This window comes from Pomacea canaliculata, linkage group LG3 (genome assembly GCF_003073045.1).
Source record: "Pomacea canaliculata isolate SZHN2017 linkage group LG3, ASM307304v1, whole genome shotgun sequence".
In the NCBI taxonomy this organism is placed as follows: domain Eukaryota; kingdom Metazoa; phylum Mollusca; class Gastropoda; order Architaenioglossa; family Ampullariidae; genus Pomacea; species Pomacea canaliculata.
In genome coordinates, this window is record NC_037592.1 from 33604316 (window position 1) to 33674748 (window position 70433).

The window sequence follows — 70433 nt, forward strand, 5'->3', positions numbered from 1 at the left end:
GTACATCTGCAATCCCTTAGGGACCAAAGGTAAAAGCAAAACACACTGTAAGTTCAATTGCAACACTTTAGTTCCTTCGTTAGTGAGGTCAGTAATAAGGTCCAGTATACCTAATTAAATATATCACATTTTTCAATCACAGAACACATGTTCTGTAAGCTGTAGAACACATAACTGCATAACATTATATTTTAACTACAGAACACGTTTTGTCAACCACAGAACACTTGCTCTGTAAGCTGCAAGGCTGCTGGCGTTTAGAGGCTCACCGGCTCGGTGGTTCCCTTCCAGAAGAGAGCCAGCAAGAAGACGAAGCACCAGGGAGGGGCGGTGTAGGAGGAGATGGCCTGCAGGTAATTCCATAGCTGGCCGCTCTGAGACGCTTCCAGAATGGGCAGCCACACGATGCTCACCACTAGCAGAGCCACCACGCACAGCTGCACACAAGATACACAGCTGCACACAATGCAACACACACAGCTGCAGACAATGCAACACACACAGCTGCACGCAAGCCAAGACACACAGCTGGCCTCCAGGCAGTTCATCAGACAGAATAAAACTGTACATCACGCAACACAGCTGCACTCTAGGCATCACACAGCTGCACTCTAGGCATCACACAGCTGCACATGATGTTGAAGTGATGATGCAGCTGTGAGTTATTTATCCACCAGAGCTACCGCCATCATTACCCGCCCAACGATCATGAGCTCCTGTTGAGAAGCGCGTCTGCGGAAGCGGCGCCAGATGTCCATGGTGAACATGCTGCTGGCAGAGTTGAAGATGGACGTCAGAGACGACATCAGCGCCGCCAGTAGAGCCGCCAGCATGACACCGCGCAGACCTGACCAATCAGGAAACAGCTGTTTCAGGACGAGGTCACTGGAGCTCTCTCTCTCTCTCACACATGTACGCGCGAACATTAACATACACATGTACACAGTTTACCAACATAACCGTTCATTAACTTGATTTCTTCTGACCATGACCAAGAAGCTGACGGGTACATGATGCACGAGAACTCAATATCTGAGCGCCCTCTACCCTACCCCATCCCTTGGTCAGCACACAGTCTGTCTGTCTACCTGTAGGCATCCGTCTGAGGACGAGGAGGGGATACGCGATGTTGGTGCAGCCCAGCTCTGTTGCCGCACACCTCGTTGCACTTGTCGGGGTCAGCGCAGGCGATTTCGTCTGCAACATGGCGCAACCCTTGATTGCTCGTCATTCCATTCCCTCAAGTCTTCTCCTACACTTTCAGAAGCAGATTTTTACTTAAATCAATAAATGAATGAACGAATAATAAACGAATAATAATGAACGATGCCTTTCAGTCCTCATATAGTCATCTGGGTTATGAGTAGGACAATAAGGTGCATCATGATGAAGATGATGATGATGGATGACTGATGATTGATGGATGATTGATGATTGATGATTATTGATGATTTTTTTTTTTGGAAAGAAGCGTCTTACTAGGAAACAGGACACGACTTATCATTCCCGGAATAATCCACAGGAAGAAGGGGAGGATTTTGAGTCCCGCTGCGAGGACTGCTCCCCCCTTTGCGTGAGCGAGGTTCTTGGCTGACAGACACCGCTGCACCATGATCTGCCGACATCAACCGTTACCTTCCTTGAAGTCGTCTCATCAAAATTTAATCTGTAAATTCCTGGCAACCTAAGAAATCAACGCTGGCCACTATATCTCTACCTAAAGATGCTTAAAATAGCAATGGTACCACTTTGTTTGTTAGTAGCAAAGACCTGTTCCGGCAGCCGGCTGAGCGCAGGTTACCCTTTGTTTCGCACACAGATACTCAAGACAGGAACTCCAGTAAATGACTGAGATGGCCACAGGCCCCTGACCTGGTCAGTGCACCACACCCATATGCCCAGGGTGGTCAGTCCGAACACGGCACCTGTCCAAGGAATGTCCCCCGTCACTGGGTCCGCCACACGTGCATGAAGTCCTCCCTGGGCATACCACAGGAGTAGTTGACAGGGTCCGCCAGGGTGTAGTTGGCCGCCGCCGTCTTGAACTGCTCCATCAGAGAATTCCAACCACCCACCTCCCCAAAGCCTGCAAAAGAGTGTAACCCCAGATTACATTTAATTTACAATTAAACATAAATCAGAGGGCGAAGAGTCGACATCCAGATTTTAGCCGATTATTTTGCTTTAATTAATCTCCACCAAGCCACTTACTGATGAACATGAGGATGAATGCACCAATCAGCAGGATGACCGTCTGCAGTGTGTCGGTGTAAATAACAGCAACCAAGCGCCTGCAAGTGAACACAGCTTACAGTACAGCACTGTTACACATCACTCTTTAACACTTATTACAATGATATTTCTTCCTAACTCTTCCCCATCGTGTCAAGACGACAATAATGAATGTTAGAGGAAACTAAGAGCTATCATTATGTGAGTTTAAAATAATATCAGCAACTAGACATGAGTTATATCTGAACAAACCTGGAGTCGAGTGTTTGTAATATTTAAATGCAAAAATCACTTTGTTGCATCTCATTTCTCGTTTATTTTTCTTGTTCTTTTGACGAACTACGAGTGGTGACTAATAACAAATAATATCCAGTAGTATTTTGGGTTTCTTTGGTTATGGGGACACACTGAAAACAAAGCTGATCTACCTGTTACATTTCTTATATGTGGGTTTGTGTTTCAAAGCCAGATATAAAAGAGCACAAGTAACTTTCCAAGATGAAGAGAACATACGGGGTTTCCTGTGTGAGGAAGGAGAGATAGTTTAGCCTTATGTTGTATGTGAGCAGCGTGCAAAGCGCGTGCTTTCTTACCTACGACATGGTGTAGATGCCAGTGACTCCCAGAATGACAAAGACACACAGGTACAGGTTCCAGCCCAGGTAGCTGACGCATAAATATCGCACCCGAGTAGATCTCACCCTGGAAAAAAATCAAACATCTGTTTATGTGATCAGAAATTATGTGACTAATATCTAGTATATGCTCACTCCAGTTTGACCTATGACAGTGAGATAAAAAATAAGTTATTATGTCATAGAAACACAAAAAGAATGACTGTAGAAAAGTCAGGAAAGTTTAAAGGTTACACATCAGTCGACTCACGGAAATCTTGGTGAGGATGTAGAGGATGAGTGCAAGGACTGAGAGGTAGATCCTCAGGCGTCTGCCTCCGAACCGCTTCTTCAAGTACTCCGGCATGGTGAAGGCCTGGACATGGCGACAAGACCCGGATGAGTAGGCGAAGGCTGTTAAAACTCACAGCGGTGACATGCGGAGAGGTGCAAATGGCTAAACAATCTTACCCACCAAGTAACCGACCCAACTGACTGAGCTGGACATGATCTTCGATTTGTTTGTCTTCATTGGTGTCATTTTCTGGTCTCGATTGTCGAAAAGAATTTACTTCATGGATTATTTTTTCTCCAGAAGTAGTGATTGACCTGCACTCTTGCTATGTCATACATATATATAAATTTTTACACCTAGGTGTGATCGTGTCGCCATAATGGAGACTCAATCAAGGATAACTCTGTTCCATCTTTATTGAGACTTGTCTCCCTTGTGTGAATCACGCCACTCATTATCACAAAGTGTGGTCTTGTGATCAAACTTGTTGGCAATTTTTCAAAGTTTTCTGATTGCAGGGTTGTTTCCTGCCAGCGACATAAGAGATCGAGAGATACAGGGCTTTGCAGACCAGTTAAACCATCGGACCACCCGCACTTGCAGCTTAAAGGGCAAAGCGAGCACCCAGCGAAAATCACTGGAAATACAACATAAAGTATCACAAAAATATTCCAGTGGTATTCTATGACGAAGAGAAATGAGAAATGAAATATTATATCAATGTCTGTCTTTATCACACCTGGATTTTTTCGAAAAAAAAACAGGAAGCGACGAAAGGAACACGTGAGAGTAAATAAATGCAGCTAAACGAAGACACAATAAGTTTTGTAACCAATAAATATGTTTTATTTTTTTTTAAATTTTATGTTATATTGTAATGGTAAAAAGTCATTATCATCAGTCAAGCTATCAAATAAAAATGCCATGCTGGAAATTAACCATTAAATACAAAATACAGGAGTTTTGTCTTACTTACCCACTTGAGACGTAGACCGGCACAAACACCCATCCCAGAGCAATGCACAGATACACAGCCTGAAAAGAATGTTTAATCCCTCAATCACACAATCATCAAGAAATAAAGTTTTGTGATGTAAGCGATACATGGTGGCGTCGACTACCTGTAAACGACCTGTGGCGGCCCTATGCTCCTAACAGGGTGTAACAAGGAATAAACAACAAAACAACCTGTGACTTAGAGGAAAACAAAAACACTCACGTGCCATTCATATATTGCCACAGCAAAACCTGAGGCAGCGGCGGTCCCTGCGAGACCAATGAACATGGGGGCACCCACGTTGCTGGCAAAAATAGAGGCACCAACCTGAAATTTAAAAAAAATTCTAAAAATGCAAAATCATCTGAGTGTAATTTATAGGTTGCTTTCAACAGGAGATGTTATAATAACAATTGTCTGAACATTTAAACCAAGCATCATGTACTTCCCCGACAAACATTGTCCCTTCGTGACTGGAGAGGGCAGAGTTTATGGTATTTTTGTCTTCTCTAAAGTCTTCATTGTGTTGGACTTGTGGTTGTGTGTATGTGATTTATATAAACAACGTAAAATACACAAAAGACATGACACCAACATAACATACGTACACTAACCAAAACATATCTAGAACATATAGAGATACAAAAAGACATCAAGCTATTTAATTTGTGTTTTGTACTTCTATGTGAACTGTTCACACATATATTTATAAGAAACTACACATCTGTGTGGATTATGCCAATACAAGTACAAAGTCGTTTGCATCACCAACTTCTAGCCTCTCTCCGTGGACTCACGTGACCAGATGCAGCTGTTTTAACACCACGTGACTTTATATACTCACGGGGAACCAATGCATATCCTTCCCTGCTAAGAAATAGCCTGTGGCGCTGGCTCGGTTGGGCCTGAAAGTTGACTGAAAACAAAATGAACTTTTGTTACAGGTGTTAAAATGATGTCCGACACTATTGTGTCTACAGTTATACATGAATACAATGCGTGCACACAATGGATGGAATCTTTGTATTTTTGTACAAGGGTGTGTGAGTGTGATTAAATATGATAGACAGTGTACATTTCCATAGACATCATCACAGCACGATCACACACACACACACTTCATACTCTGCTTTCATAATGTGTGGGTAAATAACAGGAGGTAAGGAAACCAGTGTACCCAAAGCAAGATCCCCGACGGCTACCCCTGCAAACAAGGGTTACATACAGTGTCCCGAGACGAAACCTGAAGCCACAACCTTTTACAAACCAAACAAAGTTTGGCAAACTTTTTTTTTTTTTTTTTGGTAAACAGCTGTTTACTAAGCCCTCTTACCAACTGTCTCACAATCCAGTTTTGGGGACTGCTAGTTGGAAAACTCTGCTCGACAGAAGTTCATCGATGCTGATCTGCTTATGTTTATATATATGTGTGTGTGTGAAAGGAAAGCAAATTGGTGAAATAAACCAAATATCTGTGCATATTTGTTATTACGAACCTCCTAAGTGTCGGTTTTTGATTGATCTTCTGCTATAGTTATATTTGTAGACTAAGGAGCAATTAATTTATAGTGTAATGTAATTCTAGTACTCACCTCACCTTCTAGAAATAAAATTTTTCAAAGACATCATTTCAACAGTTGTACCTAATTAGACTGAATGAATTACTTTATTGCAAATTTACTGGCGAATCGTTGTGAAGAAAGTATTATGCACTGAGTTAACCTACAGCTGTTTGAAAAAAAAAAACACCCCAGTTTATTTATCTGTGATCGACATGTGAGCATTGTATTATCGACCCCCGGCATATTGCATGTTAACCTGGGTGGTCACAACTTCCCATTGTATCAGTTTCATCGGGGACAATGTCATGCGTTTGAACAGTAACAACAGTCAACAGATGGACCTGAGCCACGGGATGTCTTAATAAAAGGTTAGAAAAGCTGTTCCCAGTACAAACTATATTGATTCATACAGAGATGTAGCTTTGATCTTTTGAATTAGTTCCTGTATCAGTTAATTAAACATTTTTTTTTATCACAAAGGACATTAATGCCAGAAATAATAAAAAGGTAATATGAAAGCCGTCATTGACTCCAATTTTCAATAAAAAGTATACGATAAATACATAAAAAATTACACAATGTACTGTACTCAGCAGCTGTGCGACAACAGGACCTTTAAGTAAGCAATGGTGTCTGCAGAGAAGAGCGGTCAATGAGAGCACTGGAGCGTAACAAACCGACCAGACATTGACTTATTCAGAATGTTTCTTTTAGCGGAGAATATCCCTGGTCCTGTTTCTGAACTTATACATTTTTTTATCTTCTCTATAATTGCACCAAGGCCGGCTGGTCGCAAACACTCGGGTACAGGGTCCTGTCGGGTATTTTCAGCATGTAAACTCTTTGATCGCTGAAGTTGGTAGCATCATGATTTTTTTTCACCTGTCCGAAGCTACCGACCCGACAAGTCCATCAAAGCACTATTAGACTGTAAGGTGAGAAACTGGGATCACTTCAATGATGTTGATATCGGCATCTGCCTCAAGGTTTCAGCAGTTAATACGGTTTACCTGTTTCTCACGTGCTTGTCACCTCCCTACCTGTCCCCTCGGCCACAAGCGGTCAGTATGGGAAGTTGTGTACGTAGTCTTGTTACATCAAAGACGATGTTCCTATCAATAATTTCGCTTCTCGAAGGGGTTACTTTCTTCGACTGATTGCGACCCCCAAACCTATGTAACGAGTCCTCCTTGTCGCTCCACACATTTTCCATTTCTGTACACATGTTTGAATCCTCCTTTTCCAACTGGTATTATACGATAATAATTCATTATAATGTACCAAATAATTACCTTGGCTTTTTAAAATCCTAGGGACGTGCAGTAAGTGCTTTCCTCCGCTGTTGACAAATCTTTATTTATTTTAGTGACAGTATTATTTCTTTGTCATTCTTTATCAATGAATGAACGAGTGTTTTCGACACTTACCCACAGTCCAACGGCAAGAACAAGAGCAAAATAAACCCGATGGCCACGAAGTCCCAGGCTTCCAGCTGTTCTGTCATCTTGTGAGCGGCGGGTCACCAACTTTGTACAATTTTTATCACGGAGTATATTTTAGTTCGGTGTTTTTATACGAGTGAAGAGAAAGTTTGGTGTCGGGCAGACGGGACGACTGTCTCTCCCTGTCTCTCCCTGTCTCTCTCTCCCTCCAGCACTAGAGGCCGTCACATCAGGGGGAGGGCCTGGGAGGAGGAGGGAGAGGCGTGACGGGTAAAATAAACTGTTGCGCATGTCGCTTGTGACGTATGGTGTAACGGCATTGTTACCTGTGTGGGACACGCCACTACCCTACAGGCACCTACTAGTGAACCCTGACCTACCCACTGGGGCGAGTTAACAAACCGAGTCTGAGAGTTCAAGATAAGAAAAAATCTATTCTTGAGACAACAGGCAAAAAAAATCTTTCTCAATCACGCGACCGGCAAACCTTACCCACAAAAGCATTTTTTATCGCAATAATCACAAACAATAAAAAAGCGGGCCATCTAGAAAAACTACAAAAAGCGACTGAAACGTTGAGATAAGCAAGTTGGAGAGGGACAGCACTCACTCACAAAGCATATCGACGATCGAATTGAACTCTGAACTCCTCCCTGTTTCTTTTTGTGAAGTTTATTTTTGCTTAACACAACTTATGCTGTTTCAAATTATATAGACGCACAAGTAAACAATATTCGTTTTCATTTCAAACACAAACATTAATATACCTCGATCTATAAAATTAAGTCTTTGTTTGTTTTGTTTTTTTAAAAAGTGGCAAATGGGAGTGTCGTGATCTCCCTTTACTTATTCCCTTTCATTGATGTGAACACACTATTCACAACCCTATGTTAATATTCACATATAGTGAGTATATTGATTTATCTGTTCTTCTTGCTATGTTTATTTTATTTTTTATTATTATTTATTAAGTACTCTTAATTGAAAATATGAGTGCTGTGTATGTGTGGTTTGACTACCACCTTGCCGTGGTCAGAGGGTTCGTGTATCTCGATGACCCTTAGAACTATACCGACGGGAGCACTAGTTCATAGCAGGGTCACCCATGTCGGACAGATCAAGGGATAGAAATCAGACTAACAGTGAACCTCCAGGTTACAGGAGATTGGACAAGGGGCTAACAATTCATTCCAGTAAAAAATCAAATTATGGAAACTGAAATTAGAGACAGCCCATCAAACAGTGACAGTAGAGAGGCAGACCAGGTAACTTATGATGGATGGGGTCAAATCCCGCAATGTCGTTCCCAATCTGACAGCCAATCTGCTCTCACCCCCCCCCCCCAAAAAAAAAACAATGGTACCCAACTCATTACGATTTTTTTTTTTTCTGGAATGTGAGAACACTGAACCAAACAGGAAAGTTATCACAGACCCTCCAAGAAATCCATCTATACCGACTGATCTTCTTGGAATTACAGAGACACGACAAATTTCAAGTTCTAATGTTCATGTTTGCTGTGTAGGGACCCGACAAAAGTGTTTGCCTAGCATTATGTGCACTGAGTACGTGAGGTTAAATAATCGAGACACACACTATCCTTCACGAGATCACTGCACCTGTTAAACTCAGGCCAGGCTCTCCTATGGTAGAAAACAGGTGTGAAATGTAGATATATTATGAAGATAAGACATTATACACAACAACCGTATTCATAACCAGGAGCATTTCATACATTATAAGCAGACAGCATACCTTACCCCGCACGCACAGGTGTGTTAGCAGCATAATAAGTTTTTTTCAGGTTAATTAATTCTGATCCAAGGTATTCCTGAAAGATCAGTTTTCAGAGCTGAACAGCAGACCTCTCTCATTGGAATATTCACTCATTACAATGTATTCTAAATGGGGCAACAAAAGATAACGAACGTTCCTCAAAAGTACAGTGGAACCTCGGTTAACGAACTTAATCCGTTCTGGAAAGCTGTTCGTTATCCGAAACAATTTTTTCCATAAGAAATAAAGGAAATAGATTTAATTGGTTCCCAGCCCCCGTTGACTCGCTAATATTTGAAAGTTACAGGCTATATAGGTATTAGTTTAATGAGAACAGTTATAATGCAATATAAATGGAGTTAAATAAACATAAAAACATTAACGAAAGCATTTAAACATCAGAAAACTTGCCGTTTTGACGGCGTGGGTGGATGGAGGTGTGGGGAGGAAGGGGTGGAATTACTGATTGGATTCCCCCTCCATGAGCACACGTGACATTATAAAATCGGGGTGACTTTTCTGTAGCTTTGAGGTTAAAGGACAAAACTTGTCCAGTGTCTGTTACTTCTGCCTTTTTGTAAAACACTTCGGTAATACGACATCACAGATCCGACAGACGCATGCCACCTTCATACTTTGAAATCATTTCCTTTTTCAATTCATTTGTTGGCCGCTTCCTTGTCATTACCTCACTACTATTAATTGCTCTTAATCTTCTTTGGAGCCACGATTGAGGATTATCTTATTAAAATAAAGCACAAAAATCACTAAATAAGAAGGATGCGCATGGAAAAGGAACGACCGATCGTAACTGTGTCTCGAGCGCGAATGATGACATGCTGGTCGGTCACGTGTGGTTCACGTGGCTGTTCGTTATCCGAAATTTTGTTCGCTATCCGAGACAAACTTTTAACGAAATTTTTGTTCGTTATCCGAAAAATTCGCTATCCGAGGCGTTCGCTAACCGAGGTTCCACTGTATTAGTATTGATACTTGGAACAAGAGTGGAATTATCTGCAGTATGTGAGAGTATATTGATGAGACGAAATACATCGGATGGATATGAAGGACCAGTTCGGCAAACGGTACCATCCGACATACATGCAAGCTTGTACTTTATTTTGAATTCCGTGGAAGTCAGTGCAGAGCATAGATGTGATAGATAATGTACTCAGACTTGTGAAAGATCAAACGTGTAACATTAGTTTGCAATTTCTGAAGACAATACAACAATTCTGGGGACTGATGTAAAGCAAGGTATGACAATATACAAGCATGCACAAAAATGAACAAAAATAAAAATGCAGCCGTGGTATTTGTTGAAGCCATTCAAATAAAGGACAGTTCATTAGCTAGATCTTTGCTGCTGATGTACGGAGAAACTTTGCTTACTCGTGTTATTCCCCTCCCTCTGTTCACCACATGATTTCAATCAGCTCTCTGCTTTTGGCCTCTCCTGTTTAGTCATCTGGATCCTAGATTTCCCCGAACTGATTGGATATGTTTATTGCTGCCGAATACTGGCATAGAAGAACGTTTACCGACTTCAGTAAAATAATTTCATCCTGCCAGGATATGTTTAGATGAGGACAAAATGTCGGAAGCTTTCCTGTCAATTTGCTGACCGCAAAGATTGCTTGATATCAAGATTTTTAAAACAAATATGTACAATACTTCAGACTGTTCTCGTCGTGGACAGACAAACTACGGAATCACAAGAGAAAGGAAAAAGATAAAGGGCTTCCTGCGTGAACGACTGATAACAAAAGGCTCAGGGTTGTTCAACTGGGCTAAAAACTCGAAGATACGATTTTGTTGACGTTTCGCAAATTGTTAACTTTCCATTTTAAGTCGGTTAAAAAAAAAAAAAAAATTCTCGATACCCGAAAAAGTTAGAAGTCTCTATGCATACGAACTATATATTTAGAACCATATTTTTCCGAAAATCGAAATACACATCTCTGTTTTCTCGAAGTTTCATCACACCACTGGACAAATTTGACAGAGCATCGTTATGGTCGTGTTTATGCTCCTAAAATAAACTCAACAACAGGAAATCATTTTTAAGATTTACCGAGATAACTATTCTCATTGATGTGTCACAACTGTGTGTACGTGTCATAAAACAGGAGCAGCAGGCAACAGTCCTTCGGAGATCCAGTGTTTGTAATGACAAGATCATAACAGCGACCGTTTATAATAACTGTTCCCAGATAGCATTTAAATATTTTATAAACGTTTACAAAGGGTTCTCGACCATTTGCAAACGTTTACAAAAATTTTTAATGCTATCAGGGTTGTCTGTGAGTAAAATTTCAATATCCACAAAAACAGTCAAAAACCTCGTCAGAAAAATCATAATTATTTCTTAAAAGGCAAATAAATTTGTTTTCAAAAGTTCTTCTCATACGATGAAGTCGCAACATGACTTAACATGGGTGCTACCCACACATCGTTTTCCAAGACCCCAGTGATAGTGGAATACCCTTGTTAAGTCAAGTCGAGATCGAGTTTTAACATGAGTAAGCATGCCTACTAGAATTTCAGAGTGTGTGTACCCATCGTGACTGAACATCCCAGGCTTCTCATGACAGTGGAATACCCTCTTCAGGTGAAGCGTTTTAATATCGAGTAAGCATACTTACTAGAATTTGTAAGTGTGTGTACCCATCGTGACTGAGAGAAGCTTTCCCGTAATTACGAATACGGATGTTGGGATAACCTGTGAGCTCACCCCGGACTTTTCCCCGTGTGGGACGAGAACTCTAAAACGGTTTCTTCTTTTTTTTTGTTTGGAACAAGGGGAAAAAGCAAACAAACAAGAAAAAAAGTCTGGAACAAGAACCCAGCAACAGGATACGCCATCAACAACTGCTTAATACATTCCTTTACATAATTCCTGTCTGCTCGTCTTATTACTTCTGTGGATGACAACATAGCAAAGCGCAACCATGTCACGTGACTTGATGAACGTTAGCCTGGAAACTCCAATACTCGTTTAAAATTAAACATTCTCTTTTCACGTTCTCCTGCAGCTTCTTCTCGTAAAATTGTTGAAACATATTTTAAAATAAAATAAAGTAAAATATTTATAAATGTGTACAATAGCTGTGCAGAAAACAAAAATCGCCTAAACAGGAAAACTATTATGTAATTGTTCATTTCTTCTCTCAGTCGCCACTTGCCTGAAACCTGAGAAACATTTCGGAGAAAAAAATTCGCTATCCCATCTAAATTGGTTGTTTCTTCGTTTATTCAAAGAAAGTTATAAATGCACCACTGAACCCTGATCCAAGGTATGTCATAAGGTCTATATTCTATGCACAGCCGCCACAAGACAATAGAGTTCAGACTCACACCAGGCGAAGAACCCTGTGACAGCTCTCATTTCACTCAGTATGTTTAAGAAGGCATTTTTCTGAGCTAGTCTGGTTTAATCAATGTCAGGATAGTTCAAGAAATAGATACAGAACACTTAAGACATATACAAAATGCATACACGCCATAACCAAGCAAATATACTTTAAAACAAAATATGATTTTTGCAATTTTAACATCCGATTTTATTAGAACCACTGTCAGCTTTATTCACGCATACAATGCAACACAAATGTCTGTTAGTGTTTTACCCTGTGCCAGCAACAAAGGCCATATCACGACGAAAGAAGGTAATGTTACATAAGGTTAGGACAGTATAATACAAAAAACAAATCTCTAAGCCTCAGAATTAAAAGGAAAAAAAAGTGATGCCTCAAAGTGAGGATTGTTAGTGTCATGGCTACTTATGGACATAAACCCAGCTGTCACTTTTTCTTCCCTAAGATCTTTAAATTTGTTTTCAAGATGTTGAATGGATACAAGTTATAAGGAATGCATGATTGCTTCAGAAAGTTCTGTAACTATCCAGTAGTTTGACGATCATGTCTTCCTAATTCTTGGAGGCTGTGACACCGAAGCTGTTTGCAGTTTTTTTTTTTCTCCAGACAACTAGAAATTAGCCACAACCTAAAACTGCAATTTTCTTTCTCATTCAATCTACAATTCTTGCATGGAGAGATAGGACAAAACTTACTCCCTTACCCAAGGGAAAAAAATCACAGCAATCAACAGATTATAATGCTAAACCTCAAAACTGGAAGCAGGCATAAAATAGGTGCTGATCTTCCTTTTCCCTGCACAGCCTTGTACTTTATACTAAAAATGTGTATATTCACTGTTCGTACTCAAGTAGCTTTTGGTTTTGATGAGGTGTGTCCCATGCTTAATGTGGGAATAACTTCAGACCTTTTGCATACAAAACAGCACTTTTCATGTTTCAAGAGCAAAGAAATGTTTTCATGTAATTAAAAACAAACGAGGAACACGCATACCCAACCAGGCCGTTATGGGAAAATGGAAAGGTTAACCATGAAAATAGTTTAGTCCTTGTTACTCCTCGAGTAAAGGGCTGCAACCAAAAGCATGAAAATAATTAAGAAGAATTTCTCAAACACCCAGATCAATTGTCACAAAACATACTGTTTAAGGCTGGCAAGCTCCCTAAACTGCCAACGTTGAGATAAGCTTGATCAGGTGAGCATATTGATCTGCCAAAGAAATCAGGTGTATTTGCTCTGCCCATTTCATAATGCAAAATGAAAGTTATCAAACACAAAAAAGTGTGGATTTTCTTTGATAATTGCAGTCAATAACACAGATGTAAAAAAAAAAATACAAGTAGTCTCATAATGTTACTTGTCAAAGGAGCTTCAGTTTTGTTGTGATGCAAGGGGAAAATACTCTGCCTTTTAAAACAGCAAAATTCAGAGAATGAATGCGATCGGTGATCAATAAATACTGCATTATCTTGCATACAAAGCATACTGACCAGCAGATGTTAAAAACAAACACCTTACTTAAAACTTAAGTACTTCAGAATGTTGCAATATCACATTACTCTCCTCAGTATATAAATCAATATTTTTCCCTGAAGCAAGGTATATGTGCTGAAAAATACTAAAGATTCAAAAATAAAATGCATCACATAAATTAATGTTTATTGCACCTGTTAATCTGTATCACTAACCATTGACTGAACCAAGTGAATCTGCTTCTGCAGCTTTAGAGAGTGAGAGGGTACTGTGTTTACAAGTGTACATATGGATTTGAGAATGGCTAAGATTCCATGATCAAAGAAGACACTCTGGTTTGCCTTCAAGTTAGCAGGTCTACATAAGAGAAATCTGTCTGACTTTAAAATAACCAAAGCAGCAGCTACTGTTCCAGCATTTGCCAGTCGTCAACTGAAGACAAACTATGTCAAGGTAGCACATCTGTGTGTTCTGTTTTGTTCAAGAGAAGTTTCCAATAAAAATCAGCAGACCTTTCACAAATCCAGAAATCTTCGTGCCTCTTTAAAGCAAGATGTCCACTTGTCTGGTGGTTCAATCTTCCCTTTTATCCGTTCCAATGCACAAATTTTACTGTAGTCTTTATCTGGATATTTTATCTCATCAAACTTGCCATCATCATAAGGAAAATCGCTAATGCATTCAGTTTGTGTACCAGTGTTGCACTCTGTAGAAACAAGTCTAGCTAACTTACTACTGCTGACATTCCTATAAACTGGTATGTCATCAGTGTTGACTTTTAGGTTGTCTTGCTTGTCAACAATGTGATCATCACCCTTTGCATTGTCTACCAGCAGGCAAGGAAATGTGTAGCCATCAACCTCTTCACCTCGCAATGAACGCCTCACATTCTCATTAAATTCATCTTCTGACACTGAACTGTCCATGAGAGGTGAGAGGGGATCATCCATCTGGGGGTAATTTAACAGAAACAGTACAGCCATTATCACATGGTCCAAGGACATTGTTGATGTCCACTCATCCAGCAGTGACACACAAACATTGGAAACAATGTAACCATTATTCTCATCACCATCCATCACAGGATCAATGTTGGGATGATAGATGCGATTTAGACATACGACTTGTGGGACATCTTCAGGATAACCCTTCAGGAACAGCTGCAGCAAAAAGGAAATCATTATTGTTACTAATAGTTGGGATTATTAGTCTGTAATTATTTTAAGCATTTTATTCTGCACAAAATTGAAATAGATGCTAGTACTTCATTACTTTAAATTTATTACGCGACTGTTGCCATTGAACTCAAAAGACTGATTAACCTGAAAAGAATAATGTAATATTACAATGATTGTTAAACTTGTTAATCATACTTATACTCAATGCTAATCAAGCAAGAAATGCATGTAAATCCAATTATTTGATTTTAAAATATTGTGAATTGTTATCAGTCTATTATTTTTAAAAAGGACCACGATCGAGCCTGCGTTTGAGGCGGTGTACTGAAATGTGCCATGTGCATGTAAGCTTACTTATCACGAAATATATATATATACCATACTCACCCTAAAGTTCAGCCTGGCACCTTGGTATGGACCACTGTTAGGCTCCACGTCTAAACTGATGTAGTCCAAGTTGTCATCAACTTCAGTGATCCGAACTTGTCCATCAAATTCGGCGTGCACGTGCCTTTGCAAGGTTTGTACATCTCTCGCCAGGCGACGATTCGCCATCTTGCACCAACTTTTCTTCCCCTCTGCTTCTACACCAATTTTTGTTTATCTTGCGAATCTGGCAGTGCGTTTTAATACAGTAACACCGTGAAAAGACTATTTCTTGTCCAGTTCAAGACGAAGTTGTTTTCCCCCTACATAGCAGCTGCTGTGCTGACGTGGTCACCTCATCTCGTTGTAACACGCGGTTACCGACCCTCGTCACTCGGGCAGAAGCGCCTGGAAAAACACACAACACTAAGAAACCATAACCAGCTTCTCTGCTCTACCTGTACCGTCACATTTCTTGATATACTTCCATCATCTAGCTTTAAAAGTGCAGTCTGCGAGTGGTTAAGCTTGTTTATTTATGAAGCCACAATTGCCGACTGTCCCGCAGTGAGCTGTCGTGCACTGCCCGCGTCACATGGGAAACACCGTCAGCTCGACCAATCAAAACGGCTGCCTTGGGGAAAGTCCGTTGTTATTTTTAGTAACAGCGACCTGTAACGGTGGTGCAAGCCACACGCATGCAAACCATGTGCAATACCGTATGTAGTAATATGACGAAATGTCTAGTCTTACAAAATGATTATGATAATAAGAGGAGTTGTCTCACTTTTAATGCACTTATAATTCAAAATAATTTTAGCAATCTATTGTCGGGAGTGAGAGAATGTATAATTTACATCTTTGAGCGGTTATATTAATTATACAGTTGATTTGTATAGCGCTTTTTCCCACCGTTAAAGGCGGGATCAGAGAGCTTAGCTAAAGAGAAAAACATACAAAAATTATAATAACGGATGCTGGTCTCAAAAAAAGGAAAATGTACGGTCAAATATATTTGACATTATTTATAAAGCAGAAACAAATTCTAAAACATGGAACCATCTATAAATATGTATATATAAGTAAAAGGCTATGCACAGATGGAAGATGATGATTTAAGCACCGTTTAACTTAACTTTGAAAAGGGCTTGTTTTTTTTCTAAATAAGATACAGAATTGTAATTTAGCAGACATATAGACATCACTCAGGTTTCTTTGTCTATTATATATGAAAGAATTACTGTATTTTGATAATTTGTTTATCTCTTAAAATAAATGCTGCATTTGTAGAGATTAGTGGACTGGCTAAACTAAAGAAAAAGAAGTTTGACATAGGAAAAAAAGGTGTGTAAGTATCTGTCAAAGCCTTTGAACTGTGTACCAGTAAAATTTAAATCACAGATCACAAACACCATCATTAACAACACAACCCATCCCTCTTCAGTATTTACCAGATGGACAGATACATGAAACATAAGCAATAAATATGACTAATGATATAGAGTATATTAACTTACTAAAGTGAAACAAATATTTGTCTTCACATTCAAACAAAATTTCATACAAAATGTGCTGTGTGGACATTGCTTCTAATGCAATTTTAAAACATAGGAAAATTAGAGTATAGAACTACAATCTTACAGTATTTATTTGATACCCAAATACAACCTATGGCATTTCAATAAAGAGATCTTTGGATTTAGTGCTTCTAACAGCACAGTTGTTTGCAATGGAAACATTTATTAACCTGACAAGCAGAACACCTAATTTTTAGATGCTACCTAATGGACATAAAAGATACATTGCATACTGACTAAAACTATTGAATTTAGCAAATTAATGCTTAGAGGAGATTGCTTCTAAATTTGTATTATGAAATTTAACTTATGTCAGTAATCTGAAGTCTTAACAATTCTTAACACATTTTTGTTTAAGCATAAGGAGTGACTGGTCATTCTGTGCAGGACCTGTTGACTATCCCCCAAAACGGGCGTGAGTGTTGGGTCGTCAGATGTTGCTTCTATCCACGTGCTCCCCTCAACAACAGGTACCAGTCAAAAGACCAGACTGACTGATCCAGCATATGTGTTCGCAGACATTTGCAGCTTTCGCAGCAGTTGACCACAACTAACAAAACACACCCATTGAAATTCCCGGCATGTGTTTACTATCTCCCAAACAGAAGAGCAATCAAGTGTTGACCATCAGACGTTCATTGTTGTCAATATGCAAGATTCCTTATGAGGTCCTTGGCAAGATCTGTCCAGGCACTAAACACACAACACTTTGTTTTTAAGCTCACAAGAGCTAAAGCTTTCTTCTTAACAACCCCATCTTCTGTTTGTAGCAAATGTAAAAAATGCTGGAGTATTACAGCATACAGTGGGATGTCTGGCTTTTCCCTTGACCTGATGAGAAAAACATCAATGGTGATTAATGCATGACACATAGCAAGACTTAAAGCAATAAATTAGGCAGACTCTTGAACATGTTGAGTGGCCAGATACTGCTAAACAGCAGACATATGCTACTCAATCATGTATAAAGTACTACCTAAAGGTTTCAGCTTCAACTGAAAATTCCAAGAGTAAACCAAATATGGGTATGTGAAAGTGCCTGTGTGTACATGTATAATTTCATATTTGTGTGCTACGACATACAATCTCAACTACTTACACTACCTTCACCCAACACAAATTTTGGGCAAGAGGTTGGTGACATTAAGAGACCGTATGATCTGTTACTGGGTGAAGGGAGGTGTAGCTCTGGAGGAAATCTTATCTTTCACAGTGTGGTGAGCAGTGGAATTGATGAGATAACAAACACAAAATACCATGTAAAATTCCTAAAATATTCAAATATGTATAACTAATCTGGTCTAGGAACCCAACATGTCCTAGTTTTAAAAAAAATGTATTGAATGCATTATTGTTGAGATGACTCCTTAGTAAACATTCTCCATTGTAACAACAAAGATCAGAACATGCAATCCTGTAATTTTTGAAGAGCGAGCAAAACAATGTACACTTAAGAATTGTCTCAGCAGATGTGATTTACCTACCTCCAAAAATAGGAACATTCTTTTGGGTATTGTAAACATGTGCTTTGTGAGCTATAACTGACTTCCAGAAGTTCCATCTGCTGCTCCAAGGCTGACAAGTAAAACTCACAGAAACAAGTGCATCTTTGAGCCACACTCGCTAACAGTACTGGATCTGCTCTCCACAGAGGGCTACAATAGGGTAAAAAACAAACTGTCAGGAAAAGTCCTTTATGAGAATGTAATATTCTAAAATAGAGGTCACAAAAAGACAATACAAAAATGGTGATTTATCTAATTCTCCTATACGGTAAACGCACACTCAAATACTTTTTAAAACTGCCAAAAAAATCCCTTTAATACAGTAATCTTTATGTGGTTAAAAGAGTATTAGTTCTGCATAAGAAAAATAGAAAAAGTGGTAAGAACATTACATCAGTCAATTTTAAAGCAACTGATGGTAAAGGTAAAATGGTTTGAATCTAATATGCCATTTGCTTCACCCTGAAAACATGCACCTTGCTTTTTTTTTTTTTAAGTGGTATTTAAACATCTGAAGCAAAAAGAATCTAGTGCTGGAAAGCACTCATTAAGATTCTCTCGCTTACACAACTGCTCTTTCAGAAAGTTTTGAAATGCATTGTCATTCATGATTCATAAATGCTCCCACACAAAGCAATGTTTTCTGTCCATTAACATACCATGCAGGACCAAGGGCCCTGGTTTCCTCAGTGAACCAGCTGACAATTACATTGATCACATGACCTAGATGATTTTTTTTGGATTCCTCAATCTTGCTCATGTCGATTGCCATAAGCATCAGAAGGATGTTCTACAATAACACAAGCATAAACATCTAAACTTATTTAGATAATGTCTTTCACAATCAAGCATTTTAACATACAGATTGTATGTTTTTAATAAGTTCAGTTATTCTTCATGATCAAAATTTAATAAGACCAGAACTCTAAAGAATCAACTCATCACCTATCCTACTAAAAAAATAAATTAAAAATTTATGGTTAAAATTAGAAGCTGTTTTACCATTTTCAGAAATTGCAAAGTAACATTGCACATTTGATTTTTTTTAATTTACATGTCTGAGCACACATTCACCTTTATCTTTATGCTCTGCACTTTATTTGATAATGCACATCTACCAAGAAGCTAAGTAAGAAACTGTAAAAAGCTAATCCCAAAAAATTTATAAAGGTGAGACAACCCAACAAAACCTTTAATAAAGACACTTTTTTTTAAAATCTACTTTTGGAAGTCAAAGTGATGCTCACCCAACCAGTGGAACACCAGCTTAGTCTCTTAGCAATTTTGACAATCTGTATTTTACACCTGAAAGAGAACAAAGACAACGAAAAGTAAAATGAGTAGAACTTCTACCTCACAGAGGGAAGTAATTGTACATGCACATCAATGATGCGCCTAAGAAACAACTTCAAGTTTTCAAAACTGTCTCAAAAATAAGTAAGAATATCTGCAGCTGCTCATCAGTACTTGCTTTCAAATTCTTAAACATTCTTTCTATCTGCACTAACACACTTAATTTCATTTTACAGTACTAATGATTTTTGTTATTCTCCACAAGATGAGTATATGTACCGTTCGGAGCCATCAGCTTCCATCCACAAAGTGAGATTCTCCATGAGTAGCCGCCCATGTTCTTTAACCATAGGATCATCGTGTGATACTGTGCAGCTTTTCATTCTGTCCTTTAAGATATTCATGTGCACTGTCACAGCAGTGGAGAACTGAAGTTCACTCCTAGAAGCAGTTAAACACTGCTGCAAAAGAAAAGGGCCAAAAAAAGCTTCTTTTTGCTGTTTGACAAAGAAGTCTACATAAACAATAAAGTCCTTTTAAGAACAAAGAAACTGACATTTATTAACACAAAATCTAAACTACACAGGGTATTCTACCAGCATCCTAAATGGTACAGATTTTTTGTTGTAGTATCATTAGCTTGTCTTTGAAATCAGCAAATATGAGACTTAATACAGCTTACCTGCAAAACTGACACATAGGAACTGTACTGCTTCTCTAAGGTTTTCCTTAAAGTAAGAAGGAGATTTTCTGGTAAGTGGGGATTGTGAACTAGTGCCTGAAAAATAACACTTATTCTTAACTTTTCTTCCATCAAGAACTAAATTTATTTGGCTTTTATTCTCTTACTATAAGGTCATTTTTTAATTTAATAAGGTCATTTTTGAAATAAAAATAATAAAGCGAACACAATAAATATTAGAATGAAACTTTGTAAAATATGTTGCAAAGTTATTCTAAGACAAATTTAAAAAGAAACACATTTCTAAGAGATTTTTTAATGTGTTATATTTCCTTTGTTCATCTTTAATTTTGCAGCAGAGGGCAAAAATATCAATTATACATCCAAAAGATGCAAAATTAAACAATAGTGGGCATCTAAAATTCATAAAGTGAAAAAATGTTTTGAATATAAGATATGGCTAACAAAAAATACATCGTGTTTGCAGAATAAATATTTTCTTCTCAGGTATACTTTTACTATGTTTTAAAAAAGCAGTGATTTTACCTCAATAAGAATAGTAACTGATTGGGCAAGAAACTGCAGGTCCAGATTATACAGGAAATGATTGTCCATAAGATGAGACATTTCCTTAAGTCGTTCCTCAAGTGTAATTGCTAATTGTCGACCACACAATCGATCTGCAAGCTATAATAAGACCTCAACCAGTTACAACCTAATTTTAGGCAATGTAGCAGAAGAACTTTACTTTGGAAAGGCCCATTATGTATTGATATTGGTTGATACAGATGCCATAATGTACATCAGAACCTGAAGTCAAATTAAATTTTACAAAAAGATTAACATAACCCTACCCCAACCCCTGTTTCTAATCCTAAATTTAGCCCCTTTTTCTGGGATGTAAAATGCATCAGGACCTGCATTCCTAAAATTAAGCCATATTTAAAAAAGAAAGTGAAGGAATAAAGGTCTATTAAATTCAATGCAAAAAAAATAAGCTGTTGGCATCTTGTACATTTTTTATTTTGTATATGCTTTATTTACACCCGACAAACTGAGAAGCCAAGCAAAAATTTTTATGTCTTTTAAATATTATAAATACACATTAAAAATATTAAAAACGTTCTAAAAGCTCAAGCAAAATAGTGACTGGTACCTGTCTGCAGTAGCTTGCCCACTGTAAAGCTCTGATCACCGACTCTTCATTCCACAATGTCACAGCAGGTGTCTCTGCCTGAGCTACAATTGTAGCAAAGGTAAAAATGTTTTGCAGCACTGTTTTTGCTGCTGACTGGCTCATAGCTTAAGTTGACGTTTCTCGTGTTGATTGTAACATCAGCATCAAAATGTATCTGGAGGATGCATTTGAAACAAACTGACGTCTGATAAAAACTAAAGAAAAAATTTACATGAAAGTTATTTTGACTCATTAACCTGACATGATATGACCACGAAGGACTCAAAATGGCTTTTTCTTCCTCTATCTCTAACAAAAACAGCTTCAAAACTTCAAGTTCATGTTTAATTTTGATTCGAACTTGAATTAACTTTCGTTGGCTTTGGCTTTGGCTCTTATTGATGTGACAAATTCTGCAACGGGGAGGTCAACAATAAAAGGAGATAATATTTAAGCGTCTCTCTATAATTCCTGTGATAGTTAAAAGAAATCCAGTCGGTAGAAAACTCTTTTAACAGATGCTCGCAGACATTCGCAGCTTTCGCAGCAGTTGGCCACAAACTAACACAACACACCCATTGAAATTCCCGGCATGTGTTTACTATCTCCCAAACACAAGAGCGATCGAGTGTTGACTATCTCCCCTGAAAAGAAATGACCTTTTACCTGCCCTTTGGGGTGGTTGAGACTGACTTGTGGAAAGTTTTCACTTTCAGCTTTTATACTGTAGTAAAGTCTCCAGCCCATTAATGAGATTCGTAAGGTAATAAAATACAACGACAATTAAGGAACATCATGTAATAATGCACGGTCTTAGTAAAAGGAAAAAAAAATACCCAAAGAGATAAATCAACTATATATGGCAGAATTGAGTTAGTGTATTATTTTCATCGAAAAGTAGTTTACTATGAGCACCATTTAACTAACCCTACTGGGATCTCTTGGTAAGGAGATATAACATCACACCATAGAAATGCAAAATGTTTTGCCACTTCTGTTACTTAGTGTATATACAGTATATATATACCTTTGGGAGCACGCTATTTAAACCAGGGGTTAAAAGACTGCTGAACGAAGGGGATCGAGTAGGTATAGACACTGCATGAGATAGCACGAAAAATGTTGTCCTTTGTGCACCAATCTTGCTACAAAACTTTTGTTTGGGAAATTATGCAGACACGCAGCGATCCCAATCACAGGTCTGTATTGTCTGCATGAATACTGTTGCACTCAGTCGAACTCACAGGCCGCGATAAATACCATTTTAATTACACGCGAACCACCGGGCTCTTATTTTGTGTGTGTGTGTGCAGGAAAGGTACACCATTCGTGGGTGTTGACATTCTTGAGGCTGTTGAAGCACGGAAGAGTTGAGAAACGTACGTAGCCTTCAACTTACACTGAATGTCTTCTATAAGCAGCGAACTCGGTTATAAGCAGGATGATCCGAGTCTGGTTCCACTGACGGTCTTGTGGTGTAGTGATAAAGCACTTGCCTCTCACCCATGCAGAGATCGTAAATGCCTGAGTTCAACGCTCTCGTCTCGTAGACTAAGGTATTTTCTCTATTCAAAGAGCTGTTTTGTCTGGCTTTTTTCTTTCTTTGTCTCTCTCTCTCTCTGAGTACTCGATCCGGTCTTCTCTCTTTTCATCTACCTTAATTAATCCCTTCACCACTCAATGAAGAAACTATAATTCGAAACAGTTTACCTACCAAAAAACCAACTGTACTGCTTGAACAAAATTTTATTTACTGAACTACGTATACCGCTAATTAGCACATTAAAATTTGCTAATTAAGTTTGCCAAGGTAAGAGAATTAATGGAGTATAAGCAGGGTAAATGCGGGTGATCTCCCCCCAATCTTTCCACAACAACAAAACACAATACTTTCGTGGGTTCTGAGTAGTTTTATTCCAACGCCAGTCGATGATGCTGGCAATGGCGAAACTCTACACAACACACTAGCTCTCGGTGAAACACCTACACCCTGTCGCTAGTCGACCCCCTCCCGCTCTCGGCCAGTGATTACCCCCCATCGCCAGCCTATACCCTCCCTGTGTGTGTGTGTGTGCTATATGTTCCATACTACTATATATGTATATCGCATTATGCGCATTAGCCATTATCAGTAGACACTGATATTTTTCCGGCGCACCCAAGAAACTAGTAAAAATTGGTAAAAATCTGTGATTGGTTCTTGAGCTGTACACATCATTCATACACTCTCTCGGCAGTAAAAAAAATCAACACATAAATAGCCATTCCCATACAAATAGAGAATAAATCTTCTCCAATCCACCCCCTCTTCCTCTCTTGGTCTCACTATTTTGACATTTGCCATTATTTTATGGGTCAGGGGTGTCAACGATCCACCCTCGCTGTCCGGATAAGTATCATGGCCACGAACTTCAAAGGGGAAAAGTTAAACGATTTTACACCTGCTGTACAATACTGTTTTGATAGAACGTGTTTCAAACTTGGCAACAACACCAAAACGTTACTGTAAGAACAGGTATGAACATGTCACAACAAGGGTAGAAAACTGTTTCAGACAACTTCGGAGAGACTGAACACATAACACGATCCGAGGCGTGGACAAGAGAACAAAACACGTTGCGTTGTAAGGTTGCAAGATGTTTATTTAACATGTATATCTAGAAACGGTTCTCTGAATCGTATGAAGACATAGAAGTACAGAATATATAAAGCTTCTTTCTACTGTGGAAATTATATTACTCTATTGTCATACAAGGACTGTGTAACATATCTGAAGTTGAGAACCTTAAATAATAATCTTCCAGTCCAGACTGCAATACACCAAGATCACAAGGACACTGTACTACATTTATAGCTTGCGATAGTGAAAAAGAATTTTACTACACTCTTGTTTGTGATTACTTTAAGAATGAAAGGAAAAGTATTAATTCGTAATTTTTTTTAATAAATCCTATTACAGCTAAATTTAATAGTTTCTTCTTCTCCACAAAAAACATGTACTGAGAAAACTTATCGAATTTTTAGAAATTATTTGTAATAACTTTGATAAGTAATGTTGCTGGTTTAAGTCATGTTAATTTATCACAAATAAAGTTATTGTTAACTTCATTGCCATCCTTATTATAATTATGCTTTCCTTTCTTATATTCCATTGACAGATTAGCTTTTATTAAAGTTTATGAGGATGTTGAATGAGATAAACTACTATTTGTAAATAATGTCAACTACTCCATACCCCCAAGAGGTGAATGAATAAAACTCAATGTCTAAAAAAATGTCTTCTGAATGAGTATTTTAGAGACACTGAGTGCAAAACGTTTTCGAAAGTAGCGGTTCCTGATGTTCTACGAGTGTGGTCACCTTGTTTCTTACAAAGTCCTTTGTTCTGTGTTCTATGTGTGAGATCCTCAGGCTCTTGTTCTCGAATGCCTGTGTTCTCATTGTCAGGTCTCAGGTCTCTATGCCTCAAGTAATACCCTTCATACAAGTTTGATCGTGAAGCTAACCCAAGCCTTTAATAATGGAATTTTAGAAGAATGGAATCGCTTTGAAATATTTGCAAAGTAAAGCGCTGGAAGACTGTTTTGGCTGCTCCTGGCTGTCACACCGTTCTGTCCAGCAAATGACAGAGTTCTGGGAATTGGTATTTAAAGCAGAACCACCAACATATTGCAGAACAGTCCAACCTGAAAACAAGTGTTACACGAAAAGAAAAAAAAAAAAAAACCAGCCTGCCTGACACAAGATTTAAACAGAGGAATCTGATCCCAACTGTTTTGATGTCTAGCGCTTGACTGCTGTACACAAGACCGCCCAGAGTCTTGATACTCATTTGTAAATGCTCGTTTGAAGTCTTCTGCCACCTTTTTTGTTGCCAGGTGTGCAGGTGTGAGAGGTCTCCTTCCATGAAATGTGGCAGTAGCTGTTGAATCCCACAATAATCGACTGAACGGTAAAGAATTTAATATACTACTGAGTTGGAGATGTAATGCATAGTTAACCAGATTAGTACTTATGCAGTTTTGTTATGCAAATATTATATATATATACTTCATGTAAAAAGAATGAAACAAATGCCTCTTTCTTAGCTTTTACATTTTTTTGTGTGTGTGAGGTTGTGTATATTAAATTACTCGATTCTCAACAAACTCCCGAGGCAGGAGGGGGCTAACAGCAAACAAGAACTTACTCTCTAGGGTCTAGACGTTCCACTCGCTCCCCCGCTGGTCCCATCCTTCTATGATCTGCTTCTTTATGTATTAACAGACAGATTTGATTGCCTTTTCTTGTTTATATTTCATTCTGCCCCATCCTTTTTATAGCATACCTCATTTACCGGTCCTGCAACTCTTTGACTTAGTTTACCGGATTTCCTCTAAATGCGGTTTAAGGTTCATCACATGTCACATCGTCTTTTATCTCCATAACTCTCACTATTACGACGTACATCGAAGAAAGCTACCTCCACTCTGCTCCTCACAGCGAAAGAGCTCCATTGGACCACTCTCCTGGTTAGACATCTACGGCAATAAATGCTTGTAGTTCCGAACATAAATCGATCATGTTGTTATCTCTGACATTGATTAATTCTTTCTTTATCCCCTCCCCTCCCCTCTACACCACTCAGACCATCCCTCAGGTCTAGCCTTCTGTCCCTAGCTTCTTATCGTTCAGGGCCAGCGAGTGATTGAAGTCGAGGCTCCGTTGTGTGTACGTAGCCGGACATGTACAGTGGTAGCCGGCAATCCAGGATATAGAGCTCCGTCTACCGCGTGCTAAAGGTCGGCACAGGCGAGGTGTGTCTTAGTCGGCTTTACCTCCATACTCACTCACACACTCCACTGAGGTGTCTCTTCTAAGACCTACTTTAGCCACAATTTCCGTTTTCTCGACTGATTTTATTTTGTGGACAGCAACCTGGTGACTAACTTGGAAATTCAACAGCTGTCTGCTGGGAGGGATTTGTCACTGATACAGGTAAGGTTTTAGTCTTTCCTTTTTCCAGCAGGTGGGTTTAGGAAATCTAAACCTATGAAATCTCTCTACATTGCTCAGGAGGAGAGGTAACATTACACTTTCGTGATAGAAAAGTAGGAATTTATACAATTACGAGAAAATAAAGCGTGAGATTGATACCTGTGTTCGTATGGACAAGTGGACATGGACATTTTGAAAGCCAGCCTATGAATACATCAAGCAGTGAGGTTCAATATTTGATCTGTGTTTACCTGAATCATGAGTAGAAGTGTTCACAATAGGTGCTACTTATATTCTCACGCAGCTTACCTGACATGGAGAGGTGTTTTCCCCACCTAACCCACATTAAGGTCAAGGGCTTCTATTGATCTCAAAGTTAGAACTCATTATGTCTTATCAGCTTCTTGAGCATGTGTAGGGCTTTCAATAATATTATTTGTAATTCCTTAAACTGTGGAAATATCTGTCGTGTGTGCGTGTGTGTTTGGAATGGAGGGGGTTGAGACATGAGACATTTTACAATAAGTAAAAGTGTAGAAAAATTCAGTAAACCGCATGAGACTAACGTATGTTGAGTAAGCACGCTATATAAGTTCTCATTATTATTATCTTTTCCGTTCTGGCCGACTGCTAGCTCTTTGTCGGATTAACATATATTGCGTGTGTAAACTGGAGACATAAGGACACGCCTAAAACAAGCCTGGTAAGTCCCCTTCACCTCCCCTATCCCCTCCCACTCGCCGTGTGTCAAAACATTGGAGGTAACGCCCGCTCTATTTACTACCACCTCCAACAGCCCGAGACTTCACCGAGAATTGTACAACAACACTTGGAACTGCAGACGCAATTGCCTTTTGTTGACATAGCTAACCCCCTGAGTTATGCATCTCTAGTAGACGGACAAAAAAACAAACAGCAGTAGGTAGGTAACTAGAAAGAAAGGAAGGGTCGACGGCAGAGAGAAAGATATGTCAGCAACTATGGACATAAACTCAGCTGTCACCGTGTGTAACAAAGCTGTGAGGTGTGCAGACAGTATGAACTTTCTTATTTCGATAAATCATTTTGTCGACGTTACGTATTAAAGCGTGTTTTCTTCTCCACGAGGGCAACAGTTCCCACCACCTCAACAAACCACCATATTCATGGTGGTTGTTACCATTAACATCACACTAAGGTCTCATTAAGATTCACACTCGCAATGGTACATTAGTTCATTAAAGAAGAAGTCAGCTATAACCGCCATTCTTTGTGCGACAAGTCAGTCGGATCGTCAGACCGTTGTACCGGGACCTTCACACATACATCCTGCATGGAAGTCATCGTCAAGTGCGGCAGGTAACATGGATTACGAGGAAGATTACGTTTGAGATTGTCGAGTCTTCTTGAGGATGTAGGTCAGGGCGACTGGGAAAGGAGAGATTTGTGCTCATAAACATGTTCATCCGGAATGTGACGGGCCCAGTCCGTGTGACGCCACTAGTCACGTACAGTAAACCCTGAAGGTAGGGCAGGCTGGTAGAGGATCGGGGTTTAAACTGTGAAAGTTCTACTGATAATGGGCAAACGACAGCAACAAACTGTGTACCTAACGACACCCTCACGTCAGAGGTAGGTGGAGGAAGAGTAGGTGGTTCATCGGGTGTACAGGGGAATCGCGTGGGCTGAGGGGCTAACAACAACAGAGGGGAGGGATCTGCTTATATGTCTGGTGTGAGGGGGAGGAATAATGACAAAGGAAAATTATGGGATGGAAGTAGTGAGAATCTACCTGTACATATCTGACAGACAGAGACTGAGCGAGCTGGATGTTCATGATTGAAGTGCTTTCTCTGGGATCGTCCCCACCACTTCTTGTCTAGTTCTGTCAATAAAGTGAGATTCTTCAATAAAACCGGATATGCTTTGGTAGAATGTCGTTTATCAGCTGTTGGTCTCCCTCTCTCCTCACCCCTAACCCCACTTTAAAATACCTGAAGAAATTCCGTCACCATAATAACAGTCGCCGATAATACGACCATGACCTTTGAAAGGTTTAGCGATCTGGATAACTCTTATCTCTCACTAGCTCGACAACTCGCACATAGTCGCTGTCGTTGTCTGTTTGTACATTCATCTGTCTCTAACAAACACACACCAGTTACTGTATTGTGCGGAATTGCACAGTTACGTCTGTATTTGCCCCTGCTCTCGAAAAGATTGTTGTTGTTGTTGTTGTTGTTGTTGTTGTTGTTGTTGTTGTTGTTGTTGTCATGAAAAATAGCGGCAGCATCCCCGGGATATGAACCATGGTCTGATTCATAATAAAATGTTTCTTTCACTTTCTCTTTGTCTTAATTTTCTGTTTTGTCAGTGTTCGTGTGTTTACCATGTCACCGGAAGCTGTGGTCCAGGTTCTGTTGCTGGTCACCGGCCTGGCTGCTGCCCAAGAGCCACAGTGGGGCTTCCAGTCGTACCTTGACGAGGATTTCACTGTCGTGTGCAACGATTCCAGTCTCATTCTCGAGCCATATAACTTCGTGGTGTGAGTATACAGCAGACACACCCACACCTCACTCTTGCCCAGGTCTCCCGCTACCCACCTTGTCTTCGTGATTTCCTAATTTCACGATTGACTCAATTTGCATGCAACCATAAGCTGCCACATGCAAATTCACGAACTGCTCATAAAAGTTTTTGTTTTTGAAGCCCACCTGTAATTGTTTACAGATTTTTTAAGGACTTCTGACTTAGCTACATCACTGTCAAGTTCATCCTACTTTGGAAACTAGTCAATTTTTGGGGGTTTTTTTTGTGCTCTGTAGACCAGCAGTGTTACTGAAATAGTATGGTTGGACTTGTAATCTCTACCCAGCTTGCAAAGAAACAGTTATGGTCACTGTAAGTTTGCCATTGGCGTAGTGTGGGGGCAGGATCAGGACCAGCAGAACCCTTAAAGTCTAGTAGCAAATGTATCACGAACAAGAAGTGACTGGCGATTCTAAAGAGCTCTTGAAGATGGAGAGGGCCATAAATTTGCCAAACACCTGAAAGAAAGTGACCTCCCCGAGATTTAGGAGAGCTTCAGGTCGCCCATCGGTGACGAGAAATAGTTGATGTGATGGATATCACATGTTCTAGCCCCGCTTGACATGATTTACAAACGACGGGTCACCACACGGTGCCCTTTCGATAGTTTAGCGATATCACTGTTTTTTTTAATACGTATTTGGTATACATAGTGCACATTGAACAAGAATTTGCTGGTTTCAGCACAACGACAGACAAGCACCAAATGAAACTCTGAGAGCAGTTTTTAGTTTACAGCACCTCTGTAAGAAAAATAATATTTTGTGAACTATATTGTGTTCATCTAGAGACATGGTATACATATTTTATTATTTTCAGTTGGTACGGTCTGAACTTATTTATTTGTGTAATAATTTTATGGAATGACTCCTTGCACTACAGGAACCATAGTCGTGAAGCAGGGATCCATCCATTTTGTCACCTCCACCTCCCCTTCCAATAATTAGGTGCGCAAAAGATATGCGCGGAAAATGATCGTATTAGGAACTTCCGGTTTATGTACTGTGACTGTTGTCAGCACAAACAGCACTCACCTTCTCTGCACGTTGATGAAGTGTACAGTCTGTTCGTAATACTTCGCTCAGGGAGAATGAGAAGTCTGTTTCTCTCTCTCACTCAATTATCTCTCTAACACACATACAGAGTGAGAGAAGGAGAAGTGGTCTCTCTCTCACACAACTCTCTAACACACACACCAAAAATAAATAAATAAATAAATAAATAAAATAACAGCGAGAGAAGGCGTGGGCTTGCCCCAAGGTTAGAGGAAGGCCTATCATATTAAATAAAGACATCAAATAAATCCAGAGCAATAAACAAGTCTCAAGAGTGCAATAAAATAAACATGCTGCACATTAAACACCAAGCCATTGAGACAGGCAACAAAGAAGAAAGCAATAACTTGCGTCGGGGAGTGCAATTTTTTATCCTTATAATTGGACACTGAGTGCAAGAGATTATCTCACGTATCTGGATGAACACACCCACCTTATTGCTAAAACTTCGTCATGCATAAAAAGGAGATCGAAATCAAGATGTCAAGTTTGTACTCAGAATTAACATATTGTCCTATATGTGACTTGGAATACGTGGCGTATCATGAGGTCAGTGCTGTTGACCTCTGCCTCTGCATGATGCCGTTTGGAAGATCTTCACTTAAATTTAAGTAAGTAGTATAGTCCACTGAATCTGTACACAATCACTACAAAAATAGTGCGCCCTAATTGTCCTTTTAATTATCACCCGAGCTCCAAGATCTTTACAGGAACCTCCATCGCTGATGGTCCATTGCTAACTCTTGAGGTAACCTTACCTCTTCTTAACTACAACCCCTGTGGTAGTGACTGTGCCCTCAGATTGTTGTCACCTTATGTGCTGGTGATCTTCTCCTCAATGAATCTTGACTGTATCAAAGGAAGTATTGAGAATGTACCTCTGAAAATATTGTCAGTTCTTATGTGTTCCTTTGTTCCAGTTGGGAAACGCCAGTTGGAGACCTGATTGAAATAAATACACTCGACAAATACGTCGTCAGTAATGTCGGAAAGGTCATCAACATGCACCTGACCATCAAAAACGTGCAGGAAGCCGACAAGGGAGTCTACCTGTGTCACGTGTACACGGAGTAGGTGCCTCGTTTTCTTTCTTCTTTCTTTACTATACCTTTATCAGAGTTTAACTATATGGCTCTCCTATACTTACATCAAAATTTAGATATTTTTCTTTTTATACTTAGACTAAAATATATCTACTAACTTGATGTAGATGAGTTTATCACCAGCTGACTTATTACAACATTGATAAGCTTTATTCTTAACTAATACTTTAGCGTTGGGTGAGTTAAAACCCTTCTTGCTTTTCTGGCCACTTAAAAAAATTATTATTTATTTACTTAGTTGACTTATCGATCTTTAAAAAGAAAACTCTAGCCCTTGCATAGAGATGAAAGGAATCTAAGGGTACATGTATGGTATTTTTAAGAAATGATATTTCTCCGTACTGTGGGAGTGGAGCACAAAGTTGTTTTGGATTGTGCCTGTGTTTCCATCTTAAGTTTGCGACTATTCTGGTGCACAATCAATGGTCGTAGAGCCAGCGATAATCTTCCCTCAGGCTCAAAGTGTCAAAGGTTGTGCTGATAACAAGTGACTCATGGCGTCCAGCTTCCTCCGTGAGTTTCAACAAGAAAACAGAGGAGCAGAAGCAGTTGGTGTCATGCTGCTCACCCGAGACAAGAAAAACGAACAGGCTGACACAGGCTCCCTCAATCAGAAAATATTAATGCTAAATAATCCCTGACAAAAGTCAAGTGAAAGCTGGCCTACTACACGATTCAGATATTAACAGTCACGACAAAACCTGAACTAGATTTTAGCATACACACTCTCTCTATTTATTTCGTCCCTTCTCTATTCCTCAAACACACATATAATAATAAGAAAAATAACAATAATAACAATATATTTTATAACTCACTTCCCCACTTGGTGCGTTTACATGGACAAGACTCTCCAAATTCAACAAGAAGACAAAGGCAACAAAGATCTGAAGAAGGAATACGCTTAATGATAAGAAGCTGGGAAGGGAAAAAATCGAAATTTCATTTTGTACGAAAAAAAGCAGGATGTTGTGGGGATTGGGAAAGAAAGCAGGGAGTTGTGGGGAGTTGGGAGTCATCAGAAATGGAGAGTTTACAGAAATTTTATTTCTGTGCAGAATTACAATGGGCAGTCTGAGGAGTTCCGACTGTTTTAATTAACTGATCTTTTCATGTTTACTCCCAGTGCACAGAAAATTCAGAAGAGAGGTCGCATGCTGCGGGGGTTGAACATCGGAGGGCCAATGTACCGCGAGCCGTTTGACGAGTACCGCGACCATCTGATGGTGGGCGGCATCTGCGCCCTCATCCTCCTCGTGCCTCTGATGACCCTATGTCTGCTCTACAAGTTCCGCTACCAGAGCAAGGAGGTGCTGGCTGCCAAGCGTGAGGCCCGACTCATGGCCATGGCCCGCCATCACCAGCTACAGAACGGACTCTCCGACCAGGGGACAGAATTCTCCACCATGAGTGAAGGAGGGGAGATAAATCACGTTTACACAAACTATGACGAGAAGAGCACTCATTTGTGAAATGTTTCTTTTTTTCTGTCGAGTCGGACAATTTACGAAAAAAAGGAATAGACTGTATTTTCAAACATATTAAGCTGGGGCTCTTTCATATAGAGATGCCACTAAGCCTGGTCTGCTTTTGTCAATTTGATTACTGTTTAGAAATGAAACAATTCAGTGCCGAGAGATCTTGAAGGGTGTGTGTGTACAGAGAACAAAGATGTGAATAATTACAAGGATTGTAGATATCTTATCAAATGCTGTTATGTATTTCTGATCTTACTGGATAACTCAGGAATAATGAAATTGTAAAATTATATTTCGCTTTCAGAATACTTCATTTACATTTGTCCTCACATACAGACATGCAAGCGCACAGAGAGAAAGAGAGAGATTCAAGCATACACACACAAGCACACACACACACACGGGTATGCAAGCACATACACACAGACACGCAAGCGCGCACACAAACACAGAGAGAAGAAGACAGAAAGAATGTCAGTCTAAAACCAGTCCATACGTCACTCGAACAAGGGAAACAACTGCACTATAACTTCATTCACCCACCCCCATTTCATTTCCTTCTTTTTATTCTTCCATTGTTTATTCTGCACTATTTATTATCGTGATCTGTAATTGCTGTATTGTACAATCATAGCATCGCTTTGTACATAGCTGTACAATAATTATCACGGGATTATATTCATGTCATCTGAGTAAACAGTTGAGTTTTTAAGGAACTTTGCTCGTGAATTTTCTCAGTGAATGGAGTTGTTTGCACGCATGTCTTTTGTCAATATTATATTCAAGCAGTTCTAGTGACCTAACCTTTTATTCACGCCAGAAGGGACTGAGCCAGTCGGACACAATAAAAAGTGTTTAGCAAGCTTGGAAGGTTACCGCACCTCTTTAGTTCGCCGCGAGTACTCAACGCAAGCACACACACACACACGCATCCACAAACACGCACACATAGAGGAATACTCTTGGACTAAAACGAAACTGATATAAGTACAACATTTGCAGACGAAAATAACAGACATGTGCCTTTGCTTGGTTATCTTTCTAGTGAAGGGGCGAGGGTGGCAGGTTTTCTCTGACTGCTAATTTGGTAATTATGAATTTTATTTGATTTTCTTAATTTCTTTTGCAATAGACGATATCTTATTTATTTATCTATTGATTGCTGTCTTAATTATTACTTCTAGTGACTTTCATTAAAAGGATGTGTAGAGGTAAAAGCTTCATTTTGTGAACACGGGTGAGTGTTGGAGGGGTGGTGGATGAAGGGAGAGAAGGGATCCACAAGTTAATTTAATCGAGAAAATCAGACACTTTTGGTAATGAGCTTGGATGCTCTGGTCGGAAATAGCAGGCAGACACAAATTGTGGACATGATCCCAGGTGTCAGAGCGCGGAGCTGAAGCAGATGTGGACTGACTGTTGGTGGAGAAGCTTCACTTCACGCCCCGCGTGCACTCGTTTATTTGCAGATGAAAATAGGGTATGGGGGTCGGGTGTGGTGTGAAGGTCACCACCCTCCCACAGGTATGTAGCCAGGCCGTGCGACAGCCACCAGGTGAGCCTCTCACAAGACTGCAGCATGCTGGGAAGGGGCAGGACTTATCATCAGGAGAGAGGTGACTGACAGCGAGGCTATCTGGCCAACGTCGGGCAAACAGTGTGAGGTGTCGGTGATGGCTGAGTCCTAGTAACAGCAACTCAGTGTGTGTGTGTGAGGGGGAGAGAAAGGTGGGTTGTATGTGCTCGTGGGTGGATGGGTGAGTGTGCGTGTGCGAACGTGCGCAGATGTATGTGTGAAGGCGCATAGGTTTGAGAGGGGGTTGTGTGTATGTGTACATGTAGTCCGTGTGCATATCCAGATATCTGAGCATTAACGCGTATGCGTGTTTAAGCGTGTATCCGTCTCTTCGTGTACGTGTGTGTAGGTGTTTGCGTGTATGTGTTCGCGTATCTGAGTATCAATGTGCGAGTACGTGTACTTATATATGTGTGGGAATATACATACACATACGAGTGTTCGTATATATATATATGTGTGTGTTTTGCTTTCTATGTATGTTACGTACACTTGTGTGACAATGTGTGTGTCTACAAGTGCGGTTGCATGATACATGTGACTAACCGAGGGAGAGAGACGAAGAGAGAGAGAAGACACAAATCTTTCTATACAAAGGAGATAAAACGAAAAAAAAAGTCATGCTTTTTTTCTTCGCCTTCAAAAGATAAAAAAAAAAAAGGCTACAGTCCTACGTTACTACAAAACAAGACACTACATGGAACAGGACAGAGAGAAAGAGAAAGCGAGAGTCATCAGCACAAAATTAACACCTGCACACACCCGCATGCACTCACACACTCTCTCTATCTTACACACACGTATTTTGAGCTCCACAAAACAGACCAAACACATGTCAGCGAGGGTGTGATATCTCAAGAAGGGTCAGGTAAACACATCCCTTCTTCTACTGACCTCCCATTGTTACTTCAGTCGCCGTCTACGTGAGACTCCGGCAGTCTACGTCCTGGAGGTACGTGATTCTCTTCTTGGTATCCACTCGAGCCCTTCCCACAGATGTAACGGATACAGAATATACTCGATCATCCTTCCGCTGGTGTTGTTGTTTTTTTTTTCACTGGCCATTTATTGACAAACATGTTGCTATTGTACGGGAAATTATTATACTACTTCATCTAAAATATTACCAGACATTGTTGGTATGTGTCCGGTTCAGAAAGTTTTTTATGATGAAAAACTGCTGCTCTTAGTGCCATTGTGCCAGACAAGAAATTAAGCAGAAAAATATTTTTTATTAATTCTTTTATTTTCTAAGCAGGACTCATCGCACGTATGCACACGAACACGGAGTTCATAGTTGCCGTGATATTTAGTGGTTTCATCGACGAGTCTTGTGATCATTGTATTAACCTACTATAAAGCGGTGATAAGGCTACAGGTGAGGACGGAGACGAGGTACCTACCCCATCTGTTTGTCCTTCGTTCGTCCCGTTTGTCAAACATACGTCACTATGACAACGCAGTGTCGGTGATCGAGAGAAAATGTTACACAGCCTTTATCTACCTAGGGTTATCTTTCTGAAAAGGTAGAGAGAAGTAATATTTGAGGAGGGATATCAGTTTCAGATAAGCCAACCTTTTCAGCCGTTATCATGCTTGTTGACAAAGTTTTGAGCTAGACAGATCTCGGCCAGACCAAGTGAACCCGGATCCAGGAGAGCAGGATGGGAAAAGGGAGGAAAGCTAGGAAAAGAGATGATACAACTTGTGACAACATGACCTAGGATGTACAACATGGAGGAGGGGAGTGAGGGGAACATACAATAATATAAAAAATGAATAGACGGCTAAAAGTGATTTAAATACATGAACAAAATGGCAGCACGGTGTTCAAGTTAGTCACTCTGTCACTTTGCTGCGTAGTTCACAGGCATGACAACTCGACCCTAGGGATTCCCGTCGAAATCAGTGAAATCTGAGACAAGATCTGTTGTGAGTCATTCACCACTGCGTTAATTAAGTGTAATTTTTGCTTATTATTTTTCATTCCAAATGTATATGGCAGTAAACACACGACATTCGCTTATCTTGATATCTCCGTCATGGTAGGATCGTTAATCACGGACACGACACAAACAACAACCCACAGGTAAGATGTATTATTCATCTTCTTATTCATTCGGAGCCTGTGCTTGAAAAGTACACAGTCTTGCCTATCTCAGAACTTCTAGAAAAAAACTGTTCTCACCAGCCAGCAGCGTGTGACAGATGAACGGACACATTTGCATGCGACTTGACGTGTCGAGCGTTTGGAGACATAATTTTTGTCTCTTGGCCGTCACCTTGTCAAGGGCTGACCTGCACACAGTGGCGGGGTCACGGCATGACCTACCTGAATAAACAATTCGCTGCGGCGTGGATACAAAGACAGCAGTGTGTGTGATCACGCTGGAATGAGAAGTGGGAAGCTGTGTGCGGAGTCTGGAGAGAGAATTGGTTAAAGAGTTGCTTGTCCATCTTTCACTGCAAGTAAGTGGCGTTTTACTTTCATTGGCCTCCGACATGTGCAGGGTGTTCACAATAGGGGGCTTAGAGATATCTTTTTGAGTCTTTGTGTCCTTGCAGAGGGGTAGTCGAAAACTGAATAATATCGTGCACATCACAACACATGTGTGGCGTGCATCTGGAGGACATGGAGGCACTTCCTGAACTTCATACGTCGCGTTTAATACGAATAAATAAAAATAAAAAAACAATTAGACCACATACTCTTCTATAAGAAAGCAAATATTAGACATTAAAAAGTGAAAGATAAAGGGAGCAAACGAGAGCAGACGAAATCGAGAGAGACAGGTGCCTTTGTTTCCAAAAGCATTCACATCTGCTTCATGACATCAGACATTGCCGTTGACAGAAAAGGAGAACTTCAACGAAATTAGCAAACGCACTATTTAAAACTTATTGTTTAGCTAAACGGTAATGAACTTTATGAAAGTCGACAGAGGCTCAAGTCACGAACAGATATTGTTTTTCATGCAAAATGTCGGAAAGTAGCGGCTTGCCTGTGGTTGTGTGTGTCACAAACAAAAACAAAAAGGCCTGCCGGACATAAACCCATTGTTTTTAACCTTTTGTATTCACATTTGTGGTAAATATCGGCTTTGAGAGCTCTTGCTGTGCCGAAAACAAAAGATGTCGAGAAGTTGTTACACAATTTCATTATCGCCTGGTTTGTTACTTTTCTATCATCACACACGCGGTCATTACACACGTGTACATGTTTAACTTGATAGAGTGATTCTTCACTTCAGGAAGGTTTTTATTTATTTTTTATTTATTTATTTGTCAGTTGGGCGACAGAATGTTTTTGTCGTATGCTAAAAAGAAGTGGAGTCAGGAAATGTCTTTTGAATTCTTTCACGTCACCGGATCACTTACTTACAAACGTTGTGAAACAGAAGTTTCTCGAAAAGCTCCTTTATGTCTCTCAAACACAAACCTCGCATTTTCTTGTCGCTTAAACACAAACATTTCGTATTTTCGTAACCTCGCATTACCACGTTTCTCAAACGCAGATGATTTGAATTTTCACGTCAACCTCACGTAAACGTCCCGTATTTTCACGTCGCTGACACGTAGACCGACAATCGTTTTCCCTTTCTTATTTTCTCCTCTTCAGATTTGGAGGATCCACACCCGTGCAATGCTGCGCACCGCTGAGCTGGCCCTGGCAGGGTTAACGGTCATCGTGATGCTGTCACACTCCGCTGACGCCGAGCGGCAGGACATCAAAGTGAGGTACTACGCGCCGTGCGTGCTGAAGTGCTCGGACAACGTCACACAGCCGCGAGACGTCCGAATGTTCTGGATCCTGCCGGACGCCGTGGCCATCGACCACACTACGGACGAGTCACGGCTGCCCACCCGGCTGAGGTTCGTCAACCCCAACAGCTCCAACGAGCTGAACATCACCAGAGTGGACGACGACCAGTTTGGCTACTACACCTGCGTCATGATCAACGCCAGTACTGGTGAGGTCATGGTGACGCAGTGGGGGGTCAACATCGATGGCGCGGACTTCAGCGCCTTAGAAGCTGAGTACAGGTCGGCTGATCGTTATTGTGCTTCATATCTTCTGAGCTATTTCTTGCTTAACCTCTATCATCGTGTAGATAAGAAACTGACCTTATTTGATGTTCTTCCAGCAAAGAAATCTACCGAGCAAGCAGACCCCATTGCCTTACTTCCTTTCTTTGTTTGGAAGGTCAATGACTTCTGAGTCTGATTTCATTTTTGTTGTGTTTGGCTTCCCTTATCTATGTTCATGCAAGTTTCTAAGTAATACTTTAGTCTGCTTTAATTTATTAATCAATTTAAAGGACAAGGCAAGGCAAAACACAACATCGTCATCGATTTGTTTTCATTGGCACAAGAGTACGGAAACATGTCAAGCCATCATGTTTCGACACAAAGCAATTGTGTTAAAAGAGATTGTCGGCAAGCGATTTTATTTCCAGTAAACCGTTGGAGCAGAAGTCATTCAAAAATCAGTTACTCACGTGTTTTTGCCTGGCCTGGCCCTTTAAGCTACGTTACCTCACTAGACTGTCAGTAATTTACTGACTGCCATTCCTTGCAGACACAGTGCCATTATTGGTGCCATCGCCGCAGCTGTCATGCTAGCTGTGGTGGGTGGGGGCTGCGTCATCTGGCACTTCCGGTTCAGCTCGCACAACGAGGCCCAGAGACAGAGGAAGGACGGCTTTGAAGATCGTCCACCCTGCAGAAGACAAGTCCCGCAGAAACCAGGGATTCGCCGGCGACATCGAGGTGGAGATGAAGGCAGGACGGTTTGGCAACGGAACCACCTCGTCGACAACAGCGACAGTTGATGGAAATGTAGAAGCAGACGAGATCACGGATCACAGGCTGTGACGTTAATCACACCGTCTACCTCGCGCCCCCGTCTGCTTGTTCCTCTTTTTGTGTATTTCTTCGTCTGTTGATAGATAATCTTCTCGTAAACGTGCTCTGTTTGTAAACATCTTTCATTTTCTTACTTGCTGTTTCATGTACACATTATTGATACAGGAGAAATCAGTGCCTTGGTTGTTATGATGTTGTTGCCAGTATTAAGAGTATCTTTCCTATAGAATAGATGAGAAATTTATGCAAATTTTTGCCGGTGTTTTTTCTTGTTTGTTTGTTTGTTTTTTGTTTGAAGTAGTGAGATGAGTGTAAGATGTGTGTGCTTGTGTTTGCTTTCGACTGGCCTGTGATCATGGTAACACTTGTCCTCTCATACACAGATATGAGTTCTACAAATGGCATCCCCATATTCACATCCCGCATGTAACCTGTTACATACATGTAATGTGTGTTGTTACCTTCTCAGTGAACTGGCTGCCCGAAAGAAAATCCTATTTTGTATAAATGCATTGAGTCAACATTTTTGTAAATAGTTTATTGTACAGAAGGGAGACATTATTCCATGGTTATCAGAGTCTTCACTTGCTTACACTTATCAAAGCCAAGTTTATTATACAGTTTATCAAAGTATGTAAGAAGAATACCTTACGAAAAGTTTTAATGTACGAGACAAATACAAGTGGTTTCTGTGTGTACAGGCTAAAACTTTGTTTAGTTATCGTTCTGGGATAGCCAGCATCAATAACTGGGTTTTTTATTTGTTTACTCAGAAAAATTCATATCGTATTCCCGTTATAGGTGATGTATTGTTTCATGTTATTTTACTGAGTGGTGAGTATGAGTCATGGTGTTCCATATGAGCAGTGATGGATAAATGAGGAACTAACGTCTTCATGCATCAGTATTGTACGTGATTACAGATGTCCAGCCAGAAGTCTCTAAACAGATTTTTTATATTTTAAAGGAATGTAATTCAATAAAATTTTCAATAAGAAACTTTGTTGCATTGTTATAATATGTGTGAAAGTCAGTAGTTTGCTGTTTCTCTTCATGTATGTTGTGTGTGTGTGTAGACTGTGTGCATGTAGGTTAGTTGATGATGATGATGAGGATGAGGATGAGGATGAGGAGGAGGAGGAGGAGGATTTTTAAGTGCATTTCTCCGTGCTGTATCAATGCTATAGATGTTCCACTTACTGTATGTTATTTACAATAGTGACGAAAGGAACATTCAACTTTTTTTTGAGGGGAGAAATACAGAAACATCTCAAAGTCTTCATCAGCCAGATAAAGTGGACGACAGATTATTAACTCCTTCTCTCTGTCATCACTTGAGACTACGCCGATGATTTGACTACTTCTTGTTCGCATAAGGCCCAAACTCTTCTATAATTTTTGGTAGATAAATAATAATGTATTGTAGAACTGTTGTTTGCTCGTTGGTCGGTAATTATTGGTCTCAACACTGAGAACTTCAAATCGCAAAGATATACAGTTATAACCGTTTTTTTTTTTTTCAATAAACCTCACAATGAAGAAAGACAAGGAACTGACGATCATGTTATCTGACGCTTTTGAATCTTTTAAAATATTCTCCTTTTTGTTCCTTAAAAAATAAATTTTCTTGGATTTCTATTAACAAAACTTTTCTCCTCCATGACTGCCACGCGTTTTTTTCTTTTTTTTTTGAAGTATCCCAAAGCGGTAATAAAAATTATACAGTAACTATAGTAACGTGAGGAGAACATCTGCCCAAGATGTATTTGAGAACTGGTGAGATGGCACACATTATTATTCGAGAATGTAATAGAAAAAATATATTCGCTGACCTCTGTGTGTATGTCGCTTGCTCAGTCTGTTCTGCTGTATTTTATTTATTTATTTGTGTGTTTACTGTCACATTGTCCTCACCTACCCATTCCCTACAGAAAAACGAGGTTCCTAACCGTATGCAATGAACTCTGACACCGATTTATTTCAGTTATTTCAGGTAAGTGGATTCACCATGGATATGTGGCAACTATTGTGGCGGCACGATCAGAGCAGCACCTGGGTGGCGTGACCAATGGCCGCGACTGATGCCTGTCCATGCCTGCTTCCCTAGGTCCTCAGACAATCGCGACTAATGCCTGTCCCCACCTGCTTCCCCAGGTCCCCAGACAATCGTGACTAATCACGTGACAAAGCCTCGTGAACATCAGACTGGCTGCAGGCTGCGAATCAACCACAAGAACTGAAGGAAGAACCTCAAACTTAATGAGCCACACAGTTAATGTTCTAAGGAAGCTGTGAGAAGGTAGGTACCTATACGTCTTGGCGACAATGCTTTACAACCGAATGTTCTCAATTCATCTTTCTGTCTACCTGTCAGTTTGTTAGCTTTTTTTAGGCGGGAGAGGGTTTCCTCAGATATTTTATTAGTTTCCTCACTTCCCTCGTTATAGTGATGAACACGCCGTCCGATCAACACGTGTGGAGTGAACACGTGTCCACTAAGCTTCACGACAAGTGTAGTCATCTAATCGTGTCGTTATCGATAATTCATTATCATCCTTTTCTACTTTATCCTGATACTTGATATGCGGTGGACAGATTGTTAGACATGACGGCCTCGATTGCGGATATGTCTCTCATTCATATTTACATTTATAATCCTTGATTATATTTTCCATGTCATTTCACAAACACTTCAACACCAGAACAAAATGTCTCGTGTTGATCATTGTCTGATCCGTGTGTGTTCTGCACATTGTCCGTGTATGTGTGTGAGTGTGTGAGAGTGCAAAGGGCGTGACTTTTTGTTGTTGTCCTGGGGCAGAGTTGTAAGATGAGGAAACAGAAAGAGTTTGGGTGTACTGAAGATTGATCAACTCCATCCTCACCTGCTTCCTAGGAGTGAAAACGCCGTGTGTGTCATCACTAGTGAACTTGTGTCACTGATAAAAGTAGCAACATCTGCTAGCAACTGAATGTTTTGATAACATGGTCATGGTCATATTTTTGTGACCTCCTGTACAACAACAGTCTCAGCTTTGCTCATTCATAAAAAAAAAATTGTTACTAAAGTGATAGAGCCAAACATGAACATACACAATGGCACATACTACACCTGGCAACTGGTTTCTTGTGACCTTTACAAATAACCTCGCCAAACATTTGACAATATTTGCCAGCTTTAGAATGGCCTTTACAATATGGGAATACAGAAAATCAACACACCACAACATACACACAAACATAGATGGACAGGCGGAAGGGCAAGCAGACAGGCTTTTATTTCACTACCTGTATGTGTGTGTGATTTCCTATATTTCTGAAGGTTTTTCAAAAGCCAGTGATGATGAAGATCGCTCTCCTCATCGTATTGACAGCAGCCGTAACAACGGTTCAGAAATGCAGAGGTCATAAAATAAACGTCCTTTATGATACCTCCGTCAACTTCACATGTGACCCCGCGACATCCAAGGATCCTGACCTTCGACTGTCCAGCCAGGAGATTTTCGACGATTGTGGGTTTTACCAACCGGGGAGGTTCTTCAAACCGAGACCACGAGTAAGATTCTATATCTCTCACTCCTTTCCATAACTTGATTTTCCGAGAAAATTGCATTCCATTTTTTTAAGAATTTTTTTTTTCTTTTTCTTTCGCTTCTGTCATTATCCCACGTTCACATAAATGCACACACACACACACGTAAACGTATTGTTGTTTTAAAAGATGTTCTCATGATCACAATTGCAGATCATAGTCGGGTGGCCGTGCTGGAGGGCGGACGAGTGTTGCACGTGAGAAAAGTGGATGACGTGGACTTCGGGGTGTATTACTGTCTGATCTACATCCACACGGTAGACCGCTACCTCACGGTTCAACATGGCATCAACGTTAATGGACCTTACTGGGGCGACTTGTTTCTTAAGTACAGAACCAATCTTATCACAGGTAGATTTTTTTTCTTTATATTTTGTTGTTAACTTCTTGCGGGTTTTCGAGATCCGATCTCATCAAAGACAGACCTCTGCAATTTGTTTTTCTAACTTAACCTCTGGGAGAGGAAGGTTAAAGAGCTACAATGAAAGGACATTTTAATGACATTCTGAGCTTGGAGAAAGAATTTTCTAAGCTTGACAAATGGTCTTGAGATAATAAGGGCAATAAGAGATAATACTAAAATGAAAAATTTACCATGAACAGAAAACGGCAAAAAAAATGGCCTGTAAGAGTGCATAGTTAGGTGTGTTAATTAGGTCATAATTAGTAACGTAGCGGCTTTGACCTCTTTTTGTGAGTGGTGATGTTTGTGGGGACGTATTTTCTTCGTCAAACCTCACGATGACATCATTTTGACCGCAGGTTCCATAGCTGCAGCCGTCTGCTTCGCCGCCATCGGGATGCTGTGCTGTTTGTACAACCACCAACAGGCCAAGGGAGATAAGGAGTACGAAGCCGCACGGAAGAAGGCAAAGGGCGGCAACAAACCTGATGACGTAAAACCCACGTTGTCTTCCGAGTACTCGAACACTGCTTACGTAGCTGACGATGAGTTGGTCAAAACAACACGTCATCAGCCGCTGGAAGGGGGCGTTGAGAGTAACAGCATCTCTGTCACGCCTGACCAGTCAGCAGACGATGCTTACGTCACGGTCCGCCTGTAATACGCATTAATGTAGACTTGCTGTTTATTTTGTTATTTTATTCATTATAGATATAATTACATTATTATATAAAATGTTGTTTTTTATGTTGGTTATTTCTGTAAAATTAAGGTCACACCCTTCGAAATTTACGTTTATTTGCCTTTAAGTCCGCCAAGATGTTAAAACTGGGGAAGTGGATCGCCAAGGGGAGAGGGAAGAGATATTCCTTCTTCACATGAGAAAGTCGTGTGCTTATAGGTTTCTTTTAAAACTTAGTGCCGTTTGAAACCGCTTTATTTCATATGACAATCTATAAAAATTACAGTTAAAAAAAATGTGCATGTCTTTAATCTGTAATTGTATCTCACATACAGAGCCGTGCTTAGGGGCAGGCGGACGAGCATCTGCCTGCTTCAAGGGGCCCGCGCTTTTGATTGATATGTGACTTTAGTAAAACCGTGTGATCGTTGAGGGTAAGAACGGGCCTGCTCACATATACACACTTTTTTGAAGATTGGAGAGTAAAGACAGGAATCATAGCATAATAAGTAATAATTAAGACTTATATGTGAGACATTTAGGAAGCCATATGCTGAAATATTAATATGAGCACAAGAAGAAGAAGCTGGGATGTCATCACCAGTTCTATCTCTTCTTCCCTCTCTCTTTCCACACTTCTGATATTTCCTACCTCTCCATCTACCTTTATTTTCCCTTTATATCGAGTGAATGTGTTTCAAGAGTGAAAGATGTTTTAGAATGCATTTAATGGCATGCATGTTTTGTATATTGTTTACAGTGAATAAAAAAACTAATAATAAGAATACAGAATACTGTTATAAAAAGAGACCAGAGAAAAAGTGGGGATTGAGTTAGAGAAAGAGGAAAAGAGAAAGAAAAGGAAATTGAATACTCGGAGTGCATAGGAAACTTCAAATTCAGGAATAGGTTACTTTGATAATTCTATTTTTGTTCACCAAGCACCTTATTATTACCGAAAAATGCGTTATCAACATTCAGGAAAAGATAACACGTCAAAGATTCTACTTTTGCATCAAACAGGTTACTCCCCCTTATTTTGTTGACTGCAGACCTTTCTTCCTGAGGATGAAACGATGCATAGAAACGGATTTTTCCTCCAAATCTCCATCTCTTCAATAATGATCATTATTATTATTACAGTATTAATTTCTATAAGGCCATATGCGACCCTATAAAGCTGAACCCAGGACTGTATTGGTGACAGGCACCGGACCGCCTTCTCCATTATTCAACGTCTATAGAATTAAAATAAATGTATAAATTATGGTAAATAAATCTTGCAGAGACAAGAAACGGGTGTACAGTGGAACCTCGGTTAACGAACTTAATCCGTTCTGGAGAGCTGTTCGTTTCCGAAATGTTGTTATCCGAAACAATTTTTCCATAAGAAATAAAGGAAATAGATTTAATTGGTTCCCAGTGTTGATCGTTAATATTTTACAGGCTATATAGGTATTTGTTTTAATGAGAACAGTTTATAATGCAACTTTTTAGCACGTTAAGACTACAAATTTAATCGTTTTATTTGTTTTTCATTTTCGGGTAGACTTATTTCTTCCCTCCTTTCAAAACCTGTGAAAATTACAAAGGAAAATATTTTGTGATTTTTTTCAAGGAAAAAAAAAATAGTGAATGTTGAATTCTAGACATGAACCATGTCACTAATATTCTACTTGCCGCACACGAGAAATGAAGTCTACAGAGCGCGCACTGTGCACAGGTCTCCAGAAGCTAAAAGCAGTGAACTACGTCATGACAGGGGTGACGTCAGCGAAAGTGTAGACTAGTGTGCAACAACATGGCATCGCGGTCTTAAACCGGTCTCGGCAGTGCAGATCTTGTTTCTTTAGGGTTTGGAGGGCTTCTGTCTTTTTATTTCGTCGAACTTTCCGGCACAGGAGAAGACAAAGAGAAGCAAGCATCTGTCATTGTCGTCATTGTGATCATTTCAGTCACTGACACAGGATGTGTTCCATTCGTAGACAAGATCCTAGCTGCTGATTACATCTATCGGCTCCTGCTGCTGCTGCTGAAGTCAGAACATGATAAAGAACTTGATAAAGACATGCGTGGAAGAAGATCAACTGACATTCGGGTTATAGTGCTTGCAATTACTCCAGGGAAATATCTGTGATTTGTACTCTCTCTTTTCTTCTTTCTCCCTTCTTTTCTCACTCTCCTTCCATTTTTACCCCCCAGCCCCACCCCACCTTTCATCAGTTAATAGTACAACATTTCCAGCCATGCCATCCAAGCAAGAGCCGCCTTCAGCATCACAGATGACGACACCAGAAGCAAAGCCACCAGAAGAAAAGCCACCAGAAGAAAAGCCCCCAAAGCAGCAAAAGAAGTATGTACCCGAGAAACCATCCAAAGTGATCTTAAGACACCTGAAAAATCGGCAGGTGGTAGTGAAGGTGGGAAAGTTGTTCTTAGCAATCGGCCACCGAGGTCGTCTAGTGCTTGGGTAAGTTGACCTGTCAGGTAAGCAGTCGTATTGTCACGTGACACTAGCGAACTTCGTACAGAAAGGTGTTAGCATCACACAACAATGACGTAGGAAGATGCTCAGCTTTGGGGTTTGGTGGGAGTGAGAAAACTCCTTGCTGACAGTAAACGACGTTCGCACTCGCACATCACGAAAATAAAGGAGATTGCATGACTGCAGCCATGCAGACACACTCGAGTACACGGTGGTAGCATCACAGCACATGCTGCTTTCACTCCTTTCAGTGTTAAACGACAATTAGTAAAACTTCAGAACATAAAATTCATCCGATTACTGCAATCACAAGAAATTATGTAACATTTAGAATAAGATAAACTTTATAATCATATTAATTAGATTTAAGATTTGCAAATCAGTGTATCCAAAAGAAAAGTTTTTTAACACCTCCAATGATGGAAAGATAAAAGGACAGGACTTTTATATTAACTCTGAAACAAGAATTAGGCTTAGATTAAATGCCATTGTGTGTTCAGTGTAGCCTATTCGAGGGGTCTGCTCGCCATTTCCCTCAAAACTTTCTTCATTTGCAGGCGAACTGGTCCGTGCATGGTTCCGTCTGTGTCCACAGATTGCGACGATCCCTTGGCGCCTGCATGCTCCTCCATCAAGCTCCCAGACGCCAGCACCTTCACACCCTTCATCTTCATCGCCGAGGAGAGCGCCACGTTTATGAGCAGAAAGGACGGCAATGTGGAGACCAGTTTGCTGGTCAGGCTAATCCTGCCTTCTGGCGAAAATGAAACAATGTTGGGTGCACGCTACCAACCCATGGTTGGCCCCGTCGTCACCTTTGACTCTGACAAGTCCGGCTCCCGCTGGAAGCTGACCGCCATTGGCCTCGACAAGTTCGTGATGGAGTCGGTGCAGTTCAAGAACACTTGTCTGGAAGCCCGAAAGTACAGATTGAACCTGCGGGTGATGACGAGTCGTGACTGGGATCGCATCCACCACGGCGTGTGGGACGAGGATGCGACGTGCACCATCATGACCAAACCCGACTTCGCGGTCAAAGAGGTCGGCGTCGTGGTCCGCTAGCCACGCTACTGTGCGCCTTTGACCCTAGAAACACAGAGAAACGAAGCCTTCTTCCCGTCTTCACGTGTAAATCAAGATAATAAATTCACCGATATGGTCAAAGAAACTACAACAACAAAAAATAATGAATTTTTTTTTCTTTCTAAACCAGCATTACTTCAGTAACGTAAAATGTAATCCCGTGTAATCCAAGCAAAAATCAGCGGCGATTTCTTTAATAAAATGTATGTTATCTGTGTTCGTCACAGCATTTCACTGACTGTAAGACAAAGTTCTGACAAAGATCGCACAATCACCACACAAAGCTAGTTTCAAAAGTGAACTGCGTGTTTTTGGTGCCAAGTCCGCAATACGTGTTGGTCAACACCGGGTGAGCAAAAATACTTGCTCACTTCGTGAAAAACAAATTACAGGAGACAAAACAGGACTGAACCAACAAAGATCAACACTAGGAACCTAAAAAAGAACAATAATCAAATATTGAATATTGAAGAGTATAAATCTATTTAATAAACATTTAGTTAACACTAAAATTTTATTAAATTTCATAATTGCGCCATTTCCTGCACGTATGCAACCGATGTCTTCAAAATGTCATCGCAAACTCAATATACGTTAAGAAACAGATGGAATTTCCACTTCTAGCAGTCTGAACTACGAAGTGGAGAAAGAGAAACCGCTACACACTGTTGTAAACACACTCGAACTTAAACCTTTACTGACAAAACCATCTCCGCATCATGAAAAAAATATAAAAATATTATTAGACAACACTATTAATGCAAGTAGAGGTTACTCTGAACACAACAGACAAGAGACCTGTCAGCTAATTTTCTCTTTAGTTTGCTTTCAACAGTGGCTGTGTTTTGCGGAAGGTTTGTATTTTGAAGATGAGAGGAGTTGTCGACCCAAAGAACACAAGCACTTAGTTGTTCCGTAACTATTGTGTAACCGATGGAAGAGTCTGATATACATCGCTTACGTGTTCGTCTTTTACTTTATCTCGCTGATAGGATTGCGGTTTTTTGGTGATGTTACACGAGACAATGCTTTTTCCAATGGTTTCCTCATTTTTAACTGATGACAGGTAAAAGTAAAATAAACGAGGGCCCAAAACAACCGAGACGATGTTAAACTACAAGAAGGTGACATTAGTGAAGATCGCGAGCATCGTCTCCGAGGCGCATTTCGCTTTTGTTTTCCATTGAAAGAAAATTATTATGCTGTGGGATCCTCATAAAAATTTCAGCGAAACGAAAATCTTTTAATGTCTATTCAACTCGTGCGTCTGTCTCCCGTTTCTGTCTATTTATTCTTTTTGTTTGTGTGCGTGCTTGCGTGTGTGTGTGTGTGTGTATTACAACTAAGTATCAGGGTTGTCGGTAACGGTTATCCCACACACTATCACTGCTAATAACCGACTCGATATCAAACATATAAATTATTATAATTAAAGACATGGTTTTATCTGGTGTAAACGTAACTTCATCTTTCAACAGAAAAGGGCAGAATGTAAAAGGAAAGACCAGGAGGAATAAATGAACAGAAAAAGTCAACTTGTGCATGCTTCCGTTTCCAGTGTGATTTACTTGTAAGGGGGGGGGGGGTGAACTGGTGTTTTACGCCGTGTCAGCAACTGAGGCTATATCACGGAAGGCAGCCAGCCCTGTAAACAGATGCCACGTGCAGAGAAAGAACAGCGTGCCTGAGACGAGAACTGAACTCAGGGCAGCCAACCTTCACTGTACTAAGCAAAACAAGTGCTAGTTACAGATAAGGATGATGTGTGTCAGGGAAATGTCTTATTTCGCTTGTAAGCGTAGTTCGCGGTGTGTACGAGTGTGTGTGTGTGTGTACCGCGTGAGAATAAAAGAGAAAAAAGAGTCTAATTCGTAAACCCCGTGCAGGAGCATAAGATAACTGATGACACGTGACACTAGTAACGACAGCTCACCTCCAGGTGTTTCGCTCAGTGAACAGTGTGTGACATTCCCAACGCAGGCGCCGAGACGGTTGGTCCTACCTGTACAGGTGTAAATACAGACAGGGGAGTCTGTGCATTTAGTGCCATGCCGAGTAAAGGTAAACAAATATGTTTATATTGTTCTGAATTCTAAATTCTGATTTCACAGTAAAAGCATTGTTAAATTGTTTCAAGAGAAAAATCTTAACGTTCAGTAAGAAATCACGTGATGAGTTTAACTCAGGGAGACTAATAGTAGCAGTGAATGATAGTCTAATTAGTAATTAAGTTGCAGGAACTCATGTGGAGGAACAGTTAAGGAGGACCTGCTGAAATGGATCCCTAACTACAGGAGGGCCTGAGAGCCTTCTACCTACACCGGACCTACCCAGGGGTGACTACAACCGAGGCAGGGCTGGGTAGCTCGAACCGATCCGGGTAGCCCTGGAGTTGCTTCCTTTGTCGGTCGCGGAGGAATCGAGCATCCTGTCGACGTTTCCACGAATGTCCTGGCCAAAGAGTCTGGAAGTGTCGACCAGCATTTGTGTTTCCATGCAAATATGTGCAGTGGTGTGTTAGTGTAGTTGCTAGTGTGACAGCGAATCTGCCTGGTAGTGAGTGGGTGGAGGAGGAGGAGGGGGAATTTGTGTTTTACGCCGAGCCAGCAACAAAGACTATACCACGGCAAGGCAGCCAGCCCTGTAAACAGATGTCACTTTGCAGAGAAAGAACAGCATGCCCGAGACGAGAGCTGAACCCAGGATAGTCAAGCTTCAGTGTATTGGTGACAGGCGTTAACCGTTACGCCACCGGACCGCCATTGGGTGGAGGAGGAGCATTCCTAGCGCTGAGGTTCGTGAGAGGATCCTACATCTGGATGGCAGATGGCAGATGACGGAATTGTAAGTGTTATCTTCGACTTATTCTTATTTTTCAGTGTGACGACTGTGATTGTCCGTGACAAGTGGTGACCCCGGGGTGATTGTGGGGCTGTCTGTCTTGTAAACAGTTGTTGTGTGGAAGGATTGTCCTTTGAGGAGTCACGTGGTTTTTCTGTTGATGTTTATGGTTAATTTTCACGTTTTATTCCCCGTCTCCAGCTCCAGGGGTCTACGGGTCTGTAAAGTTCTACCTGTAGTAAGGGCATAGCCTCTGTCTCTACTGTAGTTTGTCTTTCTTTCCCTGCTACCTTCACCTTACCCCTGAGTGTGGTGTTTATTGGAGGAAGTTTGGTAGTGTATGAGCTTGTGATTATCTCCCCATTAGGTTCTCTATTCTATTGTTTTAAGAAAAAAATTTTTGGTTGTTCAACCTATATTGAACTTTAAATCTTGATGATTGTAGTGTTCACATTATTATTACATTTAAAGATTCTGATTGCTGTTTGTTTGCTCGTTAGGATTGCTGATGTGTTTATTGCATCTCTAGAGAGGAATTGCCATTGTGGGCTTGTTTGTGTTTATTAAGATTAGGATTTGAGATGTGTGTACACCCACTGCTTTGATTGATGATTAAGTATAGTTGTTTACCGAATAGCCTTGATTGAACTAGGGCTTACACCTTGAAGTGTTTACAACTGTGTTTGACTTAGGGATTTTATTCCTTCTTTCATTTTGCGAATCATTGTGAAGGCGCGTTTTGATGTTGTGATTACATTTCTATCCCGACTGTATTCGTGAGATAATTTTAGCTGATTTTATTTTATTTATTGTATTTTATTGATTTTATTTGCTATCTGTGTACAGCATGGATCCCCCACTAGTATTTGATGTGATCTCATGTAAGACAGAAGGCGAAATGATAAGATTAGAAGGTAAAGCTGTGAGTAGACACATAATGTAGAGTGGCGGTCGTTATGATAGAAATGTGGAAGGGGGGAGGGGGTGTTGGCCTCGTCACCCCAGCGGCCCCCAGCTTAGGAGAGTTTTCGAGGAAGAATATTGAAGGAAGTTTCAAGAAAGATTATTCAAGGAAGTGTAGATATGTGTGTTAGTTAGTGTGAACCTCCCTGGACAGAATCCGAACCGTAAGTGAGAATGTCGGGAAGTATTAAAATAACAGTTGTCTAAGTAAACTGAATGACGGAGAAGTTAAAAGTTACCTATGACATTGACATTGCTAAGCTGCTCATGTGTTGATGTGTTGGTGATGGTCATGTTGATGATGAGTGTTCATGATGTACATTGATGAATTTGTTGATAATGTTTGTTAATGATGTTTGTTTATATTTCTTAATGATGATGTTTGTTGATGATGATGATGTCTGTTAAGGATGATGATGATTGATTATCTTTGTTGTTGTTGTAGATGATGATGATTGATTATCTTGGATGATGATGATTGATTATCTTTGTTGTTGATGATGACGATTATGATGATCGACCATCCTTGTTGATGATGAAGATGAGTGATTCTTGTTGATGATACAGCGAAGAGCGAAGAGCGAAGAGCGAAGAGCCAAGAGCCAAGAGCCAAGAGCCAAGAGCCAAGAGCCAAGAGCGAAGAGCGAAGAGCGAAGAGCGAAGAGCGAAGAGCGAAGAGCGAAGAGCGAAGAGCGAAGAGCGAAGAGCCAAGAGCCAAGAGCCAAGAGCCAAGAGCCAAGAGCAAGAGCCAAGAGAGAGCCAAGAGCCAAGAGCCAAGAGCCAAGAGCCAAGAGCCAAGAGCCAAGAGCCAAGAGCCAAGAGCCAAGAGCCAAGAGCCAAGAGCCAAGAGCCAAGAGCCAAGAGCCAAGAGCCAAGAGCCAAGAGCCAAGAGCCAAGAGCCAAGAGCAGAGCCAAGAGCCAAGAGCCAAGAGCCAAGAGCCAAGAGCCAAGAGCCAAGAGCCAAGAGCCAAGAGCCAAGAGCCAAGAGCCAAGAGCCAAGAGCAAGAGCCAAGAGCCAAGAGCCAAGAGCCAAGAGCCAGAGCCAAGAGCCAAGAGCCAAGAGCAAGAGCCAAGAGCCAAGAGAAGAGCAAGAGCCAAGAGCCAAGAGCAAGAGCCAAGAGCCAAGAGCCAAGAGCCAAGAGAAGAGCCAGAAGAGCGAGCAAGAGCAAGAGCGAAGAGCGAAGAGCGAAGAGCGAAGAGCGAAGAGCGAAGAGAGCGAAGAGCGAAGAGCAAGAGCCGAAGAGCAAGAGCAAGAGCAAGAGCCGAAGAGCCGAAGAGCGAAGAGCGAAGAGCGAAGAGCCGAAGAGCGAAGAGCAAGAGCCAAGAGCCAAGAGCCAAGAGCCAAGAGCCAAGAGCCAAGAGCCAAGAGCCAAGAGCCAAGAGCCAAGAGCCAAGAGCCAAGAGCCAAGAGCCAAGAGCAAGAGCCAAGAGCCAAGAGCCAAGAGCCAAGAGCCAAGAGCCAAGAGCCAAGAGCCAAGAGCCAAGAGCCAAGAGCCAAGAGCCAAGAGCCAAGAGCCAAGAGCCAAGAGCCAAGAGCCAAGAGCCAAGAGCCAAGAGCCAAGAGCCAAGAGCCAAGAGCCAAGAGCCAAGAGCCAAGAGCCAAGAGCCAAGAGCCAAGAGCCAAGAGCCAAGAGCCAAGAGCCAAGAGCCAAGAGCCAAGAGCCAAGAGCCAAGAGCCAAGAGCCAAGAGCCAAGAGCCAAGAGCCAAGAGCCAAGAGCCAAGAGCCAAAGAGCCAAGAGCCAAGAGCCAAGAGCCAAGAGCCAAAGAGCCAAGAGCCAAGAGCCAAGAGCCAAGAGCCAAGAGCCAAGAGCCAAGAGCCAAGAGCCAAGAGCCAAGAGCCAAGAGCCAAGAGCCAAGAGCCAAGAGCCAAGAGCCAAGAGCCAAGAGCCAAGAGCCAAGAGCCAAGAGCCAAGAGCCAAGAGCCAAGAGCCAAGAGCCAAGAGCCAAGAGCCAAGAGCCAAGAGCCAAGAGCCAAGAGCCAAGAGCCAAGAGCAAGAGCCAAGAGCCAAGAGCCAAGAGCCAAGAGCAAGAGCCAAGAGCCAAGAGCCAAGAGCCAAGAGCCAAGAGCCAAGAGCCAAGAGCCAAGAGCCAAGAGCCAAGAGCCAAGAGCAAGAGCCAGAGCCAAGAGCCAAGAGCCAAGAGCCAAGAGCCAAGAGCAAGAGCCAAGAGCCAAGAGCCAAGAGCCAAGAGCCAAGAGCCAAGAGCCAAGAGCCAAGAGCCAAGAGCAAGAGCCAAGAGCCAAGAGCCAAGAGCCAAGAGCCAAGAGCCAAGAGCCAAGAGCCAAGAGCCAAGAGCCAAGAGCCAAGAGCCAAGAGCAAGAGCCAAGCCAAGAGCCAAGAGCCAAGAGCCAAGAGCCAGAGCCAAGAGCCAAGAGCCAAGAGCCAAGAGCCAAGAGCCAAGAGCCAAGAGCCAAGAGCCAAGAGCCAAGAGCCAAGAGCCAAGAGCCAAGAGCCAAGAGCCAAGAGCCAAGAGCCAAGAAGCCAAGAGCCAAGAGCCAAGAGCCAAGAGCCAAGAGCCAAGAGCCAAGAGCCAAGAGCCAAGAGCCAAGAGCAAGAGCCAAGAGCCAAGAGCCAAGAGCCAAGAGCAAGAGCCAAGAGCCAAGAGCCAAGAGCCAAGAGCCAAGAGCCAAGAGCCAAGAGCCAAGAGCCAAGAGCCAAGAGCCAAGAGCCAAGAGCCAAGAGCAAGAGCCAAGAGCCAAGAGCCAAGAGCCAAGAGCCAAGAGCCAAGAGCCAAGAGCCAAGAGCCAAGAGCCAAGAGCCAAGAGCCAAGAGCAAGAGCCAAGAGCCAAGAGCCAAGAGCCAAGAGCCAAGAGCCAAGAGCCAAGAGCCAAGAGCCAAGAGCCAAGAGCCAAGAGCCAAGAGCCAAGAGCCAAGAAGCCAAGAGCCAAGAGCCAAGAGCCAAGAGCCAAGAGCCAAGAGCCAAGAGCCAAGAGCCAAGAGCCAAGAGCCAAGAGCCAAGAGCAAGAGCCAAGAGCCAAGAGCCAAGAGCCAAGAGCCAAGAGCCAAGAGCAAGAGCCAAGAGCCAAGAGCCAAGAGCCAAGAGCCAAGAGCCAAGAGCCAAGAGCCAAGAGCCAAGAGCCAAGAGCCAAGAGCCAAGAGCCAAGAGCCAAGAGCCAAGAGCCAAGAGCCAAGAGCCAAGAGCCAAGAGCCAAGAGCCAAGAGCCAAGAGCCAAGAGCCAAGAGCCAAGAGCCAAGAGCCAAGAGCCAAGAGCCAAGAGCCAAGAGCCAAGAGCCAAGAGCCAAGAGCCAAGAGCCAAGAGCCAAGAGCCAAGAGCCAAGAGCCAAGAGCCAAGAGCCAAGAGCCAAGAGCCAAGAGCCAAGAGCCAAGAGCCAAGAGCCAAGAGCCAAGAGCCAAGAGCAAGAGCCAAGAGCAAGAGCCAAGAGCCAAGAGCCAAGAGCCAAGAGCCAAGACCAAGAGCCAAGAGCCAAGAGCCAAGAGCCAAGAGCCAAGAGCCAAGAGCCAAGAGCCAAGAGCCAAGAGCCAAGAGCCAAGAGCCAAGAGCCAAGAGCCAAGAGCCAAGAGCCAAGAGCCAAGAGCCAAGAGCAAGAGCCAAGAGCCAAGAGCCAAGAGCCAAGAGCCAAGAGCCAAGAGCCAAGAGCCAAGAGCCAAGAGCCAAGAGCCAAGAGCCAAGAGCCAAGAGCCAAGAGCCAAGAGCCAAGAGCCAAGAGCAAGAGCCAAGAGCCAAGAGCCAAGAGCCAAGAGCCAAGAGCCAAGAGCCAAGAGCCAAGAGCCAAGAGCCAAGAGCCAAGAGCCAAGAGCCAAAGCCCAAGAGCCAAGAGCCAAGAGCCAAGAGCCAAGAGCCAAGAGCCAAGAGCCAAGAGCCAAGAGCCAAGAGCCAAGAGCCAAGAGCCAAGAGCCAAGAGCCAAGAGCCAAGAGCCAAGAGCCAAGAGCCAAGAGCCAAGAGCCAAGAGCAAGAGCCAAGAGCCAAGAGCCAAGAGCCAAGAGCCAAGAGCAAGAGCCAAGAGCAAGAGCCAAGAGCCAAGAGCCAAGAGCCAAGAGCCAAGAGCCAAGAGCCAAGAGCCAGAGCCAAGCCAAGAGCCAAGAGCCAAGAGCCAAGAGCCAAGAGCCAAGAGCCAAGAGCCAAGAGCCAAGAGCCAAGAGCCAAGAGCCAAAGCCAAGAGCCAAGAGCCAAGAGCCAAGAGCCAAGAGCCAAGAGCCAAGAGCCAAGAGCCAAGAGCCAAGAGCAAGAGCCAAGAGCCAAGAGCCAAGAGCCAAGAGCCAAGAGCCAAGAGCCAAGAGCCAAGAGCCAAGAGCCAAGAGCCAAGAGCCAAGAGCCAAGAGCCAAGAGCCAAGAGCAAGAGCCAAGAGCCAAGAGCCAAGAGCCAAGAGCCAAGAGCCAAGAGCCAAGAGCCAAGAGCCAAGAGCCAAGAGCAAGAGCCAAGAGCCAAGAGCCAAGAGCCAAGAGCCAAGAGCCAAGAGCCAAGAGCCAAGAGCCAAGAGCCAAGAGCCAAGAGCCAAGAGCAAGAGCCCAAGAGCCAAGAGCCAAGAGCCAAGAGCCAAGAGCCAAGAGCCAAGAGCCAGAGCCAAGAGCCAAGAGCCAAGAGCCAAGAGCCAAGAGCCAAGAGCCAAGAGCCAAGAGCAAGAGCCAAGAGCCAAGAGCCAAGAGCCAAGAGCCAAGAGCCAAGAGCCAAGAGCCAAGAGCCAAGAGCCAAGAGCAAGAGCCAAGAGCCAAGAGCCAAGAGCCAAGAGCCAAGAGCCAAGAGCCAAGAGCAAGAGCCAAGAGCCAAGAGCCAAGAGCCAAGAGCCAAGAGCCAAGAGCCAAGAGCCAAGAGCAAGAGCCAAGAGCCAAGAGCCAAGAGCCAAGAGCCAAGAGCAAGAGCCAAGAGCCAAGAGCCAAGAGCCAAGAGCAAGAGCCAAGAGCCAAGAGAGCAGAGCCAAGAGCCAAGAGCCAAGAGCAAGAGCCAAGAGCCAAGAGCCAAGAGCCAAGAGCCAAGAGCCAAGAGCCAAGAGCCAAGAGCCAAGAGCAAGAGCCAAGAGCCAAGAGCCAAGAGCCAAGAGCCAAGAGCCAAAGCCAAGAGCAAGAGCCAAGAGCCAAGAGCCAAGAGCCAAGAGCCAAGAGCCAAGAGCCAAGAGCCAAGAGCCAAGAGCCAAGAAGCCAAGAGCCAAGAGCCAAGAGCAAGAGCAAGCCAAAGAGCCAAGACCAAAGCCAAGAGCCAAGAGCCAAGAGCCAAGAGCCAAGAGCCAAGAGCCAAGAGCCAAGAGCCAAAGCAAAGCCAAGAGCCAAAGAGCCAAGAGCAAGAGCAAGAGCCAAGAGCCAAGAGCCAAGAGCCAAGAGCCAAGAGCCAAGAGCCAAGAGCCAAGAGCCAAGAGCAAGAGCCAAGAGCCAAGAGCCAAGAGCCAAGAGCCAAGAGCCAAGAGCCAGCAGAGCCAAGAGCCCAAGAGCCAAGAGCCAAGAGCCAAGAGCCCAAGAGCCAAGAGCCAAGAGCCAAGAGCCAAGAGCCAAGAGCCAAGAGCCAAGAGCCAAGAGCCAAGAGCAAGAGCCAAGAGCCAGAGCCAAGAGCCAAGAGCCAAGAGCCAAGAGCCAAGAGCCAAGAGCAAGAGCCAAGAGCAAGAGAGCCAAGAGCCAGAGCCAAGAGCCAAGAGCAAGAGCCAAGAGCCAAGAGCCAGAAGCCAAGAGCCAAAGCAAGCCAAGAGCCAAGAGCCAAGAGCCAAGAGCCAAGAGCAGCAAGGCCAAGAGCCAAGAGCAAGAGCAGAGCAAGAGCAAGAGCCAAGAGCAAAGAGCCAAGAGCCAAAGCAAAGTCAAAGCCAAGAGCAAGAGCCAAGAGCCAGGCCAAGACCAGCAGAGCAAGAGCCAGAGCAAGAGCCAAGAGCCAAGAGCCAAGAGCCAAGAGCAAGAGCCAGCAGAGCCAAAGAGCCAAAGAGCCAAGAGCCAAGAGCCAAGAGCCAAGAGCCAAGAGCCAAGAGCCAAGAGCCAAGAGCCAAGAGCCAAGAGCCAAGAGCAAGAGGCCAAGAGCAAGAGCCAAGAGCAAGAGCAGAGCCAAGAGCCAAGAGCCAAGAGCAAGAGCCAAGAGCCAAAGACCAAAGAGCCAAGAGCCAAGAGCCAAGAGCCAAGACTTAGCCAAGAGCCCAAGAGCCAAAGAGCCAAGAGCCAAGAGCCAAGAGCCAAGAGCCAAGAGCAAGAGCAAACAAGAGCCAAGAGCCAAGAGCCAAGAGCCAAGAGCCAAGAAGAGCAAGAGCAGAGCCAAGAGCCAAGAGCCAAGAGCAAGAGCAGAGCCAAGCCAAAGGCCAAGAGCCAAAGAGCGCAAGCCAAGAGCAAGAGCAAGAGCCAAGAGCCAAGAGCCAAGAGCAAGAAGCAAGAGCCAAGAAGCCAAGAGCCAGAGCAAGAGCCAAGACCAAGAGCCAAAGAGAGCCAAAGAGCCAAGAGCCAAGAGACCCAAGAGCAAGAAGCCAAAGCCAAGAGCAAGAGCCAAGCCAAAGAGCAAGAGCAAGAGCCAAGATCAAGAGCCAAAAGAGCAAGAGCCAAGAGCAAGAGCCAAGAGCAAGGCAAGAGCCAAGGAGCAAGAGGCCAAGAGCCAAGGAGCCAACGACCACTGATGCCAAGATGCCCAGAGCCAGAATGCCGAAGACCGCTGCAGATGCAAGATGCCGCAGAGCCAAAGCATGCCGAAAGAGTGCCAAGGAGCCCCGCGGTGGAGGGTGCATGCCCGAATCCCCGACCCTGCCATTCCATGCCAGGAGCGGCTCTGCCCGGCGCTGAGGGGTGCACATGCCGAATCCCCGACCCGCCATTCCATGCCACGGCGTGCTCGCCCGGCGGCTGTGAGGGGGTGCCATCCGAATCCCCGACCCTGCCATTCCATGCCAGGGCCGGTGCTCTGTGCCGGCGTGGAGGAGGTGCCATGCCGAATCCCCACCCTACCATTCCATGCCAGGGCGGTCTCTGGCCGGCGGTGGAGGGGGTGCCATGCCCGCATCCCGACCCTGCCATTCCATTGCCAGGCGTGCTCTGGCCGGCGGTGAGGTGGGTGCCATGCCCGAATCCCCGACCCTGCCATTCCATGCCAGGCGTGCTCTGCCGCGGTGCGAGGGGTGCCATGCCCGAATCCCCGACCCTGCCATCCATGCCAGGGCGGTCTCTGGCCCGCGGTGGAGGGGGTGCCATCCCGAATCCCGACCTGCCATTCATGCCAGGCGTGCTTGGCCCGGCGGTGGGGGGGTGCATGGCCCGAATCCCCGACCTGCATTCCATGCCGGGCGTGCTCTGGCCCGGCGGTGGAGGGGTGCCATGCCGAATCCCGCCCTGCCATTCCATGCCAGGCCGGTGCTCTGGCCCGGCGGTGGAGGGGGTGCCCATGCCGAATCCCCGACCTTGCCATCCATGCCGAGGCGGTGCTTCTGGCCGGCGGTGGGAGGGGGTGCCTGCCCGAATCCCCACCCTGCCATTCCATGCCAGGGCGGTGACTCTGGCCGGCCGGCTGCAGGAGCGTGCCATGCCCGATCCCCGACCCTGCCATTTCCATTGCAGGGCGGTGCTCTAGGCCCGCGGTGGATGGGGTGCTGCCCGAATCCCGACCTAGCCATTCCATGCCGGGCAGGTGCTCTGGCCGAGCGGGGGAGGGGTTGCCATGCCCGAATCCCTACCCTGCCATTCCATGCCGGCGGCGGTGCTCTGGCCGGCGTGGAGGGGTGCCATGCCGAATCCCCGACCCTGCCATAGTCATGCCGGGCCGTGCTCTAGGCCGGCGCGTGGAGGAGGTGCCATGCCGAATCCCGACCCTGCCATTCCATGCAGGCGGTGCTCTGGCCCGGCGGGGGGGGTTGCCATGCCCGATGCCCGCCCTGCCATTCCTGCCAGGCGGTGCTCTGCCGGCGATGGAGGAGGTGCCTGCCCGAATCCCGACCCGCCATTCCCTGCAGGCGGTTTTGCTCTGGCCCGCGGTGGAGGTGCCATGCCGAATCCCCGACCCTGCCATTCCATGCCAGGGCGCGTTGCTCTGGCCCGGCGGTGGAGGGGTGGCCATGCCCGAATCCCCGACATCCTGCCATTCCCAGCCCAGGCGCGGTGCTCTGGCCGGCGGTGTGAGGGGTGCCATCCCGAATCCCGACCTGCCATTCCATGCCAGCGGCGGTGTCTGCCCGGCGGTGCTGGAGGGGGTGCCATGCCACCGAACCCCGACCCTGCCATCCATTTTTTTATGCCCCCAGGCGCGCTGCTCTGGCCGCCAGGTGGAGGGTGCCCCCCACCCCAATTGACACCGAAAAATCCCCGACCTGCCATTCATGCCGCGCGGTGCTTGGCCCGGGCTAGCACGAGAGGGTGGTGCCATGCCGAATCCCCGACCATGCCATCCATGCCAGGCGGTGCTCTGAGGCCCGGCGCGTGGAGGGTGCCATGCCCGACATCCCGACCCTGCGCATTCCATGCCAGCGGTGCTTCTGGCCCGCGGTGAGAGGGAAGGGTGCCCGAATTCCCCGGACCCTGCCATTCCTTGCCGGGCGTGTCTGGCCCGGCGGTGGAGGGTGCATGCCCGAATCCCCGACCCTGCCATTCCTGCAGGGCGTTCTTCTGCGCTGGCCGGTGGAGTGGGCCATGCCGAATCCCCGACCCTGCCATTCCATGCCAGGCGTGGGCCCGGCAGGTGGAGGGGTGCCAGCCCCGAATCCCCGACCCTGCCATTCCATGCCAGGGCGGTCTTCTGGCCCCGGTGGGAAGGGGGTGCCATGCCGAATTCCCGACCCTGCCATTCCATGCCAGGCGGTGCTCTGCCCGGCGGTGCGAGGGGTGCCATGCCCGAATCCCCGACCTGCATTCCATGCCAGGCGGTGCTCTGCCCGGCGTGGAGGAGTGCCATGCCGATCCCCGACCCTGCCATTCCATGCCAGGCGTGCTCTGGCCCGGCGGTGGAGGGGGCCATGCCCGAATCCCCGACCCTGCATTTCCATGCCAGGGCGGTGCTCTGCCGGCGGTGGAGGGGGGGTGCCATGCCGAATCCCGACCCTGCCAATTCCATGCCAGGGCGGTGCTCTGGCCGGCGTGGCATCAGGGGGGTGCATGCCGAACCCCGACCCTGCCATTCCATGCCAGGGGTGCATCTGGCCGGCGGTATGGATGGGGTGCCATGCACCGAATCCCCGACCCTGCCATTCCATGCCAGAGGCGGTGCGCTGCCCGGCCGGGTGGAGGGGGTTGCGCATGCCCGAATCCGACCTGCCATTCCATGCCAGGGTGGTGCTCTGGCCCGCGTGGAGGGGGTGACCATGCCCGGAATCCCCGACCCTGCCATCCCATGCCACAGGGCGGTGCTCTGGCACCGCGTGCGGGAGGGAGGTGCCATGCCCGAATCCCCGACCCTGCCATTTCCATGCCAGGCCGGATGCTCTGGCCGGCGCGTGGAGGCGTGCATGCCCGAATCCCCGACCCTGCCATTGCCAGGGCCTGACCCGCGATTGAGGGTCCACCCGAAATCCCCGACCTCCATTCCATCAGTGCGTCTCTGGCCCAGTGAGTCCACCCGATCCCGACCCTGCCATTCCATGCCAGTCTTCTCTCCCCAGGGCCATCCCAATCCCGACCCTCCATTCATCCAGTTCGGTCTCTGGGCGATGGAGGGTGCCATGCCCGAATCCCCGACCCTGCCATTCCATGCCAGGGCGGCTCTGCCCGCGTGGAGGGGGTGCCATGTCCGAATCCCCGACCCTGGCATTCCATGCCAGGGCGGTGCTCTGCAGGCGGCCAATCCCCGGCCAACATCCAGCCCGTGCTCGGGGTGCCATGCCGAATGCCCCGACCCTGCCATTCCATGCCAGGGCGGTGCTCTGGCCCGGCGGTGGAGGGGGTGCCATGCCGAATCCCGAATCCCGACCCCCATTCCATGCCAGGCGGTCTCGTTTATGGCCGGGGGGCCATGCCCGAACCCCGACCCTGCCAATTCCATGCCAGCGTGCTCTGGCCCGGCGGTGGAGGGGGTGCCATTCCCCGACCCTATGCCAATGCCAGGGCGGTGCTCTCCCCGACCTGCCATGCCCGAAATCACCCCGACCCCCCCCGGTTCCCATGCCATTCCATGCCAGGGCGGACCCTCCCTTCCATCCAGGCGGCTCTGGCCCGGCGGTGGAGGGGTGCCATGCCCGAATCCCCGACCCTGCCATTCCATGCCAGGGCGGTGGCGAATCCCCGTGCTCTGCCCGCGGTGGCGCCGCGGGAGGGGGTGCCATGCCCGAATCCCCGACCCTGCCATTCATCTTCTCTCTGTTGTGTGTGGTTTGTATAAGTAGAACTGAAAAACCAGTTCATCCTTTTACAATCATTGCTAATGACCAATTAAAAAGAACAGAATAATACCTCCTCGAATAAGCTGAAAAGTGCTATTGACAGGCACTTGTGGTTTTTCGCTTTCTAATTGTTTATTAAACTGTCAACAGCAAGCAAAAGTTCATTCTTATTATTTTCATTTCTTTTTAAAGTGTGTCTATGTATTTTTAAATTGTTGTATTACATCATCATTTGTCTGTTAGTGGTAGGATTTTAAAACTCTTCCTCGGAGTCAGTTTCAGTATTTCAGTAAAGATTAGATGTCTGTCGACAAGACTATACACAGCTAGTACATGATTTCTAGGGTTTTAGTGAAAGGCTTGACAGAAAATGGATCATATTAGAGAACGAAAACATCCCAAAGCAAAGAACCAAAACAAAAAAACAAAAAAAAAATGAAATACCCTAGTTTTGAACACACCACATGTCAATCCCAAGACTTTGTTTGGAACCACTAGGCTACAGACATGTAGCTCACGATGTAATGTCTCTAATGTAACCTACTTGTAGTAAACATTGTCTCCATTGGTTGGCCGCCTCGTTTATGTTACCTTTTCCTGTCATCTTAAAGGAAGCAGAGCTTAATAGTTTGTGCGCGTGTGCATGAAGTCGTTTTTATCTGCAGCGGCACGTGCAGACAGGACCAATTCCAGTGTGCGATGGATCGAACTTGCATCCCCGCTTTCCTGGGAATGTGATGGAGATAATGACTGTGATGACAGAGCGATGAGCAGCATTGTGGTTAGTGTTTATCCATATTGAGCTGTAAAAAGTATATGCCCTTCTTTTTCCTTTTCTCGTCCATCTCTATATTTCTTTTCTCTGTTTCTCTCTGTTTTTGCCATTCTCCGGAGACTTTCCGAATGGAAGAAAAACTCAGTAAAATCCTATCAAAGTTTCGTGTGGATTATATTTAGCGATATTTGCTCGCAGACAGTACAATAACAAAACTCATGATGAGTTTGATCTTCTGCTAAAAAATGGTAATTTATTTTTCATTAAGACCTTTGCTTTATTTTACAAAACAGAAATCAATACACTAAAAAGAAAATTATTAGGAATACTAAGATACCGTTTGCTGGTGCGCCGTGTGCATGAAATCACCTATTCACCTGCAGATACCACGTGCAGAGAGAATCAGTTCCCAGTGTGCTGATGGGTCAAAGTGCATCCCTGCTGGCTTTGAGTGCGATGGCGCAATCAACTGCGACGACAGAAGCGATGAAGACGACGTGGGGTGCTTATAGCATGATGTCACGGGACTGAAAGGTTTCTCCCTGTCTTCTTTTCTCTCTTCTTGTCTGTCCGTCCACGTTCTGTCTATCTGTATCTTCCTTATATCTTTTCTTTCCTTATTTCTGCCGTTAGTGTGAGTGCCATAGGGTGTGACTAACCTCGCGATCAAATTCCGATGTGACAACGACGATGGACTGCGGCGATTTTTATTTTTTTGTTGTTATGAAATCGGTTGTTGTAAGTAGCACGTGACTCACAAATTATCCAGGTGCACTTCTGAAGGGATGTCTTCATCTGCTTGATGAGTGATGCTTAAGTGCTTGTTGTTATATTAATTAAAATCAGGGTTAGGGTTAGGGTTAAGAGTTAGGGTTAGGGTTAGGGTTAGGTTAGCCATCAGCCATCAGCCATCAGCCAGAGGTGAAGCTAGGCCGACTCCCCACCCCGGTCTTCCAGGCCTGTGGTGGTGCTCTTGCCCAGTGGTGAAGCTAGGTCTTCCAGCCCCTCGCCGCGTGGACAGGGCTGGGCCATCGTGGGACTGGCTTCATTGAGACCTTTACAAAAACAAAAAAAAAACAGCTGCCGGGACACAGACCAGACCATCTGACTTGTCTTGACTGTTGCAAGTAGTTTATCCACTATGAACAAAAAGACAAAGGAAAACCGGAAACTAGAGTGTATGTTGTTTACCGGAAGTACACTTTGAACTCATGGCGATCGCCGAGCTCTTGAGTGTCTTCTGCGCACAGGAAGAAGACCTTGTTGTCGCGGGTGGCCATGACCGTCGTTAGGAACCCCTCGTCCGTGGACTGGTACAACCAAGTGAACTTCTTCTTCTTCTTCGTCGTTCACTCAAATGGACACGCCTGCCTCCTGCACAAATGATGCTGTGCGCCGCAGGTCCCTCAGGCTGCCGTGTAGCTTCCTCAATACTGGCGTCTCATCAGTCCAAATGCGGTGCCTGAGTTCTTCGTGCATGAACCAAGTGAACGAATAATCATTAGAGGGTGGGGCGGGATCCATTGTCTTTGTTAACCGCGGCTCACCATCATCACCATCAGCACCAACCGTGAGGTAAAGATTGATAAAGCGTACCCACACACATACTCGGATCATTACTTTAACTACAGCCATTCGCTACCTGGCTGGCACGTGACTAGCAGTTATTTTAACTTTCCACTACCCATCAACCCCATTTTATGTCTTCCTGCTCGTAAAACTACCGAAGGAAGAGAAGCCACGAAGTCATAATTCCGATTTACTATAAAGGTGTAACGCCGGGAGCAATAAACAACGAAACTATTGTACCCGCACCAGTACAGGCCCCACTAGAATTTTTACGGAGGGCGTTCTTCGTTCCTCGTTTAACGTATTTTTGCCCGTCAATTCCTATCTCAGCTTCTTATTCCAACCCGTTTGGATGCGCGCGTACCGTATACAATGCATAATTGCGATACCAATACAAGCTTTTGGTTTGTCTCTTGAAAGAAGTAGGAATACGGGTAGGCTTTTAAAATATTGCCACGTTTTAAAGCTAGTGATGCCATAGTTAACTTTGAAATAACCCTGATGGCATCTCCACTGAATAAAATCATTGTGTCTGCACTCAGAAGCAAGACGATGTCAAAGGTGAATTAATCTCGCGTTGCTGACCAGTTGACAACAACGCAGTACTTTCATTGTTCATTTGCCACACATATTTTATTTTTGTTGTGGGAAAAGGGGAAACCATTCACTTCTTAATTTATTGAAGAACCTACCCCACTCTCTCCAGCCCAGTCTGAGTGATTTGAGTTCTTGCAATAAAGATGTTGTATAACAACGAGTCTGCTTTGTGATGTCATGCGAAATGTGAGCACTTACTCCCCCTAAATGCAGGTGTCACTTGGCAAGATGGTGTGGCCAAGTGTAGAAGCCAAAGACAAGTGACTGTGGACAGATAACGGCCCGAATCAACAACGACCGCTCTCTATCGGCCATCTCCATGGGGGAACAGCTGGAGTCCATCCTTCTTAGAGAAGGAACATCCATTGGTAAACGAGATGTCCGCACGTGACACCAGTCGCCAAGGGGAAAAACTGCACCCATGAGCACGAAGCCGATACCATTGGGACATTGTAAAACTGGCAGGCTAGGACAGGGTTGGGGGGAATCAGATGGTTAGGTTCTGGAAGGACCGCCATGACGAATTAACAGGCTCTGATACAGTAAGTGGGAAGAAGCCCAACATTGAGTATACTTTGGGACTCCTTGCGCGTAGAGAGGAGAACGGAATCGTCACGTGATTTCCGGCAGACTAGTCGCCATTCACATCTCCCCACTCCCACGTCCCCATTGTCCAAGTTCACGCTCCGACATCCACGCACGACGACAAAGAATCACAATACCGAAGTATTAGGAAATTCTCACAAGAGCGATCAACTGTTTACATTTACTCTCCAACAGAAATTGTTTACTAACACCATTGAGAAATCCCTGCGGATACGATGTTAACTGGAGACAGGAAAGAAATGAAAACATTATTCATGACATATTTACGGCTTTCCCTCTTAAGGTATTGACTCAAACGGGTGAACCTGCTTAATATCATCGGTGTGTCAGTATATCTGTACCTGAACACCATGGTGGGACAGAAAGTTCTGACAGACATAGAGACATAGAGACAGACATAGAGCTGTAAGTTGTGCACATTTGCAGCCGTGGACCCTACAACCGTCACAGAGAGCTTTCAGACTGCTACAGATGGATGTGTTTGACAAGCGAGAACACTGACACCTAAGAAAAGGAAGGACTGTAGCCCCTCGTTCTCATCCACCTTCCGATCCCCTCCCTTTTTTTTTCTACATTCAACTCTCTCGTCCCACTGCTTTCCGACAGCGACTGTTAAACCATTGACAACCAGTATTTTCCCTCCACCCGCGCAGCTGTCGGGTACTACAGGCGGTCTCAACTCCAAATAAAACGCCGTTGTTTTTAAGTGAACCTCAGGGAGCGAAGCCTGAGTAAAAGTTCGCACACAGGTATGGAGGGGGCCAGGTAGGTGTGCGTTGTGACTCGTGTACACCAAGGTAAGGTCTGACCTGGGAAGCGACAGCCTCAGGTCCTGATTTTCGTGAGTGGTCCTCGCGGGTACGGTCGTCAGGTAGGAAAAACTTTTATTCACCTCTCTCTCCTTCTCTTGTCAATTTCTTGTCGCTGCTTTCGCTCCGTGGGTACAGTTCTCAACCTAACCTGTTATATGACTACAGACCTAGATTGTAGGAGTCAGCCCTGCTTCAACTTTTAGTAAATTGAACTTGATATCAACCGATCAAATAATGTGTTGAGAGGGTGGAGGGGATGGGGTGTGACGATTATTATTACTATAATTACATCTAATGTGAAGACGGTCTTCGGTCTACAAAACACGCGCGCGACATATACTCGCCTGTACAAAAAAGTAAAAATTAAAACCAACTGCACCAGCAACATCAGGGGTGTGTGACGCCAAAAAATCAGAAGTGCGCTGTGGTCCCATTATTAGGCTGAAGAATTTTCTCTTTCAAATTCGCCCCAGCAAGTCCCCCATTCCCTCCGTTCCCCTCACACTGCACGTGGTGGTACGTTCATCGAGCGAAGGTCTCGACCTCACACACCACAACCACAACCTCTGCCGCACCGCTGCTTGACCTTGCCCTTTGCTGACTGACATTAGTGGATAACAAACTATCATTACTGGTTTTACAGGGATAATATGACTATTATTAAATGGGTTACTGTACAACTATTATTAACGCGGCGTCGGGATAACGAATATGATTTACTGGCGTTCATGTTCACCATAATTATTATTGCTGCTTCCTGCTTGACCTCCCTGTCCAGACTACCAATCTTACTTATCGCTGACATCCATGGTTCATGGGTACACTGCTGCGTTCGTCTGCCTCCTCCGTCACTGCTGCTGCCCCGCCATACTGTCTTTGTTCACGGAAATACATCAATCTCACCCTCAATCCCTGAGTTAAATTTAGAGAGATCCATATCACCCAGGCTCAAGAGCCACCGTTTCTGGTACCTTGCGCAATATTGTACCCGGTACTGGGGAGCTGCATTACCTATAGCCAGTAAAAGCAGAACTGGAGGCAAGGCGCCGGTAGCCTTGGTGGACATCGCCATTGATACCCAGGGTGCAACGGGCGCCAACTGGAGCGTGAATAAAACCCTCGGGACAGATAGCTCGGCTCAATGAGCTCCTGCCAAGCCACCTGAACTGTAAACGTTTTTAATTTTTTACATGCGCTTCAGACACTGGCTTATCTCCCATTTGAGTGAAACTGAATACATCCATACGGGGGATGCTGAATACGTAGGTTGATTTCTATTAGTAAGGAGAGTCGGGTGGTGCGTTGAATTTCTAAGAAAGTGTGGTGTGTATCATATCCATGGCGGTCGTGAGATTGTTTGTCCACTAATTTTCTTCTTTTCTGCCTCTCTGTTTCTCTCCACATCTACTATCCTTGTCCAGGGTAATCCAATAGCTCAGTAGGATAAACTTAAAGATCTTAGTTGTGATGGCATTCATATCTCGTCTCAGACAGCCTATTTATCTTGGTCCCTGTGGCCATCGGGGGGCGGGGACGCAGCGGTAAGGTGAGCTCGTATGTACTTTGACATATGAGGTTGTCACAGGCGACAGAATGTTCTTGCCAAACAACCAGATAAACCCACCAACCAATCCTTTATCTTTACTTCCTCTCTTCATCAAACCTCACCATCATCACCACCCCTAAGCGCACACTTCTACCTCAACACTCCTCCCCCACGTCGTCGTGTTTTCTTCTTTCTTCTCACAGACCCCGGTCTGCACAAGCTCATTCATGAGATTTTCGGTGTGACAAGCTTGCTGTCTTTTTTTGTGTCAAGCTATGGAGACATTCATACATTCTCAGCTGATATAATGAAACAGGAGCGGAGCATGTCTTTTCCTGCGTGCTTTTTTTTCAAATCACCGTGTTGCTGTAACAGCCAATCACACATTTTTCACCTCTCGAATTATCTTCTGCTCATTGCAACTTTTAAAACCAGTTGACCTGAACAATTTATTCGCATGTCTTCAAACGCTCACTACAGAGAACGAGTATTTAATGATGTTCAAGCAATGGATGTGAGGGCTCACAGAAAAAGCGCGATGTGAGTCGGGTGAAATGGCGTAGCGGTGGCCATGAATGGTTGTGGGTAGTGTTGCCATGAACATAGAGATTTTCATGAGTTTCAAGCATCATTTTGCTACTTTTTCTGCTTGATTGTTGGGTTGGTTGTTGTTTTTTGTTTTTTTTTTATCATGTGGTTTTTTAAAATCATAGTATGAGTCCTACAGAGGTGTTCATTGACCGGGGTCATTTCCCCACACGAGAGATTACATTCCCCTAGGCGAGTACCAGAGACCCCGCTGGCGCATTGCGCTCGCCAGATCAGATACAACGATGATCGCTTTAGGCGCCTCCGTGCAATAAACTGATCTGTTTTGCGGATCTGTGCACCATTTGAGAATGGCATTACACAACCTGCACTGTGAGCTGCTGCATCTAGAATAGAGAGAAGATTCTTATAGTGGGGCATCCAATGTGGATCCGTGCGGAGGTCTTTTGTCATCGATAGCAATACGTGAAACAGCCCTTTACATATCTTCAACCCGTGTCAGATCAGATTGAAGCGGACTTTATTTTGATAGTTAACTTATTTGTCTAAGTTGCCAGTTTAAATCGAGCGAACAGATTATCCACAAATATTGGTTGAAGTGACTGTACCAAAACTGTCAGCACCTCAGCGAAACGAGGAACCTTGCTGTGAATGGGTACATGGTACGTGGCCGGGTACACTCATTGGGAAACTACGTCCTCAGTCGGTTTGTCGGGGTGCGGAGGACATTTTTCAAAGGTAGAACATGTCAAGGGGTCGTGATAAAGCAGTTGCGTAGGCGGAGCCTGAAGCCATTCGTGATGGTCCTTCTAGGTTCTAACGTCTTTCCCCGTTTTCTGAGCCTCTTTCACTTAAAGGCTTCTTTGCTAACACTCATTCCCCGAGAAAAAACAAATAATAATCCGTCACCACTTAGATGGATGCTTTATCTTTCTTTTTTTTTTTTTTGGTGATACGTGGGTTTTCTGAGACCATCTGTCTTTCGACTTGCATTATCGGTTTCGCATAGAAATTATTAAAATTCTGTAGTTATAGAATAATCTTTTCCTCTCTTCATCTGTTTTTACTTCATTTACTATCTTGAGTCCCACATTGTGATTGTTGCGTGGTTAGGGAACAGTTTATGAAATGAATCAGCTTCCCATCTTACAATCTGTGTCTAGGGGAGCTGAGTCACCTTTAACCTCGAGTGTTGACCTGACCTGCTTTCTAACGATGTGTTGCACAGTATTGCCCGCTCGCTTTATGGAGAAAGGTTCTCTTGTTCCTTTGCTGAGTCACTCGTAATCTTTTAACTGGACTGACTGCCAGACCTGTTGGTTCTATCTCCACTCCCATGCTCTTATACTTCACTGCCAGGCTCCAAGCTTATTGCAATCATGAGTCATGAGTCAAAGCCAAGCTCTGGATTTTTCATTACTGTTGTACACTATACACATTTACAACGGCGTGAGTTCAGGCAACCTCATTTCAAAGATTATCTGCTCTGAGGACGAGTAGCTGCTTTGAACAACCTTTCTGTTTGTGTGTGGTAAACTTGTGTTATCCACAAAAATCAGGACTTTAAAATGTTATGAGGTATTTTGAGGGTTGTCCGCTAAAGGTTCTCGAAAATAAAATAATCACTCGAGAACGTTTAAATGAGATTGTTTCCTTAACATCAGTTTGCAGCAGTCTTCTTTTCATGTTGTCTATGTATGGTAGGTCGTTTTTATTCACTCTTGATCTTTACACAATGGACAACTGATCTGAAGGGATATGCCTTGCTGTAATTAATTGCGAAGTTTTGAAACCGTATCTTCCTCAAGTGGACGTCTTTTCTAGATGTCTATAATTAATGTACACAGCTATCCAGAATTACTATCTCCAAGGTACTAGAGAGCTGATGACGGTTATCTCCTCAGATCACCTCCCTTCCGTCTTCCCCTACCCGAGGGGGTTCCATGTGCTGACGACCTTTCTCACGACGTATGATTTTCCCCCTCCTCTTCGCTCTCAATGCACCATTTCTCTTTGGCGGTTATGTCCCTTCGCCTGCTTGCACAAAGGAATGTGGAGGAATTTCATTACGCTAGTACAGATGTACCGAGCTTCAAGGTGTGAATCCCAGGTAACGTAGCGGGATGTATCCGAGCGCGACGACAATAAGTAGAGGGGAGAAGATATAAAAAAAAAATACACGATAATATTCATTTTCAAGAGCTTTAGAGTTTAAATTCAAGCAAACTTTTGTTTCTTGTTTATTAGCGTGTGGTCTCTTTACGTTGGGAGGTTGTAGGGGCGGGAAGGTAGTCTGGGAAAGGTCTCTAGGTGGTAATCCTTGGGGGTGTCCCCTAATTGTTGTTAGATAGGCTTTCTGTTTGCAAACTCTCGAAAATTCTTCAACTTTGAGGCTATACATTCTGTTTTCGAATGAAGATCACAAAATTCCTTTCACTACTCTGTTGGATCTTGCAGGTCCTATTGAATAGTCTTTCTGAAATGTAAGGTCTGGTGACAAGATTAACTTCGAGGATCTTTCTTCACCTCACCCTGAAGTGAACCTGG

The 70433-nt window shown here is 43.6% G+C and overlaps 5 protein-coding genes, 1 long non-coding RNA gene and 1 pseudogene across 11 annotated transcripts in view; 4 read left to right on the forward strand and 3 right to left on the reverse strand.

Annotated features, from left to right (window-relative positions):
- LOC112559431 overlaps positions 1-7232 on the reverse strand; it is an 8554-nt pseudogene extending 1322 nt beyond the window's left edge.
- Positions 7233-12331: 5099 nt separating this feature from the next.
- LOC112559429 (NEDD8-conjugating enzyme UBC12-like) lies at positions 12332-16185 on the reverse strand. The gene is made up of 2 exons (XM_025230680.1): positions 15334-16185; positions 12332-14928 (listed from the first exon to the last, which is right to left on the reverse strand). The coding sequence occupies exons 1-2, from the start codon at positions 15499-15501 to the stop codon at positions 14284-14286; spliced, it is 813 nt and encodes a 270-aa protein (XP_025086465.1). The 5' UTR covers positions 15502-16185; the 3' UTR covers positions 12332-14283.
- A 137-nt stretch (positions 16186-16322) lies between these two features.
- On the reverse strand, positions 16323-22502 carry LOC112559426. Its single transcript, XM_025230677.1, has 8 exons — positions 21526-22502; positions 20916-21056; positions 20370-20465; positions 19967-20148; positions 19642-19699; positions 19054-19184; positions 18374-18544; positions 16323-17720 (listed from the first exon to the last, which is right to left on the reverse strand). The coding sequence occupies exons 1-8, from the start codon at positions 21667-21669 to the stop codon at positions 17534-17536; spliced, it is 1110 nt and encodes a 369-aa protein (XP_025086462.1). The 5' UTR covers positions 21670-22502; the 3' UTR covers positions 16323-17533.
- A 433-nt stretch (positions 22503-22935) lies between these two features.
- On the forward strand, positions 22936-33443 carry LOC112559428. 2 transcript variants are annotated; one of them, XM_025230678.1, is made up of 4 exons: positions 22936-23102; positions 28877-29047; positions 31067-31216; positions 32376-33443. In XM_025230678.1, exons 1-4 carry the CDS (start codon positions 22951-22953, stop codon positions 32719-32721), a joined length of 819 nt encoding a protein of 272 aa, XP_025086463.1. In that variant the 5' UTR covers positions 22936-22950; the 3' UTR covers positions 32722-33443. The 2 variants fall into 2 exon arrangements, with proteins under 2 accessions (XP_025086463.1, XP_025086464.1); XM_025230679.1 differs by lacking the exon at positions 22936-23102 and adding an exon at positions 26288-26523.
- Positions 33444-35102: 1659 nt separating this feature from the next.
- LOC112560206 lies at positions 35103-40168 on the forward strand. Of its 3 annotated transcripts, none has more exons than XM_025231861.1 (3): positions 35103-35255; positions 37923-38347; positions 38883-40168. In XM_025231861.1, exons 2-3 carry the CDS (start codon positions 37947-37949, stop codon positions 39133-39135), a joined length of 654 nt encoding a protein of 217 aa, XP_025087646.1. In that variant the 5' UTR covers positions 35103-35255; positions 37923-37946; the 3' UTR covers positions 39136-40168. The 3 variants fall into 3 exon arrangements, with proteins under 3 accessions (XP_025087646.1, XP_025087647.1, XP_025087645.1); XM_025231862.1 differs by lacking the exon at positions 35103-35255 and adding an exon at positions 36059-36235; XM_025231860.1 differs by lacking the exon at positions 35103-35255 and adding an exon at positions 36293-36772.
- Positions 40169-41323: 1155 nt separating this feature from the next.
- Positions 41324-43609, forward strand: LOC112560704. The gene is made up of 4 exons (XR_003098574.1): positions 41324-41468; positions 42492-42725; positions 42915-43112; positions 43524-43609. It is a non-coding gene; the product is annotated as an uncharacterized LOC112560704 (long non-coding RNA).
- Positions 43610-45624: 2015 nt separating this feature from the next.
- The window catches only part of LOC112560617, a 39844-nt gene continuing 15035 nt past the window's right edge, over positions 45625-70433 (forward strand). Inside the window, exons 1-2 of one of the 3 annotated variants that reach the window (XM_025232554.1) lie at positions 45625-46316; positions 46889-47627. In XM_025232554.1, coding sequence (XP_025088339.1) covers positions 46093-46316; positions 46889-47393 — 729 coding nt within the window. In that variant the 5' untranslated portion in view covers positions 45625-46092 and the 3' untranslated portion in view covers positions 47394-47627. Of the gene's footprint in view, positions 46317-46888; positions 47628-70433 lie in introns of those variants that run through there. The other 2 variants (XM_025232556.1, XM_025232555.1) reach the window with 2 other exon arrangements.

Coding starts and splice junctions, on each gene's coding strand:
- LOC112559426 (XM_025230677.1), bottom strand. CDS start 21,669: ATGAGCCAGTCAGCAGCAAAAACAGTGCTGCAAAACATTTTTACCTTT. Junction 20,149..20,369: donor CCTATGTGTCAGTTTTGCAG/GTAAGCTGTATT, acceptor TTTCTTTTGCAG/CAGTGTTTAACTGCTTCTAG. Junction 19,700..19,966: donor GAAGCTGATGGCTCCGAACG/GTACATATACTC, acceptor GTTCTCTTTCAG/GTGTAAAATACAGATTGTCA.
- LOC112559429 (XM_025230680.1), bottom strand. CDS start 15,501: ATGGCGAATCGTCGCCTGGCGAGAGATGTACAAACCTTGCAAAGGCAC. Junction 14,929..15,333: donor GTGCCAGGCTGAACTTTAGG/GTGAGTATGGTA, acceptor TTTTTGCTGCAG/CTGTTCCTGAAGGGTTATCC.
- LOC112559428 (XM_025230678.1), top strand. CDS start 22,951: ATGTCTTCTATAAGCAGCGAACTCGGTTATAAGCAGGATGATCCGAGT. Junction 29,048..31,066: donor GAGCCATATAACTTCGTGGT/GTGAGTATACAG, acceptor CCTTTGTTCCAG/TTGGGAAACGCCAGTTGGAG. Junction 31,217..32,375: donor CTGTGTCACGTGTACACGGA/GTAGGTGCCTCG, acceptor GTTTACTCCCAG/TGCACAGAAAATTCAGAAGA.
- LOC112560206 (XM_025231861.1), top strand. CDS start 37,947: ATGCTGCGCACCGCTGAGCTGGCCCTGGCAGGGTTAACGGTCATCGTG. Junction 38,348..38,882: donor GCCTTAGAAGCTGAGTACAG/GTCGGCTGATCG, acceptor CATTCCTTGCAG/ACACAGTGCCATTATTGGTG.